General features: G+C 38.5%; 1 protein-coding gene and 1 pseudogene across 3 annotated transcripts; one reads left to right on the forward strand and one right to left on the reverse strand.

Annotated features, from left to right (window-relative positions):
- Positions 1-2208: 2208 nt before the first annotated feature.
- LOC129644946 (elongator complex protein 3-like) lies at positions 2209-3844 on the forward strand (annotated as a pseudogene).
- A 9231-nt stretch (positions 3845-13075) lies between these two features.
- On the reverse strand, positions 13076-51537 carry NMD3 (NMD3 ribosome export adaptor). Of its 3 annotated transcripts, none has more exons than XM_055569173.1 (16): positions 51411-51537; positions 49355-49410; positions 48111-48245; positions 46045-46141; positions 40560-40640; positions 39200-39328; positions 38700-38790; positions 31259-31337; positions 30481-30577; positions 26131-26248; positions 25085-25230; positions 18584-18696; positions 17720-17792; positions 16267-16370; positions 14914-14984; positions 13076-14474 (listed from the first exon to the last, which is right to left on the reverse strand). In XM_055569173.1, exons 2-16 carry the CDS (start codon positions 49396-49398, stop codon positions 14344-14346), a joined length of 1509 nt encoding a protein of 502 aa, XP_055425148.1. In that variant the 5' UTR covers positions 49399-49410; positions 51411-51537; the 3' UTR covers positions 13076-14343. The 3 variants fall into 3 exon arrangements, with proteins under 3 accessions (XP_055425148.1, XP_055425149.1, XP_055425147.1); XM_055569174.1 differs by lacking the exon at positions 51411-51537 and adding an exon at positions 50739-51058; XM_055569172.1 differs by lacking the exon at positions 51411-51537 and adding an exon at positions 49973-50430.
- Positions 51538-72089: the final 20552 nt, after the last annotated feature.

Here is a 72089-nt window from a genome sequence, read left to right on the forward strand (position 1 = left end):
AACCAATCAATCCTGAAGGAAGTCGAACCTAAATGTTCATTGAAAGGACTGAAGCTGAAGCTTAAGCTCCAATATTCTGGCCACCTGATTTGAAGACCCAACTCACTGGGAAAAACCCTGATGCTGGGAAAGATTGAAGGCAGGAGGAGAAGGGGGCAAAAGAGAATGAAAGGGTTGGGTAGCATCACTGACTTAATGGACAAGAGCTTTAGCAAACTCCAGGAGATTGTGAAGGACAGGGAAGCCTGGTGTGCTGCAGTCCATGGGGTCGCAAAGAGTCCGACATGACTTACCAACTGAACAACTTTATCTGTCAACCCCACTAGAATGTGACTTCCCTGAGTGCAAGACCCATGTCTGTTATATTTAGCACTGTACATTGAGGCTAGTATGCTGCCTAGAAAATAAAAGGTGCTCACATATTTGAAAAAAAGACACAGTTATTTAGCGTGACCCTGCTTCAGATGTTCCATTCTGAGCCCAGTTGAGGAGGCAGAGACTATCAAGGGCATTTCTCTTTGTGGTGAAAATAGAAAGACAGGAACACAAGTGCAAATAAGCAAAGGCATTTTAATCTTCTTACCATATCCACTAACAACTCACTGCCAAAGCAAGGCACACAGCCAAGTCCAAAGCTAAGGAGCAAAGAAATACACTCCATCACCATGAGGACTGGGGAAATAGAATGCTATTTATTACCTACAGAGGGATTAAGAATTGTAACCAACAATTCAATCTACCACACTCAGAAGACTTGCTATCTCCCAAAATGTTTCCCCCATCTGACTGTGTCTTTGCTTAAGCCTTTGGTCCCTAACAAAAATGAAAATACTCCCAGCACTAACACTTTACTCCATAACTATTTATCCATCCCTTACTATGAGTATCAGACCATTTCCTATGAAAAGAGAAAAAAGGCCAACGTGTCTAGGGAAGGCAAAGAGTAAGGGACTGGGGAAACAACCCCAAACAAACTTTTGCAATATACAAATTTGCTGAGGATCAGAATCTATGTATTGTTACAAAATGAAAGGCAAAATGTTACAGAAATATAGTCACAGACGAAGAAAACAAATGTATGGTTACCAGGCAGAAAGGTGGGGGTAGAGGGGGAGGGATGAACTGGGAGACTGGGACTGACATATACACATTACTATACATAAAATAGGTAACTAAAAGACCTACTGGATAGCACAGGGAACTCCACTCAGTACTCTGTAATGGCCTATATGGGAAAAGAATCTAAAAAAAGAGTTTATATGTATAATTGATTCACTTTGCCATATAACTGACAGTAACACAACACTGTAACTATTCTCCAATTTAAAAAAAAAGGCAAAATGCCAAAATAGAACTGTACGATCAGAACACAGATATTTTTAAGATCCTCTCTGAAACACAGAATTCCACATCCCAGGCTATTCATAGTGTCACCATCCCAGGAATCTGTCTCATAACACTCTCCAGAGACTTCTACAGCATTCACTTATGCGGACACTCTAGATTCCAGATGAACATGGATTTATCTCAGCCTCTGTCAAGCAGCCTGCGCTTCAACATTATTTCTGATCTAAATGCATGAACAAAGAACTATCAGACATACTTAATACTTCCTGAATACAGCCCAATAGTTTATCCTTTTTATTAAAGGCTACCTTGTCTGAGTAGGTCATCTGTACTTCTCTGTCCACATGACCATTTACAAATACCATTTGTGCTATTATATACATTAAAGTACCCTGAAGGAAGAAAGCTATTTGCTGTGTGTTGCACTTATGTTGCACTTGTGTGTTTGTGATGATACTAGGTCAGACTTCTGTGGTTCACTAATTATAATCAGTACTACTCAAATAAAATTTATCAAGCTTAGAATTAGATGTAGGTTTTAAGTAAAATGAAGTCTTGACCAACATTAATAACTCTCCCTACAAATCCCATTTACTGCCTCTCTAACACCATTTACATTTGCTTGATTTCTTATTTCAGGGACAGACTCATAAGTAATTACTTAAAACTATGCCCATTTTTTAAAATACTGACTTCAATCAAATCATACTACTAACTACCCAAAGACTATGCATTGCACTCGCGTTGCCTTAAATAAATGCTAATTAGAAAAGTCTAGTTAGAGAGACAAGTACATATAAAAACAGTAATGAGGAGTAGATATCTACATTTTCTGGGGTGGCGGCTGGTATGACAGCAGAGATGAGGCAGAAGCGCAAAGGTGATCTCAGCCCTGCTCAGCTAATGATGCTGACCATAGGAGATGTTATTAAACAACTAATTGAAGCTCACAAACAGGGAAAAGACATTGATCTAAATAAGGTGAAGACCAGGACAGCTGCCAAATATGGGCTCTCGGCACAGCCCCACCTGGTGGACATCATCGCTGCGGTCCCGCCTCAGTATCAGAAGGTCTTGGTCCCCAAGCTCAAGGGGAAACCCATCAGAACTGCCAGTGGGACTGCTGTTGTGGCTGTCATGTGCAAACCCCACAGATGTCCACACATCAGTTTTACAGGAAATACATGTGTGTACTGCCCTGGCGGACCTGATTCAGATTTCGAATATTCCACCCAGTCTTACACTGGATATGAGCCAACCTCCACGTGAGCTATCCATGCGAGGTATGACCCTTACCTGCAGACTAGACACCAGATAGAACAGTGAAAACAACTTGGTCACAGGGTGGATAAAGTGGAATTTATCGTGATGGGTGGAACATTTATGGCCCATCCAGAAGAATAGAGAGATTATTTTATTCGAGATTTACATGATGCCTTATCAGGACATACCTCCAACAATATTTATGAGGCCGTCAAGTATTCTGAGAGAAGTCTCACAAAGTGCATAGGAATTACTATTGAGACCAGATCAGATTACCGCATGAAGCGGCACCTCAGTGACATGTTGACCTACGGCTGCACAAGGCTAGAGATTGGGGTGCAGAGTGTCAATGAGGATGTGGCCAGAGATACCAACTGGGGCCACACTGTGAAGGCAGTGTGCGAGTCCTTCCACCTGGCCAAGGATTCTGGCTTCAAAGTGGTGGCTCACATGATGCCTGATCTGCCGAACATGGGGCTGGAGAGAGACACTGAACAGTTTACAGAGTTTTTCGAGAACCCAGCTTTCCGTCCTGACGATTTGAAACTCTACCCTACTCTGGTGACTCATGGGACAGGGCTCTATGAGCTCTGGAAGTCAGGAAGATACACGAGTTATTCCCCCAGCGATCTGATCGAATTGGTGGCCCGGATCCTGGCCCTCGTTCCCCCGTGGACTCGAGTGTACCGCATGCAGAGAGATATTCCAATGCCGTCAGCTCAGGACTGGAGCACGGAAACTTGAGAGAGCTGGCATTTGCAAGAATGAAAGACCTTGGAATACAGTGTCATGATGTGAGAACCAGAGAGGTTGGAATCCAAGAAATTAATCACAAAGTCCGGCCATACCAGGTTGAATTGGTGAGAAGAGATTATGTTGCAAATGGAGGCTGGGAAACCTTATCGTACAAAGACCCAGATCAGGACATCTTGATTGGCCTCCTGAGATCACAGAAGTGTTCAGAGGAGACATTCCATTTCGAATTGGTTGGGGGTGTGTCCATAGTCCAAGAGCTGCACGTGTACGGAAGTGCGGTCCCCGTAAGCAGTCGGGATCCCACTAAATTCAGCATCAGGGCTTTGGCATGCTGCTGATGGAAGAAGCAGAATGAATAGCCAGAGAAGAACATGGATCTGGGAAAATAGCTGTTGTATCAGGGGTCAGCACCAGGAACTACTACAGAAAGTTTGGCTACAGACTGCAAGGTCCATACCTGGTAAAGATGCTAGAATAACACCACACCAGTCCACCTTGAGGCATCTCCTCCCGGGCAGGAAACCGATCCAGGATGTCTTGAAAACTCAGCACAGAGGCTGAGCAAAGCAATTGGATCTCCCTGAGCCCCTGGCAGGAGGCTCCCCCTCGCCCTGGAGCCTGGAAACCTTGCTTAGGGCTGGGTTGGGCTTCTGCTGACCAAGCCCATGGAGTCTGGACACTCAGACCCTGCCACACCACCCACTCCTGCATGTTCTCAAGATGTCACCTGTTTTCGAGGCTTAACTCCTGTATCTAGTTTCTCGGTTTTGCATTAGACTTGCAAGTGACCTAACCGTGACTCAGGCGAAGAGACAAAAAGCAAGTTAACCAGCTCATTTAGACACCACGATTCATGAACTAAAACTGGTTATGTCACTTAAGGAGTAAACTTAGGGGCAGGTTATTTATACAGAGTATAGACAAAGAGTCATGTCGGGATCATGTGAAAGCTGTCAGACGTTGATCTCTGTCCTGTTACTATAATACGTATGCGTTCCAGCACTAGTTTAAAAAATGAGCTTTCATTTTAATGGCAGTCATTGTGGTTCCTGCACTGCTGTTTGAAATATCTGTGATGGGGAGAGAACAGGTGAGGGTTCAAGCTTGAAACCAGCCTTTCTCAGTTCACTGGCTGCCATCTACAAAGGGCCATTACAGACATCCATTTATTTCAGGATTTTTATTGCCTGTACTTCCCACACACTTGACAACTGCAAAGCGCTGTGGGCGGCACTCTCGCCCAGAGAGGCGTATGGCGTCCCCGTTGGTCTGTCCTGAGCAGGCAGTCTGCCACACACACGTCTGAGCTTGTGTGTCCCTAAGACATGAAGACATAGCCATTCTTCCCTGCATTTTAATTCTTTCAGTTTTAAATGGAGAAAACTAAAAGTTTAACTCTGAGTTAAACTCACATATGAAAGTTAAAAAAAAAAATACTGGAAACGGGCCCAAATCTAAAAATAGGAGAAAGATTGGCTTTTTCAAAGCATCATCTTCTAGGACTGCCTCTCTGTGACTTCCAGGTAAGCTATTAAGGAGACTCAGCCTGGAGAGGGTCTGTTCTTGAGCATGGCTTAACCTGCATCCCTGGGATTCGGTGGCATTTTACAAAAAGTTATAGTAAAGGGAGTTGATTCCTCTAAAGGTTTGAAAAATAAAATCTTCCACACACACACAAAAAAACAGTAACGATAACTTAGGAGGCATCTAAAAACTAAAGAGAGAGATGATAACTGTCCTAGAAGTTCAACACACAGATCACCATGGACTGGGCCCAACCTACTTAAGTTTGGAAAATATTAAATGAAAAGAGACAACAGGTCAATCATTAAGAACAGCAAGATTTTAAGAGACACTCCTAAAAATTGTACCACACAGCATCATTCTGGAAAAGACTTTTTGTAATGTGTCCTGAGATTCTTATATGCTCTTTGACAGCAATTTCATTCCTAAGAAAATAATGAGCAAAACAAAGATTGTTATAAGGAAAAAAAATGTGGCAACAACCAACTTTCGAGGTAGGATAATTAAATGTTGGCATATCAATCTACCAACTGTCTAATGCTGTGCAACAAGAGCAAACCCTAAGTGGCATGTAAGCTTATTGCTCACATGCCAAGTTAGTTGAGGCTGGTTCACCAGTTCTGCTGATCTTAGCTGGGTTTGTTCAATGTATGAGGTTGGCTGGCTTCATACAGGGTAACTGGGGCAACCTGGTCTGTGCCATCTCTTCCTCCGACACTCACCTAGGCATGTTTTCAGTTAAGACAGAGACACGAGCCTCCTGAGCCCTCAACTCAGAACCTTATTCTAATCACCAAACCCAAAGAGTAGAAAGGCACTACAAAGTTACATCAGGGGTCAACAAACTATAGACTACAGGCAAAATCGGACCCACTACCTGTTTTTTTAAATAAAGTTTTATTAGAATATAGACACTTCCTTTCATTTATATATTTCCCATAGATTTTTTACACTATAACAGCAGTGTAGTAGTAACAGAGACCATACAACCTAAAAATCCTTAAATGTTTATTATTTGGTCTTATTGTGAATTACAAGATAAAGAGAATGGACTCAGGAATAGTGAAGAATTAGGACTATTTTCATAATCCACCAGTGGAATATGTTTTATTATTAAATATGTTTTAAAAATTTTAATGGTTTAGAAAAGGTTTATAAAAGAATGTTAATGTTAAAGAGAAAGGAAGGTACAAAAATATACAGACAGTATGATCTCAACTCTACATAATTATATATAAGTAAATACAAATATCACAACTAATTCATGTATATAATCGTCATATAAATATTTAAAGGCAAACCATAGACAAAAATATTTTCAAAATATATATCTGATAAAGGACCTTTATACAAAATAGACAAAGAATTTTTAAAACTCAAGAATATAATTAACACTGTTGTATGTTATATATAAAAGAGTGTAAATCCTAAGAATTCTCATCACAAGGAAAATTATTTTTTTCCATGCATTTAATTCTGAATCTATATGAAATAATGATATTCACTAAACTTATTGTGATAATCATTTCATGATGTATATCATTATACTGCATACCTTAAACATATATAATGCCGCATGTCAATTATATCTCAATAAAACTGGAAAAAAAAACTCAATTTAAAAATGGGCCACCAAAGACAAATATCATATGATATCCTTTATATGTGGAATCTAAAACAAAAATGATACAAGTGAACTTATATACAAAACAGAAATAGACCCACAGACATAGAAAACAAACTAATGGTTATCAAAGAGGATGGGGGATAAATTAAGTGTTTGGGATTAACATATACACACACTACAGTATCTAAAACCGATAACCAAAAAGGACCTACTGTATAGTACAAGGAAGTATACTCAATATTCTGTAATAACCTACAAGGGAAAAAAATCTGAAAAAAAAAGATACATATGTATGTATAACTGAATCACTTTGTTGTGCACCTGAAACAAACACAACATTGTAAATAAACTATACTTTCATTAAAAAATGGGCCAAAGATCTGAACAGACACCTCATTATATACAGAAGATATACCAGACGGCAAATAAGCAATATGAAAAGACACTAATCATCCTTTTATCAACAGGGAATTGCAAATTACAACCATGAAATGCCACCATACACCTATTCAGTTCAGTTCAGTCGCTCAGTCGTGTCCGACTCTGCGACCCCATGAATCACAGCACGCTAGGCCTCCCTGTCCATCACCAACTCCCGAATAACTAAAATCCAAAAAGCAAACAAAACCAAGTGCTGGCAAGGATGCAAAGCAGCAAGAACTCTCATACATTGCTAGTGGGAATGTAGAATGCCACTTTGGAAGACAGTTTGGTAATCTCTTCCAGAGCTAAACACAGTGTTACCGTAACAGCCAGCAATCTTGCTCCTAGGTATTCATCCAATTGACTTGAAAACCTTTATCAACACAAAAACCTGCATACAAAAGTTTATAGCAGATGTATTCATAATAACCAAAAGCTGGTAAACAAGATATTTTGACAGGTGAATGAATAAAGTACGGTACCTCTATACTAAGGAATATTATTCAACAATAAAATACATGCACTAACAAGGAACAAAAGACAAAATAACATTAAAGACATAATGCTAAGTCAAAGAAGCCAGTATATAAAAGGCTATATATGATTGCAATTACATGACACTCTGGAAAGGCTAAACTATACAGAGAGTAAAATGATTAGTGGCTGCCAAAGGTATCGGGTTCAGGATGAATAGGTGAAGTACAGGGGACTTTTAGAGCAGTAAAACTATTCTGCATCACACTATAATGGTGACTAGAAGACATTATGCGTTTATCAAAACCCATAGAACTTTATAGCACAAAATGGACCTTAATCTAAGAAAATTTTTAAAAATCATTTAGGAAGTCAGGGGATTAAATGCAGACTGTGACAAGAGATTCTAACTGTATTACCAATATACAGAAACTTCACTGAAGATGCATGTGTGCTCAGTCAGCCATGTCCATCTCTTTGCAACCCCATGGACTGTAGTCCACCAGGCTCCTCTGTCCATGGGATTCTCCAGGCAAGAACACTGGAGTGGGTTGCCATTTCCTACTCCAGGAGATTGTCCCAACCCAGGGTTTGACCTTGAGTCTCTTGCATCTCCTGTGTTGGCAGGCAGATTCTTTACCACTGGGTGAGCCACCTGGGAAGCCTGTACATGTATACCAAAATTACTGAATAATTAGATAAATGAATGGCAGATGAGAGGACCAGAGTTTTAGGTTTTGTTTTTTGTTGTTTTTTTTTTTTTTTTTTTACTATTGGAGTGGGAGTTTACAGATAAACCATGGAAGTCAGATGGATCCACGATGTAAAGAATTAAAAGCTGGGGATAATATGAACTCATATTTAGCTTAATACAGATATAAATAAGTATAAACATTAATATATAGATTACTATAAAAGCATTTTTTTCAGTCACTCAAGGCCTGAAAGAAATGACACCCAGTACTTTTGCCTAGAAAATCCCATGAACAGAGGAGCCTGGTAAGCTGCAGTCCATGGGGTCGCTAGAGTCAGACACGACTGAGTGACTTCACTTTCACTTTTCACTTTCATGCATAGGAAAAGGAAATGGCAACCCACTCCAATGTTCTTGCCTGGTGAATCCCAGGGACGGGAAGCCTGGTGGGCTGCCATCTATGGGTCGCACAGAGTCGGATACGACTGAAGCGACTTAGCAGCAGCAGCAGCAGCAACAAGCATACCTTGTGCCTAGATACTGGCTTTTAAAACCATTCTCCAATAAATGGAACCAGAATTTCTTGGCAAAATGGCTGATTCTAAAGCAGTAAATACACAAAATGAGTCTGTAGTACCATAATTATGGTGGCAGAGAAGGGGAATGTGAAGGGGGAGGGAGACAAGGAATGGGGAAAGGGGAAGTAGAGAGAGGGGAGGAGGAGAAAGGAGAGGAAAAGGGAAAAAAACACATATACAAGCCCAATGGGACTGTGTCAAAGCAAAGGAAGATCAACCAAAAGAGCTACAAATAGCTGAAGCTAGAACAACTCAAACAGCAAAGTACAGTAGTATTAGCTAATAACCTCAATATAAAGTAAGTACTCCTGAGTCCATGTTGCTCTAAATAAATGACTGACCTAGTATAGATGTCCCTGAGAATCTGCAAAGGATTAGTTCCAGGACACCCCAGAGGCTCCAAACTACAAGGATAAAGGGCATAATATTTATACATTGCACACACCATGGTGTACACTTCAAATCATTTCTAGATTTATTTAAAATACTTAATACAATGTAAAGTGAAAGTGTTAGTTGCTCAGTCGTGTCCAACTCTTTGTGATCCCATGAACTATGGCCCTCCGGGCTCCTCCTTCCACAGATTTTCCAGGCAAGAACACTGGAGTGGGTTGCCATTTCCTTCTCCAGATCTTCCTGATCCAGGGATCAAACCCAGTCTCAGGCATTACAGGCAGACTCTTTACCATCTGAGCCACCAGTGAAGCCCAATACAATGTAAATGCTATATAAATTACTGTAACTTTTCCCCAAATATTTTTTTACAAAATTTTTTAAAAGTGAAGTATAGTTAGTTGATTTACAATGAAACACTATACTGAAGGGAAAAACAGAATGGTTGTATGGATACAGAATGACCGTAAGTTTATTGTTTACCCTCATTGCTGACTTGGAGCTATGCTCAATGCCACTGATCAACAGCACAAGAGTATTGTATTGCATATTTCTCCAGAAATGGAGAAGGCAATGGCACCCCACTCCAGTATTCTTACCTGGAAAATCCCATGGACGGAGGAGCCTGGTAGGCTGCAGTCCATGGGGTCGCTAGGAGTCGGACACGACTGAGCGACTTCACTTTGACTTTTCACTTTCATGCATTGGAGGAGGAAATGGCAACCCACTCCAGTGTTCTTGCCTGGAGAATCCCATGGACAGAGGAGCCTGGTGGGCTGCCGTCTATGGGGTCGCACAGAGTCAGACACGACTGAAGCGACTTAGCAGCAGCAGCAGCAGCAGCCCCAGAAAAGACCAAAATTCAAAGTACAGTTTCTACTGAATACACATCATTTTCGCACCATCATAAAGTTGAACAATCCTAAACTGAACCACCATAAATCAGTGACCATCTGTACAAGCAGAATTGATACAGAAACACAGTGACTATCAAACCTACTTCTATTAAGTTTGAAATATTATAGATCTTGTTTTACCAGAAGGAATCCTCCAACATGCCTCTTTCCAAGGCAATAAGGCAGCTCTTTCAAAATGTATCGAACTGATTATTCTCCTTAAACTACTTTTAAGTAGAGAGAGATAGTGAGACTGATTTCTTGCTTTCATCAAGGCTCACCACCTTACTGCTCAAGTTAGGTTAACATGTGACAGAATTGATAAACTGAGAATGAACAGCCTACATCTGTGCTTTTTATGACACCATTTCCTGATTCCTTAATTCCTAGGATGACTCAACTGAGGCTGGCCTATTTTTAAGTAAATTGGTCTATTTTTAGGAAAATTTGCCCCTATCATGAAAACAAGCCAAAAGCAGAGTGCACAAAGGCCCTGAATAAGGGAAACCCAAAACTTGCACAAAGAGTTCCATTATCGGCCTCCATGAATAAAATTAAATATATAAGAGGAGAACATGTGAAAAGGACAAAGGAGCAAGACTGATGGCACACCCACTAGCCAACTACAGGATGTGAGCATCAAAAGAAAAAATTAACAAAAAGAAAATAATCTGATTTTTAAAAGTAGGCACAGGTTTTAAACAGCAATTTTATCAGTTGAAGATATACATATATCAAGTAAGCATATGAAAAGATGCTCAACATAATAAGCCATTTTGTGTGTCTGTGTGTGCCTGCTCAGTCACATGCAACTCTGCGACTCCATTAGGAAAATGTAAATTAAAAAGCCACAAAGCACACCATCTACTATCTACCAAAATGGTTAAAAAAAAATGGCATCAAGTGGTAGTGAGGATACACAGTAACAGATGCTGACACACTGCTGGTGGGAAAGCATGCGTGAGTGCTCACGTCCCTTCAGTCGTGCGACCCCAGGACTACAGCCCACCAGGCTCCTCTGCCCACAGGGACTCTCCAGGCAAGAGTACTGGAGTGGGCTGCTATTCCCTTTGCCAGAGGATCTTCCCAACCCAGGGATCGAACCCACAGCTCCTGCACCTTCTGCAGTGCAGATGAACTCTTTACTTCTGAACCACCAGGGAAGCCTGGTGGGAAACTTTCAAAAAGGCACAAATCAACTGGAAAACAGTTAAATACACAATACTATAAAGATCCAACAATCAGATCCCTAGTTATTTATCCCAGTAAAATGAAAACCTATACAAAAATGCTCACAAGAGCTTTACTCCTAATCATCAAAACCTGGAAATTCAAATGTGTCTCAACAGGGGAATGGATAAACTGTGGTACAACCAATGTCAACAGTATTCATAATAAAAAGTAACAAACTCTTGATATATACCACACCTTAGACAAATCTCAACTGCACATGCTATTTGAAAAGAAGCAGACTTAAGTGTCTACATACTGTATGATTTCATATTACATATTTTGGAAAAAGCAAACCCTAAGATTAAAAAACAGAGTGGAAGTTGGCAGGGGTGAAGGATAGGTGAATGGTTTGAAAACAAAGGGGTAGGGTAGCAAAGGGAATTCAGGGGAGCTGGGGAGGATGACAGGATTTTTTTAAATTGTAGTGGCAATTATAAGGATCTATACATGTTAAAATTCAAATAATGTAAATCAAAGCATATGCTTCACCATTTAAAAATTAATGAATTTAAAAAGAAAAATCAAGTTAAAAGAACAACTGCAAAGGATCAAGTTTTTTAATCCCTTCAAACAGAAAACCAACTTAAAATAACCCAAGGTCTGAAAACACCTGGACTAATCAACACCATACATTTCCTGAGGCAATGCAATGAGAATTTACCACTACATCTGGGGTAATCCTGCTAAAAGGGCTTAACATCATTGTGAGGAAATATCAGACAAGGCTAAACTGAGGCCATTCTACAAAAACAACTGGTTTGGACTCCTCAAAAATGCCAATTACACCTTTAAAAAAACTCAGGAACGGGTTCAGATCAAAGAAGTCCAGTAAGAGAGCTCCACACAACACAATCTTAGATAAGGAGTTTATTATAGATGGGATAAATGACAAAATTTCAGTGTGGTCCACTGATTACATAACAATATTGTGTCAATGTTAATTCTCTGATTTTGATTACTGCACTGTGATTATGTAAGAAAATGACTTGCTTTGGAGAGAAAAAAAACAAGTATTTAGGGCGTTACTCATAAGTGGCTCAGGAAAAAAAAAAATATTTTAAAAGACAAAGAAAAAAAATAAGGTTGTGTTTACATTTGGCAAATATGAGTGAAGGGTTTCCAGGAATTCTTTTTACTATTCTGCAACTTTTGTCTGAAATTATGTCAAAATTCAATTATTTTTTAAAATAAACATCCTTCACGCTAAAAATAACAGATCAAGTTATCTAAAGGTAAGAATCACCATGAACACATTTAATAAAATTAAATGTGAGTCATGGGAATGCTCTTATGACTTACTCCAAAACTGACCAGAGAACAGTGTCCCAGCACAAAGCCTGGAATTCTGGGTTCTACTGTGGCAAGGAACTAGCTTGATGCTGTTAAGCATCTTAACTACTGAAGCAACCCTCTCCCCTGGACTGCTTCCCTGTTCATCAAGGGCCTTTTGCCTATAAAATAGTGGCTTGACGTGGAGATCCGGCTATAAGAAAATAATCATATTGACTTAGAAATTATTCATATTTATAAACTGGGTTATAAATCAGGTTTCTGTGGTTCTGATTAATACCAGCACTTCTCAAATCGTATCAACCCTGGGACATCAACAATAGTATTTTGGGATCCATAAGCCTGGGAACTATCCTCTAAAATGGCAGATTTAGCAAGGCAGTGTAACTGTGCACACTCTTGGCTAACAGCTTTGCTTTTAGCTATATTCCTTCATCTTGTCACAGCTTTCTTTTAACCAACAGATTTCATTACTCATAAAGACAACATCAAAACAAGTAAGAAACACTAATTCTATCTAAGAAAACTGCAAGAAACTTAAATATGACACAAACATAATCACTTCAAGGACACAAAAAAGGGGGAGATTGTTTTTATTTTCATGCTTTTTAAAGTCTTGACACAGGAAGAGATAAAGACAGACCACAGGTAAAAATTTTAAATATACAGACAGAAAAGAAGTCACTTTAGAAAGAACATAGCTTTATTCATAACTTCAGGATTAAGGAGTCAAATCTTAAATAGGAAAGTGTTCCATTCAGCACTTACTCAATTTCCTTATTTAGTGATATATATAGAATTTATGAGTTAGCTCTTAGTTCTGGCATGCTCAGTTGTCTTGCTTATAGAAATAGGATCTTAAAACTTCATTTTCAGAACACTTTAAAAACCAAACCAATGCTTTCCCTTCAAGGATATGAAAGGTATTTCCTATTTAAATCTGATTCATGGTTTTATAAAGCAAGAAGAGCACATATTATTTCATCATCCATATGCTGGATTCTAACATTCTTTTTGACGGTGATGTGTTCAATGAAACAAACTTATAAAGACAGAATTCCTTCTCAATTTGTAAACCAAAATTTTAAAAGCAAAACCCTTGTAGAGACAGGAAGACATTTTTATAACATAAGCAGCTACAACACTAAGCTGCTGGCACAGACCAAAACAATTAAGGAATAAATTATTATTTAACCTTTCAATACTCTGTTTGCTATATAATTTGTAAATATTTTAAATATATCTTTTTCTGCAACAAAAAGTAAGATTATCCCCACCTTAACAGTTTTTGAAGATGTAGATACTATAAATAAAAAAAGATAACTTTCCTACTGAATGTCCAGTTATAAACTGAACCCTTAATTTTCCTATCCCAAGGATATAAAAATGATCTAAAGTAGATTAAAGTGCCCTACAAGTTCATCCTAAAAATGACTTTTCATATGCTCTTCCACTAAAGCAATCAATATAAAAAGAATGTAAAAGCATGTTTAGTGCTTGAAGGTTTAGGTAACCTCCTAGGAATCACAACTTGCAAGCTTTTAAACCCAGGGCTATACAATATATGAAAATACTAATGTCTCATAAAAAAGGCAAGCCAATAAACTTCTATTTGTAAATGGCCTAAATTTCAGTAATAATTCCATTCTCTGTAATTTTTTATCTAAACCTTCAAAGCCATCAACTTTTCAGTTCTTCAAGTGAGCAACTGAAATAGTTGCATTTATTCAGGTTTAAAACTAAATTTCTCTTCTCTCAATGTGAAGGCATAGACAGAACAGACAGTAAAACTATTTTGCCCAACATCCTGACCCTAGAGATGTGGAAACCATATACAACATGATCTCATGTCATCATCGATTCACCTTCACCACCAGTAGCATCTTGAGAAATGTGAAGGTCTTCAAGCATCTCAGCCAGACTAATTCGAGGTGCTCCTTCATCATCTGTGTCACTTTCCACAGGAATGGTTGAATCTAAGACAAAATATAAAGAGAACTTCAAATAAATACAAATATAGACATACGCAAATACCTGCCCTCCCCATCGTTACTACTATTTAACCATATTATATCTGTAGCACTTAAATCACATCCAGAGCAGGCATTTAAATATGCACTGAATGACTGAACTTGCATAAATGTATGAATAACTACCCATTTGTATAGGCGACAGCAAATTGAGGGATCACGCTAGGATGCAAATTATATAAATGTAGCAAAGTAAGCAGTATTTTAGTGTTGTGAAAGTTTGGGATTTTTTTTTAGGGGGAAGATGGGTAAATGTTTCTAGAGTAGTTTTAGAACATACAATAAAAGTGGTTTATGGAATCGAAGTTTAAGATATCAAGATACTCATAGTGCAGAAATTATTTATTTACAGAAGATACAACTTAAATAATCCTTATTCACCAACCTCTATAAATGTTCACATTTTTTCTAATTGCTTCATCTTCTTCAAGATCTTCAAGGAAATCTTGGTATTGCCTACAGAAGGATAAAGAAACATTTAAGTATCTCTCCTTTACCAAAAAGTATGAAGTTCATGTATTCTTCATTTTCAGTATTACAAGGTGTGTTCCAAGTATTAAAATCTTTAAAAATAATAACTGAAGGTCAAATATGGATCTTAAATAAACACTGACAGGTTTTTGAAAAATATTTTCCTTCAAAATTACCTGATTAATAAAAAACAATACACACTTGAATATAAGTGAAAGTAGCTCAGTCATGTCTGACTCTTTATGACCCCTTTCACTATACAGACCATGAAATTCTCCAGGCCAGAATCCTGGAGTGGGTAGCCATTCTCTTCTGCAGGTGATCTTCCCAACCTAGGGATCAAACCCAGGTCTCCCACATTGCAGGTAGATTCTTTACCAGCTAACTCACAAGGGAAGCCCAAGAATACTGGAGTGGGTAGCCTGTCCCTTCTCCAGCAGATCTTCCTGACCCAGGAATCGACCAGGGTCTTCTGCATTGCATGCAGATTCTTTACCAACTAAACTATCAGGGAAGCCCCACTTGAATATAAGAGGACATTAAATATAAGACAATGAGAAGACCCCTTCATACTTTACCCTCTCCCTCAAAAAATGTATAGCCAAGTTGAAATACAAACATTTTTAAGACTATAGATGAAACAGTCAAATATGTACTTACAATATCTATTTATTATATATTTATACATACATACTTATTTTAAATTACACTATGAGACTATATTTTATAAATACTGCTGTCTCCCACTCACATTTCAAGACACTTTATTTAAACTTTTCATTTTCGTAGATACCAATATTATTAATGTCATCATTAAGGCCACTCTTCCAATCACACAATAAATTTTTCTAGAACACAGCATCTTCATTTCTCCTTAAATTGAAAACCAGCATATTTGGTATCAAAGAGCTGTTTTCTTTTACACTAAGTCATAAGTACTCATTTGCTCTCTGTGATATCCACAAGGTTATTATTGTACCTTGTGGATTATACTCTGGACCCACAAGAACTCATTATTTTCAAATGAATCATCTATAACAACATTGCAATCGTCAGGTCACAAATCAGGAAAAAATAACTAGATCTGTGGTAAAGGTCATTATATCTGCTCATCGTGATCCAAACAACGTATTGATAAGAAAACAAAATTAATATTGAGTGCAAGAAGCAACCGTGTGGTAACTATTTCTTGATGATATAAAAACCATAAAGACTTATCAAAAGGATTTCCTTTGAGACAATGTAAAAAGTATAAACAAAGTGTGACCTTTCATCTGTATCCGTGTTTTCTCTATCTCTTGCAAGTTCTTTCAGTTTCCAGTTCCTACGACGCTGACGTTTGGTACGGTCATAGCTCTTCTTGATTAATACCTAAAGAAATATTTGCAAAATTACAACAAATGGGAACTAAGTAACAAGACCTCAAAAGCCAACAAGATTTTTTAAAAGAAAGGTTATGGTAATGTCAGAAAGACCGCCAACTGATGATAGTGGTTATACCTCAAAGGAAAGGAGTACAGATCAAGAAGCAGTGTCAGAACTTTCAACATTTTTATTAATGTACTTAATATTTTATGAGAATGCATTTAGCCTTATGTGTATAACTGCTAAATTTACTAACTGAAATTTTCCAATGACTGAGACTTTTTTATATTAAAAACTTCATGTTTCTGGTGGTTTCTTCCTTCTGTTACATCAAAGTTCAGTTTTCCGCTACCATTCATGTAAGTCATTCTGAAACATTATCAAAGGAAGACAATTTTCCTCCCTCATATTCCTACTAATAAATACTTACAGACTACATATATTCACAACTATATGTCCTAGAACAATTTAATAAAGTGGGGATAAAATAATTTCACAAAATCTTGTAAGACCATTTTAATCTCTTTTATGACCTCTTTGAGAAATACCAATTTAGACTTACACCTAAACCATGTTTCTATTTCCTAATTTATTAATTAATAAAAGCACAATTGGGTGATGAGGAGGGGAGTTCTTCTTATGCCACGACTTGATTTCTGCCCACAGCTAAAGAGATCAATATTTATTTTAAAACATTAAGTTAAGCAAGCAGGAAATAGCCTTTCACATTTCACATTCACTGTTGCTCCTGATTCTTATAAACTCATGTTAAAAATTAACATTTTTTTTTTCCGGAAGTAACATCCTTTCTCTTAAGACTTAATACTGTGAAGATTATTTTCAACTAATAATTATATTCAAACCTGAATGATGGTGTTAACTTTAAATGCCTTCTTAACAATACATGAGGGACTTTCCTGGCAGTGGTTAAGACTCCACGCTTCCACTGTAGGAAGCATGGGCTCGATCGCCGGTCAGGGAACTAATAAGATCTATATGAGCTGCCACCAAAAAATGAAGAAAAAAGGCATGAAATAAACTGAGCCTAAAAGAATGAACAGAATAAAGGTCATTGTTTTTAGCTATAAATTTATTTTTGCTCTATGGATACTATCAAGCAATTTGACAGAATGAAAATTTGCTAAGAGAAAACAAAAAACTCAATAAATCTTGGATTTTGAGATTAAGAATAATTATCTTACATAAAGATTTTGCTATTATAACTTAACTGCAATTTCAAAAGAAATATCTAAGTTTATTATTTTCAAAAAATGTGAACTCGTGCATCTTCCCCATAACAATTACATTAATCCCCATCAACACAAGAAAAAGGGGGGAAAAATCTAAAGCCTTACCACATCTGGGACTCTATCTGATTTCATTTTGTTGACATGCTCATCATTTAAGTTACAGTTGACCAAATCAAACCTGAAATGAAAATAATGAAACAATTAATGAAACACTTACTCTTTCCATGTTGTTTTATAAATGATCACCTAACAGTTCCTCCTAAGATCAAGCATTTAATACGCTTTCCCAATTCAGAAGGTATGCAGTAAATAGGCTTCTACAGATCATAGTAAAGATAATAATGCATTCTATCTCTAAGTTTCACAAGTCATCCACTATTGCCCACCTTACCATACTCTTGTAAAAGAACAAAACAGATATATATCAGTCTAATGTAAAGATTCAGTTAGATGGCTCCATTTATAAACAACAAAACCAAAACACCCTTCATTCTCCAGTAAAAAGAACTGAAACCCCAAGAGCAAAAGTAACGTTTAAGGCAAGCTTATTAACTTCTGCATCAGAATGGGCTATCCCATGCCCATAAAGACCCCTTACATATATAGCTGCCATATTTTAACAGTGAAATTTATTTTAACAGCATATGCCTAACAAAAAACTACTTGCTCCCCAAAAAAACACTTGCTCCCCCAAAAACTATACACATAATCTTATCATACAATTTCAGGGATCAATTACTCAAATCTTATAACAAATGACTCTAAGATAATGGCCAAAATGGAATAATTATAAGCTTCTGTCCAATCAGTAATTTAATTTATTATCAATAATAAAGTGAGCTATATAGCTCCTAAGAATTCTTAAATTCTTTTTAGGATAAACAACTTTATTTTAGATAGCTCTGCTGGCTCCCAGAGAAAATTTGCAATGCTAGTGGGCAGTTTAAAATAATATAAATTTATACAAACCCCAACACCAGGTCTCCAGGATTTAGAAGATGTCCCAAATGAGTGCGACAAAAATACTGTTTATCTGTATTCATTTCAGATGTTTTCTGTACCCAGACTTCCCCGAGGGTATGCTTAACAGGGAAGAAAATGAACTCTTCAATAATCTAGGCATAACTTAAAAAGTATCTCATAGAAAACTTAAATACAATGTTGATTTTGGTTTCTGATTTTCATTTTAAATTAAAAGTGTTTGACTTTCCAGACCTCTGAAACACTGTCAAAATTAACCAATTACTGAACTATGAGTAGAGAAAAACTCGTAAGTAATTCATAAAATAAATATTTTTGTTAAGATTTTATTCAAGGCTTCTAAAAACATTAACATTGTCACCTAAAAGCAGACACATATGTAGAACTTTCGAAAGAAATGTATTCACAGGGAGATCATCCAACAAAGACTGAGCAAAAAGAATAAAGTACGTTCATCCATGCGTGTGCTCAGTCACGTACAACTCTTTGCAATCCCACAGACTGTAGCCCGCCAGGCTCCACTGTCCATGGGATCTCCAGGCAAGAATACTGGAGTAGGGTGCCATTTCCTTCTCCAGGGAATTTTCCCAACCCCGCATCTTCTGCATTGGCAGGTAGATTCTTTACCACTGCACACCTGGGAAGCCACCTACTAAAAAAGCAGGGGGATCTTCATTTAAATACAGCAAATATCTTAAGTAACACCTTATGTTTTACACATAAGGTTAAAAACACCCGAGTTCACAGAAAACAATTTAACAATCCCAGCAGCACCACTGCCACAACAGCATCCAAATCATCCAATTAATTTTCTGAATGTCTACTATTTTGAGGCATAACTTTTTAAAAAAACTATCATGGAAACATCATCTCAAGTTTGAACTTTTTAAGCAAAAAACCACTAGGGCCCTTTCCAACATGGAATTTTACAAGCAATTGTAAATGACATTTCAAATTTCCTTGCTGAATTAAGTATAGCCATGCCAATACCTTTTACTAACAAAAACAAACCCAAGTAAAATGGGATTCAGAGCAAAACACTAAGAATTATAGATAGAATTAAAGAATCTCAAAGAGGTAAAAAGAAGAGATAAAGATAGAGGAAAAAACTGAAGTTAACAGACAGTTCCTGGATTTAGGGGAAAACTGGAGGGGGGCGGGCAAATTACCAGGAAAAGACTAAGTTCTAACAATGTATTTTCCGAAAACAAAAAAAACATATATCTAGCTTTATATATGTTGGAGAAGAAGTGGTGGTGTTTAAATGATAAGTGTCTGCTCTTAAATACTACTTTCATAGTAGAAGAAATAGGACTGACATGCTTGAAGAAATATCTGATTTCAGATATTGGAGTAAGAACTACACAATGTGATTTTAGAACACCTAAATGTTGTGGTGTTATCCCAAAACCTAACAATGCTTTCAAAGACTAGTAAAGAAAGTCATGTCAAAGGATATAAGAATACACCTACAGCTATTAAGAAACTGAGTCAATAATTAATAATCTTTCAAAACAGAAAGCATCAGGCCCTGATGGATTCACTGGTGAATTCTAGCAAACATTTAAGGGAGATACACCATTCCTCTAGAATCTTCTCCAGAAGGCAGAAGGACAGGGAACACTTCCTAACTCATTGACAAGCCCCACATTACCCTATAATCAATACCAAAGACATTACAAGGAAAGTAAACTACAGACCAATCTCTCATGAACATAGATTTAAAACTCAACAAAATATAAAAGAACTGTACACCATTACCAAGTGGAATTTAACACATGTAGGCAAGGCTAGTTCAATATTTGAAAATCAAGTTAATGGAGCCCATCAGTCATTAACAAGCTAAAAACAACAACAAAAAAAATCACACAATGATATCAATACATAAAAAGCATTTGACAAAATCTAACACTCATTCATGATAAAAACTCTCAGTAAACTAGACATAGAGGGAAAACTTCCTTCACTTGATAAGGAGTATCTATTTAAAAATTACAACTAACATTATACTTAATGGTCAGAAACTTGGAGCTTTCCCTCTAAGATCAGGTACAAGGCAAGAATGTCCCCTCTCACTACTCATTTGCAATATCCTACTGGAAACCCTAGCTAATACAAAAGATAAGGAAATGAAAGGTATATAGACCAGGAAGGTGAAAATAAAATTATCTTTACAGATGACACGGTCATCTACAAAGAAAACTTAAATGGACCAAAAAGCTCCTGAATATATATAGCAAGGTAACAGGATACAAGGTTATAAATGAAAGTCATCTTCCTGTTTACCAATACAAAAAATGATACTTGAAATGTTAAAACACCATTTACATTAGCACGTAAAACTTAAGTCTAACAAACTATAAGATCTGTATGGGGAAAACTACAAAACTCTCATGAACAAAATCAAAGAAATAAAACACAAAGATGTTACATGTTCATAGACAGGAAAACTCAATATTGCCAAGATTTAAGTTCTGCCCAACTTGACCTATAGATTTATGCAATTCTGATCAAAATCCCACGTTAAGCCACATAGGTATAATATACAACATAAAGAAAACAGTCAGTCATACTGTAATACCTTCGTATGGCGACAGATGGTAAGTAGATTTACCATGGTGATCATTTCATAATATTATGCAAATATCAAATCACTTGTATATAGAAAATAAACTACTGTACATCAACTATGTTTCAATTTTTTAAAGATCCCAGTAAGATTTTTCTGTGGGTAACAACAACTGATTTTAAAGTTTAAATAGATAAGCAAAAGATCCTGAATAGTCAACAAGATTTTGAAGGAGAAGAATAAAGTTGTAGGAATGACACTACCTAACTTTAAGACTTACCATACTGCTACAGTCATCAAGGCAGTGTGGTACTGACAAAAGAATAAACAAATAGATCAATGGAACAAAACAGAGTCCAGAAGTGTACCCACATAAATACAGTCAACTGATCTTTGACAAGGGAGCAAAGGCAATACAATGGAGCAAAAACAGTCTTTTCAACAAATGGTGCTTGATCAACCGGATGTGCACATGCAAGTTGCTTTAGTCATGTCTGACTCTTCGCAACCCTATGGACCATAGCCCGCCAGGCTCCTCTCTCCACAGGATTCTCCAGGCAAGAATGCTGGAGTGGGTTGCCATGCCCTCCTTCAGGGGATCTTCCCGACCCAGGGATCAAACCCATGTCTCCTGCAACTCTTGCACTGCAGGAAGATTCTTTACTGCTGAGTCACCAGGAAAGCCCGATCAACTGGATATTGGCATGCAAAAAAAAAAAAAAAAAAAAAACAGTCGATCTAGACACAAACCTTACACCTTCCACAAAAACTAACTCAAAATGGATCACAGACCTAAGTGGAAAACACACAACTGTAAAACTCCTAGAAGATAACAAAAGAAAAAAACCTAGCTGACCTTGGGTTTGGCAATGACTTTGTAAGTAAAACAAAGGCAGGATCCATGAAAGAACAGTTGATAAACTGAACTTCATTAAATTAGAAACTTCTGCTCTATGAAAGACAATGTCAAGAGACTAAGAAGATAATTTATACTGGGAGAAAATATTTCCAGAAAACACATCTAACAAAGGACATCATCCAAAATACATAAATAACTCTTAAAACTCAAAAATAAGAAAAAAACAATCTGATTAAAAAAATGGGCCAAAGACATTAACAGACAACTCACAAAAGAAGACATACAGATAGCAGATCAGATCAGATCAGATCAGTCGCTCAGTCGTGTCTGACTCTTTGCGACCCCATGAATTGCAGCACACCAGGCCTCCCTGTCCATCACCAACTCCTGGAGTTCACTCAGACTCACGTCCATCGAGTCAGTGATGCCATCCAGCCATCTCATCCTCTGTCGTCCCCTTCTCTTCCTGCCCCCGATCCCTCCCAGCATCAGGGTCTTTTCCAATGAATCAACTCTTCGCATGAGGTGGCCAAAGTACTGGAGTTTCAGCTTTAGCATCATTCCTTCCAAAGAAATCCCAGGGCTGATCTCCTTCAGAATGGACTGGTTGGATCTCCTTGCAGTCCAAGGGACTCTCAAGAGTCCTCTCCAACACCACAGTTCAAAAGCATCAATTCTTTGGCACTCAGATAGCAGATAAGCATGAGCAAATACTCCTCATCATGTGTTATCAGGGAAATATAAATTGACAATGAGATACTATCATATACCTATTAGGATGGCCCAACTCCTAAAAACGGATAAATCCCAAATCCTGACACCACCAAATGTTGGTGAAGATGTGGAGTAACAGGAACTCTCATACACTGCTGCTGCTGCTAAGTCGCTTCAGTCATGTCCGACTCTGTGTGACCCCATAGACGGCAGCCCAACAGGCTCCCCTGTCCCTGGGATTCTCCAGGCAAGAACACTGGAGTGGGTTGCCATTTCCTTCTCCAATGCATGAAAGTGAAAAGTGAAAGTGAAGTCGCTCAGTCATGTCCGACTCTTCGAGATCCCATGGACCGCAGCCTACCAGGCTCCTCCATCCATGGGATTTTCCAGGCAAGAGTACTGGAGTGGGGTGCCATTGCCTTCTCCAATACACTGCTAGTGGGAGTGCAAAATGATACCATCACTTTGGAAGGCACTTTGGTGGTTTCTTACAGAATTAAATATGTTCCTTGGTATTTACCCAAAGAAGCTGAAAACTTATGTCCACACAAAAACATGCAAAGGAATGTTTACAGTAACTTACTCATAACTGCTAAAACTTGGAAGCAACCAGTATGTCCTTCACTAGGTGAATGAGTAAACTGTGGGATATCAAGATAATACTTTGCATTTACAAAAAAAAAGCTATTAAGCCAAGACATGGAGGAACCTTAGACACACATTACTAAGTGAAAGAAGCCAATATAAAAAGACTACACAAGTCCAATAGGAGAAGACTATATGACATTCTGGAAAAGGCAAAACTATAAAGACAGTATTTTAAAAAAAAAAAAAAAAAAAAAAACAGTGATTGCCAGGGGTTAGGAGGGAGCACAGCAGGTTCTAAGGGGAATGAAAATATCCTGCATACTATAATGATGGATACTACAATGATGGATACATGTCATTATATTAATACATTTGTCCAAACTCATAGATAGTACAATACTAAGAGTGAATTGTAATGTCAAATATGCCATCATTTTGTGTGATTGTAACATGTCAACGTGGACATAAACTGTATGTCCATAAATCTATTCATACATTGTAACAAATGTACCACTCTTTTGGTGGGGGAAAGGCAATGACAATGGAGGAGGCTACCAGTGTGTGGAGGCAAGGGGTATACAGGAAATCTTTTATTGCATCTTAATTTTGGTATGAACCTAAAACTGCTCTAAAAAAAATATTTCTCCAGGCGATCTTGACCCAGGGATTGAACCCTGGTCTCCTGCATTGCAGGTGGATTCTTTATCATCTGAGGTACCAGGGAAGCCCCCCCACTTACCGCCCCCCCCAAAAAAAGTAAAAGTTATTTAAAAAAAAAACAAAAAACTTTTTTAAAGGACAGAAACTATTCTGAAGAGGCTGCTACTGGCTACATTTGAGGCAATCTGAGTAGAAGGGAGGGAGGCAGTGAAGGAAGGAAGGAGGTGGGAGAAGGCAGGAACAAAGGGAAAAAAATCAAAAATTTCAACAAAGATATCTGGCTATCAAACAATCAAACATTACTTGCTTCTTGATATATCACAAAAGGTATATATATCATCGCCTCTGAAATGTTCTGACAAAAAAAAAAAATTAACCTAAATTTAAATGAGACTTCAGATCCACTTTTAAAGGAAATATAAGAGATTATGAAGCAAGTTAAATAACATCAGGAGGAAATGAGAATATAAATCCACAAAATAAATGGCCTAGTTGCCTTAGAAAGTTGGTATCATAAAAAAAATAAATTAGAAAAAAAAAGCAGGTACTATTATTAATATTTAAGAGGTACAGTCAGTCCCCAGATAGGTACTGGTTTGAACAAACCATAAAAGACACTTTGGGACAAATGAAGAAATTTGGCAAGCTATATAGTTGATATGTATGATAATACTTTGATTATGTAGCAAAGGTTTCTAGGTTTTACAGATGCATATTGAAGTATTCAGTATTTAGTGATAATATATATATATTTAATTCAAAATGTTTGACATTTTTTAAAAAGTGAAAGCGGGTTAAGCTTATCATTTGCTCCTTCTGTACAAAAAGTAAAAGAAATACTTTTTCATAATAACATTTTAATATTAAAGAGAAAGAATTAACTTACCAGACAGCATAAGTCTGATAGTTTTCACCACAATGGCCACATGTTAAAAGCAAATGGCATACAAACACAAAACCCATTTTTAACTGAATGTGGTGTTAGCTTATTTGGAACCACAGTTTGGAATTACTAACAAATTAAAACCAAAAAAGAGTGAGAGAGGGAGACTAAAACAGTAAGTTAGGATTAGGGGAAGGTGAACAGGATGGAACTTACCTTTTTTGATATCATTCCAGCACCTGCACTGCGTTTTATATCTCGGACTATGCTGCATTCCATAACAATAAACTCCTCCAGTTGTTTGGGATGGCATAAACTATTGAAAGGGTGACTCCAGAAAGTGTTCCCATCAATATCTGCAACTAAGAGGAAACACAGAACATTAAAGAACGAAAGAACTGAAGTATTTCAAAAGACATCAAATGTGTTAACTAGGAAGAAGTTGATACAGTGAACTGAGAAGCATCAGGTCAACAGAAACCAGAGTGGCAACTCTCACTGCAGGGGACATCATTTATTCCTATACATCAACCCCAAATTTCTCAGAGAGTAAGTGAAACACCAGGTGTCAAAAATATCGTAAGTAGCTACTAACAAGTGCCTTTAAAATAAGAACGGATCCCATCAGCTGTATAGCTGTTTCGTGTGCTGGCATTTTATTTGACACATTATCAGCCATCTCAGGTGTTTAGTTTATGCGAAATAAATTTCTACCTGACTGATGTTCATCCCAATACTGCAAACAGAATTTTGACTGATGAATTCTAATTTATAAGGATAATAAATGACTTTCTAGAAAATATCAAACTCAATGTTTTATAAAAGAAAACTTGTATTACAGTAAACATATGAAAAAGATCAAGTAGGAGATGCAAGCAAGTACTGAGAGACACGTATCAATATAGGGTCTTCTTTTAAGTCAAATGTTTCAAAATGTAAAACATATGCTCCACACTAAAATTTGATAATGAACCTAAATAATTAGTCATAAAAATAAAAGAGGGAAATAAGTCCAGTTCAGTAGAAATTAATGGGATAAGACTAATAAAAACTTAAAAATTCAAACAAATTTTTCTTCAAAAAAAAAAAAAAATACAAGAGCAACTTACCAAAAGTGTTAAATTCCAGTGTTTTAAAAACTGTACGGTATTAATTTTAACTAATTTTTTAAAACAGTATTACTGAGAATACTTCATAAAATTAACGTAACAAATTATTACTACTTTTTAAATGGAAATGTCAAGGCAGTTTCTAAAACTTACCTTGTAGGGTATTTGGATCTATGAGGTGGATGACACTCGTCACTCGAATACACACACAAATCTGGTTCATGTTTCCCAGGCTTTGTGCCAGTTTTGGAGACAGACAAACAACATTATCCTAGGAATAAGAAATAACATTTAGTGTGAAGCAAATTTTAAGTAGAAGTCTTTGATAAACACCATCAATGTAAACCTGATCAGAGTGCATTTGATCAAACCAAAATGTCATTTTTAATTCTATGTATCAACAGATGGCTTAAGAGAATCAGACTTTGCACAAACAGAAAATAAGCCATACCTTAAGATGGAGATAAGTGTCTTAATAAAATGGCTTTTAAAAGTATTTTAAAGATCCTAGTCACCAAGCTGTTTCTGTTTCAGTTCAGTCGCTCAGTTGTGTCTGACTCTTTGCAACCCCATGAATCACAGCACACCAAGCCTCCCTGTCCATCACCAACTCCTGGAGTTCACTCAGACTCACGTCCATCGAGTCAGTGATGCCATCCAGCCATCTCATCCTCTGTCGTTCCCTTCTCTTCCTGCCCCCGATCCCTCCCAGCATCAGAGTCTTCCAATGAGTCAACTCTTCACATGAGGTGGCCAAAGTACTGGAGTTTCAGCTTTAGCATCATTCCTTCCAAAGAAATCCCAGGGCTGATCTCCTTCAGAATGGACTGGTTGGATCTCCTTGCAGTCCAAGGGACTCTCAAGAGTCCTCTCCAACACCACAGTTCAAAAGCATCAATTCTTCGGCGCTCAGCCTTCTTCACAGTCCAACTCTCACATTCATACATGACCACAGGAAAAACCATAGCCTTGACTAGACAAACCTTTGCTGGCAAAGTAATGTCTCTGCTTTTGAATATGCTATCTAGGTTGGTCATAACTTTCCTTCCAAGGAGTAAGCGTCTTTTAATTTCATGGCTGCAGTCACCATCTGCAGTGATTTTGGAGCCCAAAAAAATAAAGTCTGACACTGTTTCCACTGTTTCCCCGTAGTTCATTTCAATTTTATTGAAGTGTGAATGCTTGGTTATTACTCTGTGTTAATATAGTTGGAGAAGACTCTTGAGTGTCCCTTGGACTGCACAGAGGTCCAACCAGTCCATTCTAAAGGAGATCGGTCCTGGGTATTTTTTGGAAGGAATGATGCTAAAGCTGAAACTCCAGTACTTTGGCAAAGAGTACATGCAAAGAGTTGACTCATTGGAAAAGACTCTGATGCTGGGAGGGATTGGGGGCAGGAGGAGAAGGGGATGACAGAGGATGAGATGGCTGGATGGCACCACTGACTCGATGGATGTGAGTCTGAGTGAACTCCAGGAGTTGGTGATGGACAGGGAGGCCTGGCGTGCTGCAATTCATGGGGTCACAAAGAGTGGGACACAACTGAGTGACTGAACTGAATATAGTGTGACTTCATTTACTCTCCATAAAAATTTCAGAGGAGCCATATGTTCCTCCTTCTCGTCTACATGTACCAATGTGTAATCAAAGATCTAATGACCCCCCAAGAGCACATATGCCTATGTGTGCACCAGGACATACTAACACCGATGTGGCTGTCTGTTTTTAATGTTATTAAAATATAAAAGGGAGCTGGATTATATTTTAAGCTGTATCTATTCACAATCATAGGCTCCCTCACTGAAAGGACACTCTGTACATCCTTACTGGCATCTAGCTCAGTCCTTTTTTTTTTTTCCTGAAACTTACTAAGATTCTCCAAAGATTAATGGAAAAACTTCTTTACACTGTATTCATTCAGCTACCTATATGAATCACTGAAAGCACTTAATACACAAGGCCTAAATATGTCCTCTCACCTAGATTCACTGCTTTATTTAAACTGGGGGGTCTGCAAAATAAGACCCTGAGGCAAATATTTGTAAATAAAGTTTTGCTGGAACACAGCCTAAGCCCTTCATTTACCTATTATCTATGGCCAATTTTGTGCAACAACAGCACAGCTGAGTAGTTGCAGAACAGACTATATAACCTAAAAACTGCAACTATTTACTATCTGGCTGTTAGAAAAAAAAATTTGCTGACTCTATTTAAGCCATCATTTCATGGTACTGTCAGTCAGTCAGTTCAGTCGCTCAGTCGTGTCCAACTCTTTGAGACCCCATGAATCACAGCACGCCAGGCGTCCCTGTCTATCACCATCTCCCAGAGTTCACTCAGACTCACATCCATCGAGTCAGTGATGCCATCCAGCCATCTCATCCTCTGTCGTCCCCTTCTCCTCCTGCCCCCAATCCCTCCCAGCATCAGAGTCTTTTCCAATGAGTCAACTCTTTGCATGTACTCTTTGCCAAAGTACTGGAGTTTCAGCTTTAGCATCATTCCTTCCAAAAAACACCCAGGGCTGATCTCCTTTAGAATGGACTGGTTGGATCTCCTTGCAGTCCAAGGGACTCTCAAAGAGTCTTCTCCAACACCACAGTTCAAAAGCATCAATTCTTCAGCACTCAGCTTTCTTTACAGTCCAACTCTCACATCCATACATGACCACAGGAAAAACCATAGCCTTGACTAGATGGACCTTTGTTGGCAAAGTAATGTCTCTGCTTTTCAATATGCTATCTAAGTTGGTCATAACTTTCCTTCCAAGGAGTAAGCGTCTTTTAATTTCATGGCTGCAGTCACGATCTGCAGTGATTTTGGAGCCCAGATAAATAAAGTCTGACACTGTTTCCACTGTTTCCCCATCTATTTCCCATGAAGTGATGGGACCAGATGCCATGATCTTGGTTTTCTGAATGTTGAGCTTTAAGCCAACTTTTTCATTCTCCTCTTTCACTCTCATCAAGAGGCTTTTTAGTTCCTCTTCACTTTCTGCCATATGGGTGGTGTCATCTGTATATCTGAAGTTATTGATATTTCTCCCGGCAATCTTGATTCCAGATTGTGCTTCTTCCAGTTACTAAACCATAATTAGTGATAACAGATTTAAAGCCTTAGAGTCAGAGACCTAAGTACAAATCCTGGCTTCCTTTTGTTGTTGCTCCTGCTGCTGCTAAGTCGCTTCAGTCGTGTCCGACTCTGTACGACCCCACAGACAGCAGCCCATCAGGCCCCACCATCCCTGGGATTCTCCAGGCAAGAACACTGGAGTGGGTTGCCATTTCCTTCTCCAATGCATGAAAGTGAAAAGTGAAAGTGAAGCCACTCAGTCATGTCTGACTCTTAGCAACCCCATGGACTGCAGCCTACCAGGCTCCTCCATCCATGGGATTTTCCAGGCAAGAGTACTGGAGTGGGGTGCCATTGCCTTCTGCGTCTTTTGTTGTTAACTTTGGCAAATCATCTAACCTCACCAAGCATCAGTTTACTCATCTTCAGAGTGACGGTGTGATTTACTCCAGTAGTTATGAGACTAAACAGGTGAAACATACTTAAGTACTCAGAAAGTACCGTTATGTAGAATGCTCACAATAAATTATAGCACTTATCATTATTAGTGATTTAAACATGGACATGTAAGTTCCTATGCAGCAGAGACATCTAGGACACAGTCCTTAATACACAGTCTTCTATACAACAGATCCCCAGTAACTATTTGTTGAATTTTAATTCAGTTCTATTTTTTGAAGCAGAGTTTTACCTTAGTACAACTAATGAAATGACAATTTTTGTCTTTAGGAAAAGAGATCAGATTTGCAACTACCAGAAGTGGTGGGGGTGGGGGCAAGGGGAAAGAGGAATTGGATGACCATAGTCAAAAGGCACAAACTTCCAGTTGCAAGATCAATGACTATGAAGGATATAATGTACAACATGATAAATACAATTAATACACCTGTATGTTATGTATGAAAGTTGTAAAGAGAGTAAATACTAAGTTCTTATGAGGAGAAAAATATTTCCTTTCTAATTTAATTTTATATCCATATAAAATAATGGATGGTCATTAAAAAATTATAATCTATATCTTTAAGTATTATTCAGATATTTTTAAAATCACAAAAATAATTCAATGCTCTCCTTCCATAATATTCTTTAATTTTATCATGCCAAAATCCAGTTTGCACACATTCCACAACGTGGCTCATTGATAAGTAATTTCCTCTATTCAAAGTTTCACAGAACTATCATGTGTCCACTAGAACTGCAAAGTTTAAGGAATATATGCCTTAAAAACTGCAATGAGGCCTTTTAATTAGTACACCAAAAATGTATAATTTTAAGCATGATTACTCTTAAATCTTTTTAACATGACTAAAATGTGTCAGAAATCATTAAGAAGTTATTCTAAATGTTTAACCAATGCCAGAAGGAAATCAGGAGCTAATAATTACATATAAACCAATTAAGGACATGGATTAATTAAATGAGAAAAAGTACCTTGCATATTGGAACAATTTCCACAGAAAAAGTGCTTTTGTAATTATATGTATTACTATGGATATCCTGAGAGATCAGTCTCTGTGAGGCTTTGTATCTGTTAAGAGAAAAAGTTAACAATTACAAAAAGGCAAAGGTCTTTTATTTGTCTAATCGTGGGAATATAAATTTTCATTAAATCATTACTTCCAAGGTCTGAAACAGCTTCCTGATGCCGGTTAGGGTGAAGTCTCAGCTCATCCACTTCATTTATAAACTTTCACCAGTCTGATTGCACTCTGTTTTCCAGTTTATCTACCGAAAACCTCCAAAACATGCTCATGGCTTAGACCAAGCAAGTCTACATCTATCATCCATTAAAATCCACACTAATGTCCACTCCCAGTCACTGTTCACACTAATCTCACCCTTCAACACAAACACTACTTTCAAAAATTCCCCATTTTAGGAGCTTAAGTCCTTCCGACTCCATAAAGTTTCTCCCCAAAGTCCTTTAACCCTGTTCTTCTTTTTTCTTATTTTAATACATTGAATCAATGGTTCAGGACTACAGTGCTTACTATCATAGACTGAGTCTAGCTCCCCAAAGATTCTCAATGCTCTTTGGCTAATACTTCCGTTAAAAGTAGCTTGTCTAACAAATGCTTACTAATTGTGTAAGTAATCCTACTATAGTTTTACATATTTTAAGGTAAGTTGCCTAAGCCTGAAGAATGGATGTGACCTACGTTCATTCCCTGTTGCCTGGATTTAATCACATGTAGGTTTCAGAACATACCTAGTAGGGACGGTACACTGAAGAAACTCTACCATCTTCTGAGCATGCTGTTTTGAGGAATAATAGAAATCCAGACCATCTTTAAAGAAAAAAGCCATATTAAAGTAATACTGTAAAGATTTTCTTCTACTAATATGACTATATCACAAATTAAATGCATATTAAATTATAATTTTCTTGCCACAGGACACTAGGAATGCCGTATCACTTAAGACTTCTCTGACAAAAGGACAGATAAATCATACAAATGCAAACAAAACAAAACAAGATTCATAACTTAAACTTCGGACAAAATTCAAGGTCAAAGGGAACAGAAAAATATTAAACAGAACAAAAAAGGGTATTCTATGTAATAAACGGAACAATCCACCACAAAAACAACAGAAATGCATGTAATAGCATAGTGTTGAGATACAGAAATCATAAACTACTAAAAAGAAAAAACTGACAAATGTTAACACATGCAATCATCGAGGGAGACTAGTATAAGACTAACAAAACCAAAATGATCAAAAAACGAAATGTGCTGTGCCAAACTGCTGTCATGTCCAACTCTTTGCAACCCCATGGACTATAGCCCACCAGGCTCCTCTGTCCATGGAGACTCTCCAGGCAAGAATACTGGAGTGGGTTGCCATGCCCTCCTCCAAGGGATCATCCCAACCCAGAGATCGAACCCAGGCCTCCCACACTGCAGGCGGAATCTTTGCCATCTGACCCACCATGGATGCCCAAACTGACCCGAAATAGGAAGGATACAAAGAGCTTGAAGAACCAACTATCAAGGTTGATTTAACTAAGATTAAAGAACATAGTCCCAGAAAGAATACCTATTACTTTCAAAAAATTGATAGAATATTCATAAAATATTCACATACAAAGATTTTAAAACTTTCATGATTCAGAAGACATTATTATAAGTAGGCACCACATATCCTAATTTCAAAACATATTACAAAGTTACAGTCATCAAAACAGTGTGGTAGAGACAAAAAGGCAAGTCTACAGAATCAATCCACACATACATAGTCAACTGATCGTGAACAAGTGTGCCAAGAATACACAGTGGAAAAATGATAATACCGTCAACAAATGACATTGAGAAAACTCGATATCCACATGCAAAAGAATGAACTGAACTCTTATATCATTAACAAAAATCAACTCAAAACAAATTAAAAAGACTCAAACTAGGACCTGAAACTGTAGAACTTCTAGAAGAAAATATGGAAAAAGCTTCATGACATCAGTCTTAGAAATGATTTCATGGATGACACAAAAAGAAAAATAAACAACTGAGGCTACATCACACTAAAAAAGCTCACACACAGCAAAAGAAACAATCACCACATTAAAAGGGCAACCTACAGAATGGGAAAAAATATTTGCAAACCATGTATCTGAAAAGCGGTTAATCTCCAAAATCTATCAGGAATTCCTATGACTCATCCGCAAAAAAAAAAAAAAAAAAAAAAAACCTGATAAGCCAATAAGAAATGGGAAAGGAATAAGACATTCCTCCAAAGAAGATGTACAAATGGCACAGATATATGAAAAAAGCTCAATGTTGCTAATCATCAAGGAAATGCAAATCAAAACCACAATGCGTTTACACTTCACTGCCTTCAGGACGGCCATTATCAAAGAAAAAAAAAGACACATACTAGTGAGAACATGGAGATACTGGAACCCTTGTACACTACTACTAAGGCAAATATAAAACAGTACAGTCACTATGGAAGACAGTGCAGACATTCTTCATAAACTTAAAATCAGAACTATCAAATGATACAGTAATCCTTCTTCTAGGTATTTATCCACAAGAAGTGAAATCAAGACCTCCTATGTTTATTGAGGTATTGTTCACTATAGCTAAGAAAATGGACATTTAGCTTGTTTCCACAACAGATGAATGGATAAATTGTGATATATACCTCCAAAGGAATATTATTCAGCCTTAAAAAGGAAGGAAATTCTACAACATGCAACAACATGGATGAACGTTGAGAACATTGAGCTAAGTGAAATAAGCCAGTCACAGAAAAATACTGCATGATTCTATTTATATGAGGTACGTAAAATAGTCAAAAGCATAGAGTAAGAGTGGGACTATGGTTGCCAGAGAGAAAGGAGAAATGAGGAGTGATTAGTTAATGGGCATAAAATTTCAATCAAACAAGATGATTCAGCTAGAGATCTGCTATATAACATTATACTTACTCAACTATAAGGTATTATACACTACCATACACTTAAAATTTTAAGAGGGTAGTTTTCATGTTGTGTTCTTATCATAATTAAATAAGAAAGAAAGAAAGAACCCATTAAGAAAATGAAAATACAGACCAGGAAAAATATTAACAAATCTTACGTGAAAAAGGGCTTATGTCTAGTGTATATTTTAATAAATCTTACAACTTAAGACAAACAACACAATCAAAACTGGCAAAAATTTAAACTGCTTGTTTTACCAAAAAGATACAGAAATGATAGTAAGGTCATGAAAAGACAATTAAGATCATCAGTCATTAGCGAAAAGCAAATTTAAACCACAATGATACACCACTTCATCCCCTGCTGCTACTGCTAAGTCACTTCAGTCGTGTCCAACTCTGTGTGACCCCATAGACGGCAGCCCACCAGGCTCCCCCATCCCTGGGATTCTCCAGGCAAGAACACTGGAGTGGGTTGCCATTTCCTTCTCCAATGCATGAAAGTGAAAAGTCAAAGTGAAGTCGTTCAGTCGTGTCCGACTCTTCGCAACCCCATGGACTGCAGCCTACCAGGCTCCTCCGTCCATGGGATTTTCCAGGCAAGAGTATTGGAGTGGGGTGCCATCGCCTTCTACAATAGCTATTTATACAAAGAAACAATAGCAAGTGATGTCAAGATGTAGAAACTGGAACCCTCAAAGACTACTGACAGGAATATAAAACGATACAGCCACTTTGAAAATGGCAGCTTCTTAAAACGATAAATACAAATTTACCATATGACTCAGCAATTCTACACCTAGGTAGGCACTCAAGAAAATAAAATAGCTTAATGCTTGCTGAGAAAAAAATGGAAAAATATAGCTTTAAGTACCAGCTACAGAGCCAATATGATACTCAGAAGAAAATTTATTTAACTTTAAATCTATATATTAGAAACTTAAAATAAGCTAAGCTTTCAATTAATTTAAATAAAAAATACTAAAGAAAGTAGAAGGGGAAAAAATTGTATAGCTATGTATGGCAATGCATGTTAAGTAGACATAGGGTGATCATTCAACAATACACACATATATCCAATCAGTATGTTGCATACCTGAAACTACTGTTTTATGTGAATTTTACAATTCTATTTCAATAAACAAATTTTAAGTAGAAGGAGTTAGTAATAAAAACAAAAATTAAGAAAAAAGTAAGACTTTGTTTTTTTGATAAAACTAAAGCTAACTCTTTAGAAAAAACTACTATAAGAGACAAAACTCTGGCAAATCTGATTGGACTGGGGAGAGAGAAGAAGTGAAAGAAGATGAGAAAAGACAAACCTTGGCAACAATGAAGAAGATATAATGATGAGTTATGGATGAGATTTAAGACCACAATATACACACACACACACACCATGTTCAATTCTATGCCAAGTATGTGAAAAGCCAAATGACATGTATTTCCTTGGAAAATGCTATTAAAATTGATTTAAGAAGCAGTATAATACCTGAAAAAAATTAACATCCTAAAAAAGGATTTGAAAAGGTTTTGCTTCCTCCCTCTCCTCATACCAAACTGAATGGCTTAATGGGCTGGTACTTATTAAACTTAAAGATGCTGATTAACACCATGCAGAAAGAGAAAAAACTGATTGCTTCTATATCACTAACATAATAAATAGCAATATTAGAGAGCACAGTTTAAATATAATTATGTATGCACATGAACCAAATACAAATCTCAACAAATACTCTATTTAGGGATGAAACACAAACAGACAATAATGACTGTTACATTACCACTCAACGCTATTCTCCACTCCTAGACAAGAGGGAAAAAAGAAAGGGGAGAAAAAGAGGGAATAATACCATAAAGGAAGAAATAAAACTATCATTGCATACAAATAATAATTTACCTAGTAAACCGGGAGTATTATGTAATAACACAAGAATATAACGTAAACCATTAGTGATATTAAGAAATTTCAGAAAGATCAACCTATAAAATCAAGAGCTTCCCGAAAATATTAGCAATAATGACAGAAAATGTAGTAAAAACCACCATTCCCAATAACTAAAAGTATAGAATACTCTGGAAAAAAAAAAGTGAGAATCATTCAAAATCTTGATGAGGAAAACTATGTCAAAGAAATACAGAAAAGAACTGAAAAAACATGATTATGCACCAGGTCACCTAGGGTCACACAGCAAAAACATGGTGGGAAAGAGATTCAAATTCACAAAATCTGGCTCCACAATTAATGCTCTTACTATCAACCAAGTTTTACCAAAGAATTAACAAGAGGGTACATATTATGAAGTATAATTTACATACTGTGATAAAAGCAATGAGACAAAATAAACTAGAACTGTGGGAAAGGAATTTAGTATATATAAGAAAAGAGGTATTTTAAATCAGTGAGTAAAGAAGAGACTACTTGGTAGGTAAGTACTGAGACAATGCAAGTTAACTTTTTGGGAAAAAGTCATACCAGGTAAGATTAAAGATCCAAAAAGTAAAGCAAAAATCTACTTTTTAAAAATAATCTTGAGAGTATAAAGACAGAAAGATTAAAGAAAGATAGAAAGATTCTATCCTATGTAAGATAGAAAGTCATAAGCCATAGCTATATGACTAAAATGGGATTCCTTAGTAGCTATATTACTAAAATCGGCTTCCGTAAGAATCCGCCTGCAATGCAGGAGACCCCGGTTGGATTCCTGGGTTGGGAAGATCCACTGGAGAAGGGATAGGCTATCCACTCCAGTATTCTTGGGGTTCCCTTGTGGCTCTCAACTGGTAAAGAATCTACCTGCAATGAGGGAGACCTGGGTTCGATCCCTGGGTTGGGAAGATCCCCTGGAGAAGGGAATGGCTACCCACTCCAGTATTCTTGCCTAGAGAATTCCATGGACTGTAAAATCCATGGGGTCAAAAAGAGTCAGACACGACTGAGTGACTTTCACATGTCGTCATATGACTAAAATATGAACGGCTTAGATAAGAGAAGACATGAGACAGTAAGTATCTGCTCTCTCAGCTCACACTCAAGGGCATGCTCTGCATGCTTCTCTCTGTATATAAATACACACATAATGAGATTGATATCCTCTATAACAGACAGGAAATAAATAAGGAAAAATTAGATATATAAAGAATAATTCATATTAGATAAACAGTCAATACATATGAAAATGTTAACCCTTATTAGTAATCAAGGAAATGAAAATAAAAACAAGATGCCATTATTTTCTTCATTAGAACAGCAATCAGAAAGCCCAGTACAATCTTATGCAGTACTGGCAAGTGTTTGGTAAAACAGAAATTCTCACAAGTGATGGGACTATTTTGGAAAACAATCTAGTCGCACATGTAAAAATTTAACATTTGCAAACTCTTGTCCAGTAATTTCAATTCTTGAACTCAGTCCCAAAGAAAAATTACTAGCTATGCACAAACATAAAGATGTTTGCTACAGTACTGCTTGTAGTAGCAAAAAACTGGAACATCTTGTAAGCCAATTAATAGGAAACAACTAAATAATTAAAAACACAATGATTAACAAATATACAACCACAGAGTTAAAAATAATGAAACAGGATTATATGCAATGATGTGGAAAGGTTTCTAAATATAGTAAGATGGCACAGAATGTTACAGAACCATCTCAAATATGAGGAGAAACCAATGTTATCACAATTGATATACAGAATAAACACTGTTAATATTCTGTTTTAAGGGGCTATATCTGGGAATAACAAGTGGATAAATGGGACAGAGGTCCTTTATTCATAAAAGCTTGTTTTCTTTATAATTTTTAGAATTTTAAATTTAAAATTTTATGAATTTTTATAATTACGATGATTTTAAAAACACAGTTACAAGCAAATTAACAAAATATTAATTTACATCAAACTAAGAACCAGTAGGAAAAAAAACAGATTTAATTCTAGATGAAAAAAAGGATTGTTACACTTCCAGCATTTTGGTTTTGAAAGTGACTGCAAAAATATGTCTCAGAATGTATCCACGTCTTTCGCTACAAAAAATTAAGTGAGGATATTTCTGTCATGCTGATGAACAATAATCAGAGTTTTCTGTTTCCTATGCTAGAATATTAGGATCCCAATTTCCAAGTTACTCAGAACAAAAGTGCATTTTTGCCTGATGGCTAGCCACAAATAGCAGACACCATGTTAAACAGGTAGCAAAGTACTTTACCTACAATAAGCTACATTCAGTAAGCTACATTCCACAGATTTTGACTATTAACCTTATGTCTGGTAATGCACTCAAATCAGATACAAAGTTTAAAAGAGTTTCTCCAGGTGACAAAACTGGTATTTTTCCCCCCATTTAAGAGACCCCTAAACCATACTTTTAAGTACTTTCTTCAAGACATATGAGATAAATGAATAACACATCAGTAAGTAAAAGAGGAACTTACACTTTTAAAATAAATAGCACAAGAATTTGGTCATTCCTTCAAGAAAAGCTATCTCTAAACCCGTACTGTAACAACTAGGAAAACTATGTACATGTCCTACAACTAAAAACATTCACTTTTAGCAAGAGACTGAAGTATTTGCTAAATATTTATATTTTCTATTATTAAAGAAATATTCATCCATCGACTAGTATGTGTAAGTATGCTACACTAATAAATAATAAGTGCTAAGACAGAACACACTCTGAGGAGCCATTATGAAACTATGCAAATATTTTAAAATTCCACCTTCAAGAAATCTAATTATATCATTTGTATATCACTGTTTATTATTACTGAGTTTACCCTTCTGATTCAATTCACAAATGCCACTAGGCATATGAAAAACAAAAATATTACAACAGATCTTAAAAATAATTTCTTTTCAAGAAGAAACTGAATTCTGCATAAAACAAGTTTTTGATAAATTTCTACCACTTTACATTCTGTTAATGCAGTTACTGGTTTACTCATTTGGTAGCCATTTAGTGTAAATATAAACTAAAATAGAAAAAAAAATTTTAATTTTTTATCTAAAAAATTAAAAAATTAATCGTATTTCAAATATTCAACAGCTACTTATGGCTAGTGGCTATCATATTAGTTGGATAATGCAGAAAAAGAATTCAGATTTTTTTTCTTCCTAACAGAAAGTTCTTTTGGACAGTCCTATTCTAGATATTATCAGTAATGATAAAAGACTCCTTAAGATAGGTAAAATCTGAAATCATTTCAAATGCTTTAAATTTTAACTCACCATGAATCTCTTTGATACGAAGTGTATTCTGGTGCATCCCATACTTCAAAATCAACTGTTCCAGATAGTAGAAAGTTTTTTTGTGCAAAGTCTAAACATAAATGAGTTATCAGATTAACAGATGAAATACAAAAAAAAAAAAGGCACCTACAGACAGCATACTAATTTTTTTTAATTTTTATTGGCGCAGTTACTTCACAATGTTGTGTTAATTTCCACTGTACAGCAAAGTGAATCCGCTATATGCATACATGTATCCCTTTTTTTTTTCAGATTTCCTTTATATGTAGGATAGCACAATAATTTTTAAAACAATCTAAAGATTATCTAAAATGTGGCAGTGATCTTTTTCTAAAGGTGAATGTCCCAAAGACCTGGAATATCCTTGGTGCCTGAACTAAACTTGGAAAGAAGGGAAAGGAGAAGGCTTTACCCACTATTTATAATGGACAAAGGCAAAACACAGATGGAGGACTCACATATCATCTTTCTCTCATTACCTTTTGCCTGACTTGAACCACAGCCTTCCAGAAATCCTTAGCTTCCACTCTATGGCAATCTCCACACATCTGGGGCTGAACAACATAATCCACCACAAACACTTGCTGAAGGATGGCACCATTCATCACCTGACAAAGAAAACAATCCACTCCTTCATTCTTTCCTTTCTCAAAAGAAGATCCTTTAATATTTAACTTAAAATCTTTTTCTATGAATGCTTTGAGGACATTAGTAATAAATAAGTTACATTTAAAGTCGTTAAGTTATACTATTTCCAGAAACATATATAGGTTTAATTCATAGGATTTATTAGATTAACATTTCAAATTTACCTTTGGGTTGAAGTGGTTGTAAGATATTCTTTGAAGATTTTTTATAGCTATAAACACATATATATATAAATTTTTTATAGCTATATATACATATATATGTACCTCCCTGATGGCTCAGATGGTAGAGCGTCTGGCTACAGTGCGGGAGACCTGGGTTCGATCCCTGGGTCAGGAAGATCCTCCAGAAAAGGAAATGGCAACCCACTCTAGTACTCTTGCCTAGAAAATCCCATGGACAGAGGAGCGTAGTAGGCTATAATAGTCCATGGGGTTGCAAAGAGTCAGACATGACTGAGCGACTTCACTTCACTTCACCTTGCAAGTAATCATACCTGCAAACACATTTTTTAGCTTCCCTGGGGGCTCAGACAGTAAAGCATCTGCCTGCAATGCGGGAGATCTGGGTTCGATCCCTGGGTCGGGAACATCCCTTGGAGAAGGAAATGGCAATCCAGTCCAGCACTCTTGCCTGGAAAATCCCATGGACGGAGGAGCCTGATAGGCTACAGTCCATGGGGTCGCAAAGAGTCGGACACGACTGAGCAACTTCACTTTCACTATACATATATATGCGTGTGTGTGTATAAAATTCATCCTTTGGAGACAAAGAAAACTCTCAAAGAAGTCATTCCTTAATTGTTCCCAAACTTAACCAATCATCAGAAATCACCTGGGAAGCTTTATAGATTCCTGGGTCTTATATCCAGGTGAATCCAGTTTGATTCAGTCACTGTGAGTCATAATCATCAGCCAAGTTTGAGAAGCACTGCCTTAGCTCATGTTTTTACTTCAATCTTATTTAAAATAAAAATGACTTTGAGAAAATTAACTTAGCCCACTAATCATGAACAAAGGCTGATCTTACTAGTGACCTCATCATTTCTGCAGATGATCCAAAAGAAAACAAAGAATTAAAATTAAGAATGTTATTTGTTTCTCTTTAAGTTCTCAAGTCATAATTTACCAATAGCCCCATATTTTCACTACCTACACTTTAACCATGCCAAAAAAATTATGTATAGCTTACCTCTTTCTGAATAGTCAGTTTAACTTTAAGTCTCTTAGAATGAGGCTCAGTCCAAACAAAGCTTGCATCTACAAGCCGTACCTTCAATAAAACACAAACAAAAAGAAACATAAGTTCCCTTCTGAAGAGAAAAAAGATGAAAGAATAACTCAAAATAAAAAGATTTCACAGATGCTTAAGCAATCCCGTGACTAATCTACCCGACATCACCAATTTAAAAAAAAAAACCTTCAGAGGTATGGCAACAAAAACAGCAAGTAAAGTGAAAATCTAATGACTATATTAAAGCAAATAATTCAAGCAAAAATTAAAAAGGAAAAAAACTCCTTTCCCCTAAAAACAATAGTTTTTCTAATTCAAAGTACGCTTTTTAGGAGAAAACAAAGACCTGATGACTTCATCATCTACTAGAAATCTCATGAACAAAGGTTTCTACTTTTATTATTCTCTCTATAGTAAATTTGTGGCTTAAAAAATATATATGGACATTCATTCTTCAGAGGGAGTCTCACGCACTGATTACTGAATCCACAATGGTAACTCACTGCTAAATCAGCAGTCAGCAGAAGCCAAAAACAGTTTGCCCTATGTGACAAACTCAATGCAGTTCATATGGCTAAAATGAGTGTTTTAAGAAAGGAGGTTGGAGAACAAAAAAAAGAAGTTGTTTCATTAATTTGAGCAGGAGTTTAGGTAACCTGAACTGAGGGGCTGGAAATAATAGCAGCAGAAGGATCCAAGCCAAGAGATATTTGGGAGATAAAATCTATAGGATTTAATAACAAATAGATATGGGAAGATTTTAGAATGATAGTCAAGGATCCAGCTTGGACACCAAGGTAACACTATTTTTCTGACACACAAAAAAAAGAGATTATTTGAGGACTGAGAGAAATATAGCAGAGGAATGTGCTATATTTGGTTTCAGACAGTTAAGTTCAAGAGGATTTATCTGAGATATCCCAGTGAAGTGTTCAGGAGATAGTGAGATATACACATTTGGTCTGGTGCTCTATGGAGAAATCTGAGTTATAGATAACAGGTTTGGGAGACATCAGCAGGCAGATAATAATTTTATCAAGACCTGTCTGGTAAGAAGGAGATAAGCTAGTATAGATACAGCAGTCCAGAGTAAAACCCTCCTCATATGACTGGCTCCCCTAAACTAAAGCTTAGTAGTCAGTCAACAAGTCACCAGGTACAAAGGGTGACAAAGAGCTGTTTATTCCCTCAGTCCCCATTTGCAACAGTTCAAGGAAGCTCCATGGGCCTGTATAAGACTGCCCTTTCCTCAGCCTCCAATCTCCATCTGTAGGAGTGGAGAGAGAAACAGATCTGCTTCACCATTCCCCAGCTCAGTCTCACCACACTATCTGTCCTCAGACAACCAGGACTAATACAACTTACTGAGCCCTTTAACTTTCTTTACCATTACCTGAGCCACCTGCTCATCTCCCACACTCCAATCTCCATGTGTAACACATATGCCCTTTTCTGTCCCATCCAACACTCCTCCCCAAATCCTGAAAACCTTTTTATTGTGGCCTCTGGAATTCAACATTCACTAACAACAAAACATTCTAAATCCTCAATCTCTTTCCTGAACATTCCTTTCACCGTCTAGATCTTCTGATTATATATATATAGCTCTCCCTACAGCTAATGAGGCTGTGACGGCGCAGAAGCGGTGGCTGTGGTTTTTCCAGTGGTCATGTATGGATGTGAGAGTTGGACTATAAAGAAAGCTGAGCGCCAAAGAATTGATGCTTTTGAACTGTGCTGTTGGAGAAGACTCTTGAGAGTCCCTTGGACTGCAAGGAGATCCCACCAGTCCATCCTAAAGGAGATGAGTCCTGGGTGTTCATTGGAAGGACTGATGTTGAAGCTGAAACTCCAATACTTTGGCTACCTGATGCGAAGAGCTGACTCACTGGAAAAGACCCTGATGCTGGGAGGGATTGGCGGCAGGAGGAGAAGGGGACAACAGAGAATGAGATGGTTGGATGGCATCACCGACTCAAAGGACATGGGTTTGGGTGGACTCCAGGAGTTGGTGATGGACAGGGAGGCCTGGCATGCTTCGGTTCATGGGGTCACAGGGAGTCGGACATGACTGAGTGACTGAACTGAGAAGTTAATGAGAAATAATGACTGATTTTTTCATCTTCTCAAACTTTTATCATCAAAGGATCCCAGGACTCAGTCCTCAAATTTCTCCTTCTCTAAACTCCCTAGGAAATCTCATCCAATTTCATAGCTTTAAATACCATATACATCCCCAAATTCATTCTCTTCAGTCTAGACCATGCCCTTGCTTATTCATCCAGCTCCCCACTATTTCTGCTTCCATGTCTAATGAACAGCTAAGTACCACCTGAGATGAGTCTTGATTTCTCCCACCTGACCTCCTCCTTTTGACGTCTTTCTTACTTTACTAACAGCAACTTCCTCCTGGTTGCTCAAGAACCATAAAAGTCACCCTTGACTCTTTCAACTCATAAGCATACATCCAGCTTCATAAATAAAGCCTACTGACTACCTTCAACAACAGAGCTAGAATCAATCCACTTCTCACTACCTCTACTACTGGTTCAAATATCATTTCTCATGATTACTACAGTCGCTCCCTAAAGGCCCCCATCCCCCTCATATCTATTCTAAACACATGGAATTCTCCAGGCAAGAATATTGAAGTGGGTTGACATTCCCTTCTCCAAGGAATCTTCCCGACCCAGCGATCGAACCTGGGTCACCTGCATTGCAGGCAGATTCTTTACCATCTAAGCCACCAAGGGAGCCCCACTCAGAGTAAAAACCAGTCCTCAAAAGGGCCCATAAGGCCTGACCTACTTGGACTTTCCTAGTTCACCTAGTCTTCCCTAGTTCACCCCCAAGTACTTTCTCTTCCCAGTTCCACTCTAACCATACAGGTATGCTCCTGTCCCTGGCCTCTACACTTTTTTGCTACCCATAGTGCTCTTCTCTAAGCTGTGGCCTCCTCCCTTACTGCTTTTCATGTTTATTCTAGTATCACCTTTGGAGAAGACAATGGCAACCCACTCCAGTACTCTTGCCTGGAAAATCCCATGGACGGAGGAGCCTTGTAGGCTGAGTCGGACACAAATGAGCAACTTCACTTTCACTTTTCACTTTCATGCATTGGAGAAGGAAATGGTGACCCACTCCAGTGTTCTTGCCTGGAGAATCCCAGGGATGGGGGAGCCTGGTGCGCTGCCCGTCTATAGGGTCGCACAGAGTCGAACACGACTGCAGCGATTTAGCAGCAGCAGGATCACCTTATCGATGAGGTCTCCTCTAACCACTCTATTTTGAATTGCAACTCTTCCTGAGCAGTTTTGATCCCCTTCCTCAATTTTTCCTCCACAGAATTTATACCTTTTAATATACTTATTTATTTTGTTTACTGCCACTCCACACCTTCCCCTTCAACCAAAATAAAAGGTCTCTAAGACAGAGATTTTCCCTCTCTCATTCACTGCCATATTTCTGACACCACAAGCAGACTGGCACAAGGTTGACACTTAATAAACATCTGTGAAATGCTAATGAATTATTAAAGAACATTTGACAAAAGCCTGAGGAATCAAAGCAAAAGACCAAGTTAACACAAAAAACTGACTCCAGGGGGGGAAAAAGAAAAAAAACTTGAGATAAATCAGAGAACAGAAGGAAAGTATAAAAACAACAATTAAACTTTCAGAAATATTCAACAAACTGAATCAAGAACATTAAAAATTCTAAACTTAAACTATTAGTACTGAAAAAAATTCATACAAAAATTGGAAGATAAAAGAAACTGCCAGGAACACACAGGAAAAAAGGATTAAAGACAATACAAGGGCAAAAAGGCATTTCACAAAGTTTTAAGCTGGTAGGGCCAACATTTGACGAATGAGAACTCCAGAGAGAAACAAACAGGGAAATAAAGAGAGAAACTTCAAAGAACTACTACACGAAATTTTTTCAGAGGATAAGAGAATCTGAGGGCCTTCAAACCAAAAGAGTCCATTTCAATTAAAAACATAGCTGGTGGAAATAATTCATAAAGTTTAGCATAAAGAAAACGGAAAGTGTTATGTAGAGAGGCTAACTAGACTAACAAACCCTGTTTGGTTTTTGGAGATGTTTATGTACTGACTTTAAATAATAAGTACAGGTATCTTCCTTCCAGAGTAATGAAAATTTTTTTTAAAACTGAAAACCATAGCCCTAATATTATTATAGTCTCCAAAATTATGTTTAGTGATGGTCATATATATATATTTTCATAAAAGATTACTGCACAAAAGAGGTTCTCAAATAATCAACTAAAAAGTTTGATTCTATACTAAATCTTTTAAAGCAAAAGGACTTTCATTTCCATTAAAGAATATATACAGACTGGTTCCAAATAGGAAAAGAAGTACTTCAAGGCTGCATATTGTCACCCTACTTATTTAACTTATATGCAGAGTACAGCATGAGAAACACTGGGCTAGAAGCAGCACAAGCTAGAATCAAGACTGCCGGGAGAAATATCAATAACCTCAGATATGCAGATGACACTACCCTTATGGCAGAAAGTGAAGAGGAACTAAAAAGCCTCTTGATGAAAGTGAAAGAGGAGAGTGAAAAAGTTGGTTTAAAGCTCAACATTCAGAAAACCAAGATCATGGCATCTGGTCCCATCACTTCATGGTAAATAGATGGGGAAATAGTGGAAACAGTGTCAGACTTTATTTTTGGGGGCTCCAAAATCACTGCAGATGGTGACTGCAGCCATGAAATTAAAAGACGACTACTCCTTGGAAGGAAAGTTATGACCAACTTAGCATATTGAAAAGCAGAGACATTACTTTGCCAACAAAGGTTCGTCTAGTCAAGGCTATGGTTTTTCCAGTGGTCATGTATGGATGCGAGAGTTGGACTGTGAAGAAAGCTGAACGCGGAAGAATTGATGCTTTTGAACTGTGGTGTTGGAGAAGACTCTTTGAGAGTCCCTTGGACTGCAAGGAGATCCAACCAGTCCATCCTAAAGGAGATGAGTCCTGGGTGTTCACTGGAAGGACTGATGTTGGAGCTGAAACTCCAATACTCTGGCCACCTCATGTGAAGAACTGACTCATTGGAAAAGACTCTGATGCTGGGAGGGATTGAGGGCAGGAGGAGAAAGGGGCGACAGAAAATGAGATGGCTGGATGGCATCACCGACTCGATGGACATGAGTTTGGGTGGACTCCGGGAATTGGTGATGGACATGGAGGCCTGGCGTGCTGCGATTCATGGAGTCGCAAAGAGTCGGACACGACTGAGCGACTGAACTGAAAGATGAAAACAGCATGTGTAGTAGTGTGCTTACCTACAGCAGTATTTAACAGTTATTTTCTAAAATCTACTCACACAAAGATTATCTGAAAATGAGACATTAAATCACACCCACACCCACATACACCTACAAAAACTGATTTTTAGCTATTTGACCTACCTTACTCAGAGGGGCTTTGATTTTTTTCAAACACAAAGCAAGAAGATCCCTGGATTCTAATGCACACTGTACCCAAGTTCCTGGTGGCTGGAAATACCTGGGAGAAAAGGTACCATATTGAAACTCAGTATCTCTCAGCAAAAAAAAAAAATTCATTTAAATATGAAGACACAACATGATTATTAATCAGATATAATAATACTTAAGGTTGATCTGAGGCACTTAACCCAAACATATTTTAATAGGTTCAGAAACTTTCAATTAGACCAGTAGTTTAGTTAAAAAGGTGAAATTCTGAGTATTTGAGAAAGTCAATCTGTAATAACTTATTAAAAGGTCTTATTACTTCAAGCACCAATAAGAATTACAATGACGACAAAATGTGAAGAATTTCCTGAAGCTATGTTCTGAAACATGGATAAAAACTCATCTCAAAATAGCATTAAAATGGTTTATAGTGTACAAATAAAATGCTAAAGAACTGCTTATTTCTCACATGCACAAAAAATGTAAATTAGTACCTAATACTATGTATAAGTAAGAGCTCAAGACTACTCACATACTTCAAATCCCTCTTCAGGCTTCCCTGATAGCTCAGACACTAAAGAGTCTGCCTGCAATGCAGGAGACCCAGGTTTGATCCCTGGGTAGGGAAGATCCCTGGAGAAGGGAATGCAACCCACTCCAGTATTCTTGCCTAGGAAATCCCATGGACAGAGGAACATGGTGGGCTACTGGCCATGAGTTCACAAACAGTCAGACATGACTGAACGACTAACACACGAATCTTAATTTTAATTTTCAAATTTTAAATCTTACATAAAACCTGACTAAATTAAAATCTTTTATATATGTACTTGAAGTCTTACAGCCCAACCAGGCAAGGAGTTAGGGCAGTGCTTAGCATATAGTAAATGCTCAATAAATGTTTGTTAAATACATAATACTTCTAAATGTATTATGTGAATGCTTTGTTCATGCTCGTTAAGTAAATATTCTGATTTTCACTTTTAAAGGTTCACTGAAAAACCTTACTTACACAGGTCCCTTTGTTGTAAGCCAAGTTTTTAGATTTAGAAAATGTTTCATATGTCATCTAATAAAGCCCCCTCATTCTGATGAGGAAATTAAGGCGTTAGAGAGGTTAAGTGGCCAAGTTTCAGAGACCTAGTTCAGGAGGAATTTAGTGTTTTTCTCACTCCACATCGCTATAAAGAATAGAGAATATTACAGATTAAGCCTCATATCAACCAAGATTACAAACTATAATCTCCCTGAACCAGAATACAAGTTTCCTGTTTTTAAATTTATGTACATGTTTTATGTATTTTTCTGGGGAAATGCACTTTTTAAATTCTTAAAGGGATTCATGAACCCCTCCCTCCCAAAAAAGTTACGCACCACTAGAGTCCTAATCCACTTGGGAAGTCACAGACATGTAACTTTATGGGTAGCCTCAATGGGCAGTTTTGTATTACTCAATAGCAGACTAGACATAAGCTATTTATGCAACAGCTAAAGAATATAAAAAACATTAACTTAAGTTTGCCTTCAAATTTTTGACCATCCTAGACATGATATACTGAGCTTTTTCCCCATTAGCCATAGTCATTTTAGTTACACAGGAACATTAATATATGATTTTTAAAACACAATGCCAAATTAATTTTAAATATAAGGTGCTTTTTATCATATATGGCTTCGAGTGATTGAAGGGAAAAACAAAAACTTCATGGTAATTGTAACAGTTATGTCTTTAAAATCTGCTCTCACTCCTGAAAACATGAACTTTTATGTATTAATTATACATATCAAACCTTTTAATCCCTTAACAGAAAAAAACAGATTCAATCCCTTTATACTAACTTTACCACATTTGCAGGGAAAACTAGAAAACTACATTACAAAATTGCAAATTCTATAATCTCTAGCTTTGACACCATAAATAAAACTTAAATCTCAGTTACATGTACTTTAGTATATGTATCTTAATCTCACTATATTCTAGTGGCTCTCCTATATATGAATTTCAACTTTAAGTAGGATAAAAAAGTATCATACTATACCTTTGGCATTGTTTGCAGAAAGATATAGAGACTTGTTTCGGAATGCCTTGGCTGATGTCTACTTTGCTTCGCAGACAAGCCACACAAATGTTAGCAGGATTTGGACTAATTGGGACACCACAATCGCAGCATAAGCTTAAATAAAGCATACATTTTTTCAAGTTACATTTCATGAGTGTACTAGTTAGATTTAAAAACTATCAAACAGGGATTAGCAGATACAAACTACTATATATAAAATAAACAAGGTCCCACTGTATAGCACAGGTAACTATAACCAATATCCTATAATAAACCATAATGGAAAAGAATATGAAATATATATATATAACTGAGTCACAGTTATATATATATAACTGAATCACACAGTTTATATATAAAACTGAATCACACTGCTGTACAGCAGAAATTAACACAACATTGAAAAATCAACTATACTTCAATAAAAAGTAATAATAAAATTAACAAACCAACCAAAGTCTTAAAGTTAGGCCATAGTATCTCTGCACTTTTTAAAAACCTGACTTTGAGCAATCTTCAAAGATGCACTAGATTTTTTAAAACCTTGGATTATTGAGGGGAAAAAAAAATATGGCCACAATTCCAAAAAGCCTCAAAATATGACTGATATACAAAAGGTTAAAAAGAAAAAGGTCTAGAGAATCTAAATAACTGCTAATAGTAATCATTAGACAGCTTTATAGTCCAAAGGCAAAAATTTTTTTAAAGTCTCAATATAGCACAGGGACTGCCAAAATGTAAAAAGGATGGAAGAGTATCAGTATAACTGATGGCAGAGTCATAACCCTAGGTGTATTGGGAACAGAAAGTATTTAAAAATCATTGAGCTATCCAAAATAAGAGTTCTATGATCACTAATGTCCACTGTAGTAGCCACCAGGCATATGTGACTACTTAGGATTTGAAATGTGGGTAATAGAATTGAATACTTAGTTTTATTACATTTTAATTACTTGAAATTTAAAAGGCCACATATGGCCAATGGTTGATGCCAATCTAGAAGAATGTACAGAGACTATTTTAACACTTTTAAAACAGTATTTACCACAACAAACTTTCTGGCGAAAAACGAACTCGTTTTTTCCAGGAAACAAGGCTTTTCATTTTTCCCACTTAAGACAAAAGAATCCCCCTAAAAGAAAAGCTTTCCCCCACAGTAAATTTTAGACTCATTTTAACGTTTTAAAATGTAATGGGGATAGGGGGAAAGGGACACGACTCACATATGTCCAGGTGTGTGCTTGACGGGGTCTGTCATATACTCCATTTTTCTGTACACCTTGATTTCAAGGACAGAGAACAGTGAAATTTAGACATTTTTCTATTCACTCCTTTATACAAATCTTCCTTCTGCCTTTTCTTTATAAGACAGCCAAGTCTCGTACAGCAGCAAATAAGAAAAACCCATTCCACCTGCAATCTCTGGAAGAAGTAATTTCCTTAATAACACAAAGAAGCGACTGGCGGAGGATCCCGTATGCAAGACCCTCGGAGCCAGGAAACTGGGAGCTGACTTCGGGTGTCACTTGGGCGCCAACCCCGGCGAACTCAAGGAGGGGCCAGAAATGGCCGGGGCCGTCCCGGACACCACCAGCCCCAAACCCTGCTGCGGACGCGCCTAGAACCCACAGCAGAAGTCCGCGGGCGGTGTCACCGAGCCTGCGGGCCACCCACCCCGACCTGACCCCGCACCCCGCGGTAAGACCTCACGCGAGCTCCTGCTGGCGGCGCACATGCTGCGCCCAAGCGGCCCGAAGTCGGCCCACGACCAGGGAGTCCGCCCGGGTCTCGTCTCAGAGACCCCCGAGACTGCAGCGCGGGACTCGGCCGCCAGAACTTACTTAACACCACTGGGCCTGACCCAAACGTGCTCAAAATCTGCAGCAAGACCAGCTTCAGTAGCCCAGGGAGCAGCCGCCGGAGCTGACGCCGGTACAGTGCAGATCACGCGATAGAAGGGTTCGAAATCCCGCGAGTCGCGAGACGAGACTCACAGCTGCGGGTGGGGGCGGAGGAAGGGGAAGGCTCTGGGGAACGTTGGGCGGAGCGCAGGCCGAACGGGTGGGATGGATCCAAGAGAGAAGATAGGGGGCTCTCTCGTCCTATGGCTCCTGAGATTTAACACAGACTTTATAACTCTTTACTATTGGGTTATCATCCTTCCTTGGCCAGAGCTCACTCGAAGCCACTCTTTAGATATCCCTATTGGGAGCTTGCTCGTTGGTTAAATGATTATATAAAAGTTATCCGTTCACGGCACCACATTACACAAAGAAATTAGAGTAACTTCCATTGAGGGCAGTGCCTTTGTTTTGCTCACCGTTATATGGCTAATGCCTGTCACATCATAACTGCTCCAATGAATATTTGTTGAATAGATGAGAAAGAAATGTAAGAAGTAATTGTGAAGTCTATGTTATTTTAAGACCATTTATTATTAGAAAGTGCTCCCCAATAGTGCACTTAATGACTTTATACCTTGATCCTAGAGCAGCTCAGAAAGAATATAATCACTCTTATGACAGAATTTCAAATATTTGAAGAGGGCAACCATATATATTTTTTTCTGTGTTCTCACCCCAAATTTCAAGGAATAAGCCGGGTTACCTTGTGATCAGAGAAGGCCTCCCATGTCTTGTGTAGGGAACTTAAGTAGTCCCCCGTTCCTTCTTATTTCCACACCCCATCCTTCCAAGGTATAAGTTTGATCTTGTTATATTCCCCTGCTTTTAATCCTCCAAAGGTCTCTGCTCTGGATTATTACCTATACAGAAAATTCAAATTTCTCTGCATAGATAAAAGACCCTTCAGGATCTGGCCTGGACATAACCTGTCACATTCCTAAGCACACAGCCATATAAGCCAACTGCCAGGTCCTGCAGGAACTAATCTTCCTTTTCCAGCCAATCTGTGAATACAAGCCAGGTTCTGAATGTCTGGGGCTGTTCCTTTTTTCTTTCTCAATACACTGCTTCCATACTATGTATGATTTGTCATCAAGTACCATAGTGCCAGGTTTGCTAGGCATTAGATCAACTCAAACATGGTTCCTGTCCTCATGGAGCTTATGTTTTACAGGTGAGGCTGATATTTCCAAACAACTAGGTAATTTGCTGAGAGTTCTGTAGCAAGTAAGTGGCAGAACCAGGACCCAAACAACAGTTTGTCTGTGTCTATGTGCCACTATACTAGGCTCCCAGCCCTTCTGAGGCTCAGATCAGCTATTCTTATTCATGGGCTTTTTTTTTTTGCCCAAGAAACTATTTATTTTCCACCGACCTCATTTACATTTTCTCTTTAAGAGTATGTGAAGGAGCCGTGTAAGATCACCGTGGTGGTTGTTCCTCCCCGGTCAGTGGCCTGAGCCACGGCAGCTGTAGACCAGCCTTCAGAGGCAAGCAGAGTACCATGGTCCTCCAGGAGCAGCTGCTGGAAGGCACTGTGGCCATCTGTGCCTGCAGACCCGTCTGCAACCTGGGGTTGAGTAGAAATAAACTCGGGACCTGGAGTGATTCATTCACTCTGAAATTCCTCCTGAGTCTCAGCCTTATCAGCGCCACCTGCTCTTCCTTTTCAGTCTCTTCAGGATCCCTGAAGAAGCAGAGACACGATCTGACCTCACACAAGTGCGCACCTGAGATGGAGCCTCACAGGTGCAGAATCCCCAGGCCAGTATGGCCACATCAGACCCCAGGAGCTCCCCTCTTGCTGTGGGGGTGGCAGTGTCCACACAGCACAGGGGAAAGTCTGTGTGACCTGGAGCAACAGTAGGCGGGTTGCTGTAACACGCCTTTGTGAGACTGGTGGTCAGCCCTGGGGTCTATAAGCACAGGAAACAGGGCAGAAGCTGCCTACATCTGGTTAGTGATGATTACAGGAGTGGATGACGCACCCCATGATGGAAGTAGCTCCCATAGCAGCAGCAAACTTCAGCACAGCTTGGCTGAATGGCCAGCATTCCTGGAGCACGTGATACTGGCATCAGCTGGGTTTTCAATGTCAGCAAGGGCATGAGCTGCCAGCAGAAGCTTCTCCCAAATTCTCTTCAGATTCACAAAGTAACGCCATCACTTTTCCTTTTGTAGATGTGCTATCCCGTTGGGAAGTCGCGTTGGCGCCCCCTTACTGGGCTCTGCTGTGAGGAATTTGAGGACATTTTCCTCCTTCATTTGCAGGCCCTCAAGGGCTCCAGATATTGTGAAATTTTCCCTCCCAAATTACAAGGGGGAGCATGTAACCACAAACCACAAACGTGACATTGATATAAATATTTTAAAAATTTATATCAGAATCCATAGAATCTCTTTCTTGACCAATTAAGGTAAATATAAATATTTTCATCAGTTTTGTTTTAGCTTACAACATTACTTTCTTGGAGACCCCGGTTCAATTCCTGGGTCAGAAAGATCCGCTGGAGAAAGGAGAGGCTACCCACTCCAGTATTCTTGGGCTTCCCTTGTGGCTCAGGTGGTAAAGACTCCACCTGCAATGTGGCAGACCTGGGTTCGATCCCTGGATTGGGAAGATCCCCAGGAGAGGGGAATGGCTACCCGCTCCAGTATTCTGGCCTGGAGAATTCCATGGACTGTATAGTCCATAGGGTCGCAAAGAGTCTGACACAACTGAGTGACTTTCACTTTTCTGGGAGACAACTTGAATAAGTGTTTTTAAAAGTAGAAGTGAAGTCGCAGAGTCGTGTCCAACTCTTTGCAACGCCATGGACTGTAGCCTACCAGACTCCTCAGTCCATGGGATTTTCCAGGCAAGAGTACTGGAATGGGATGCCATTTCCTTCTCCAGGGGATCTTCCCGACCCAGGGATCGAACCTGGGTCTCCCCGCATTGTAGGCAGACGCTTTACCGTCTGAGCTTAAGTATCTTCTATACTTAGCAACTAATAACTCCTCAATAACTGTTAGTGAAATTCTATACAACACTTTCGAATGCAGAGTATGGCTCTTCTTACCCCATGTGATAGCACATGTGTCTCATTATCCAGAGATTAGTGTAGGAGAGGTTTATTATGGAGCACACTTAGAATCAACACCTGTGGAAGGGGAGGGAGGAACCCACAGTTGGGTAGGGAGAGATGTGGTGCCCTGCACTCTGATGGAGGCCTCACCAACCATAATGCCAGAAGCTCTGAAGCTAAGTTCAGTTTTCCCCAGGGTGCCGGGCCATGGTTCACTGATGAGTCATTGGATGTGACTGCCCGCTGAAGAAGGCATAACCTTGGGTGAGGTTTCTCTTTTCAGCCAAGGGAGTCCCAGAAGTGGTGAAACTCAAGAGTTTTCCACCAGTAGCAGGGATAAGGAATAAGTACTTCAGAGGAATAAGTCCTTCATTCCTGAAGGCGTATCTAGGCAGCGCCTCACAGCATGACTTACACAAAAGCAGTTTGTCTATAGAACTGATACTAGACCTGGACTCTCAGGAACCACTCAGGTGGCATAGTGGTAAAAAAAAATCCTCTTGGCAATGCAGGAGATGCAAGAGATGCAGGTTCGATCCCTTGGTCAGGAAGATTTCCCTGGAGTAGGAAATGGCAACCCACTCCAGTATTTTTACCTGAAAAATTCCAAGGATAGAGAAACTTGGTGGGTCCATGGGGTCAGACATGACTGAGCATGCATGAATTCCCTTCCACACTGGACTCTCAGGGCCTTGCTTCATGTCCCACGACTTTTAGACCTTCTGCCCCCAAGGAATTGCTTCACCTCTTTTAAGCTTCAGTTTCCTTCTTTCTATTTTTTTAAATTTTTATTGAAATATAGTTGAGTGTTGTGTTAGTTTCAAGTGTACAGCAAAGTGATTCAGTTATATATCCATATTGTTGTTGTTGTTTAGTTGCTAAGTCAAACGCGACTCTTGCGACCCTGTGGACTGTAGCCCACCAGGCTCCTCTGTCCGTGGGATTTCCCATGCAAGAATACTGGAGTAGATTGCCATTTCATTCTCCAGAGGATATTCCTGACCCAGGCATTGAACCCATGTCTCCTGCACTGCAGGCAGATTCTTTACCACTGAGCCAGCGGGAAGCCCATGTATATATATATATGTGTGTGTGTGTGTATATATATATATATATATATGTATGCGTATATATATGTGTGTGTGTATATACATACACACACACATATATATTCTTTTTAAGATTCTTTTTCATTATCAGTTATTACAGTATATTGAGTATAGTAGTTTCGTGTGCTGTACAGTAGGTCCTTGTTGCTTCTTTCTTTCTAAAACTGTCTAATTATTTGTCCCTCATAAAGTTGTTATGAGAAATGATTAAGATAAGGTATGTAAGCTACAAAATGAAGTGTTTAGTAAACTGCAAAAACTGTTATGGATGGAGGTATGTCATTCTCAGCCAAAGTTCCTTAACACAATTGAGTTAAGTGGCAAGAAATGGTTAGTATTTGGTACATCCATTGTATAGAATTTCAGATATCACACTTGTGATCTTGCTTCACTATTAATTTACAAGATAAAGAAATTATAAACAAAATAAAATTTGAGTGTTTATTTTTTGTGAAATTCATTCAGCTATGACATCCGTGCATATGTCTGCATGTACATTTTACTTCAACAAAAAGTTTTAAAAATACAAATAAACTTGTACATAGAATCCCAGTTTTTAAAAAAAAAAAAACAGATAAAATGATAAAATCAAAATAATAATACTTGAGAAATTTCCCCACTTTTACAAAGTGGGAAAATAGGTATCCTAAAAGAGAAGATGAACAATGAAAAAATCAGTTCAGTTCAGTCGCTCAGTCGTGTCCGACTCTTTGCGACCCCATGAATCGCAGCACGCCAGGCCTCCCTGTCCATCACCAACTCCCGGAGTTCACTCAGACTCACATCCATCAAGTCAGTGATGCCATCCAGCCATCTCATCCTCTGTCGTCCCCTTCTCCTCCTGCCCCCAATCCCTCCCAGCATCAGAGTTTTTTCCAATGAGTCAACTCTTCGCATGAGATGGCCAAAGTACTGGAGTTTCAGCTTTAGCATCATTCCTTCCAAAGAAATCCCAGGGCTGATCTCCTTCAGAATGGACTGGTTGGATCTCCTTGCAGTCCAAGGGACTCTCAAGAGTCTTCTGCAATACCACAGTTCAAAAGCATCAATTCTTCGGTGCTCAGCCTTCTTCACAGTCCAACTCTCACATCCATACATGACCACAGGAAAAACCATAGCCTTGACTAGACGAAGCTTTGTTGGCAAAGTAACGTCTCTGCTTTTGAATATGCTATCTAGGTTGGTCATAACTTTCCTTCCAAGGAGTAAGCGTCTTTTAATTTCATGGCTGCAGTCACCATCTGCACTGATTTTGGAGCCCCCCAAAATAAAGTCTGACACTGTTTCCACTGTTTCCCCATCTATTTCCCATGAAGTGATGGGACCAGTTCCCATGATCTTAGTTTTCTGAGTGTTGAGCTTTAAGCCAACTTTTTCACTCTCCTCTTTCACTTTCATCAAGAGGCTTTTTAGTTCCTCTTCACTTTCTGCCATAAGGGTGGTGTCATCTGCATATCTGAGGTTATTGAGATTTCTCTCGGCAATCTTGATTCCAGCTTGTGTTTCTTCCAGTCCTGCGTTTCTCATGATATATTCTGCATATAAGTTAAATAAGCAGGGTGACAATATACAGCCTTGACGTACTCCTTTTCCTATTTGGAACCAGTCTGTTATTCCACGTCCAGTTCTAACTGTTGCTTCCTGACCTGCATACAGATTTCTCAAGAGGCAGGTCAGGTGGTCTGGTATTCCCATCTCTTTCAGAATTTTCCACAGTTGATTGTGATCCACACAGTCAAAGGCTTTGGCATAGTCAGTAAAGCAGAAATAGATGTTTTTCTGGAACTCTCTTGCTTTTTCTATGATCCAGCAGATGTCGGCAATTTGATCTCTGGTTCCTCTGCCTTTTCTAAAACCAGCTTGAACATCAGGAAGCTCACAGTTCAATGAAAAAACAGAAGTGAACAAATTTAGATGTACCAAAATAACTTTCAACAACAAAACAAAACAAAAAAGCAAGAGACTTCCAGAAAAACATCTATTTCTGCTTTATTGACTATGCCAAAGCCTTTGACTGTGTGGATCACAATCAACTGTGGAAAATTCTGAAAGAGATGGGAATACCAGACCACCTGATCTGCCTCTTGAGAAATCTATATGCAGGTCAGGAAGCAACAGTTAGAACTGGACGTGGAACAACAGACTGGTTCCAAATAGGAAAAGGAGTACGTCAAGGCTGTATATTGTCACCCTGCTTATTTAACTTATATGCAGAATACATCATGAGAAACGCTGGACTGGAAGAAACACAAGCTGGAATCAAGATTGCCGAGAGAAATCTCAATAACCTCAGATATGCAGATGACACCACCCTTATGGCAGAAAGTGAAGAGGAACTAAAAAGCCTCTTGATGAAAGTGAAAGAGGAGAGTGAAAAAGTTGGCTTAAAGCTCAACACTCAGAAAACTAAGATCATGGGAACTGGTCCCATCACTTCATGGGAAATAGATGGGGAAACAGTGGAAACAGTGTCAGACTTTATTTTGGGGGGCTCCAAAATCAGTGCAGATGGTGACTGCAGCCATGAAATTAAAAGACCCTTACTCCTTGGAAGGAAAGTTATGACCAACCTAGACAGCATATTCAAAAGCAGAGACATTACTTTGCCAACAAAGGTTCGTCTAGTCAAGGCTATAGTTTTTCCTGTGGTCATGTATGGATGTGAGAGTTGGACTGTGAAGAAGGCTGAGCACCGAAGAATTGATGCTTTTGAACTGTGGTATTGCAGAAGACTCTTGAGAGTCCCTTGGACTGCAAAGAGATCCAACCAGTCCATTCTGAAGGAGATCAGCCCTGGGATTTCTTTGGAAGGAATGATGCTAAAGCTGAAACTCCAGTACTTTGGCCATCTCATGCGAAGAGTTGACTCATTGGAAAAAACTCTGATGCTGGGAGGGATTGGGGGCAGGAGGAGAAGGGGACGACAGAGGATGAGATGGCTGGATGGCATCACTGACTTGATGGATGTGAGTCTGAGTGAACTCCGGGAGTTGGTGATGGACAGGGAGGCCTGGCGTGCTGCGATTCATGGGGTCGCAAAGAGTCGGACACGACTGAGCGACTGAACTGAACTGAATAAGGGCCTATTATATAGCACAGGGAACTCTACTCCATGCTCTGTAATGACCTATATGGGGAAAAAATCAAAAAAGGGATACATATATATATATATATATATATATATATCAAATATATATATTTGATTCCCTTTGCTGTACATCTGAAACTAACACAACATTGTAAATCAACTAAACTCCAATAAAAATTAAGAAATAAAAAACTAAACTTTATCTCCACTGGGTCCCAAAGATCTAAGAATTTGGGGATATGAAACTTTCTGCTCTCATCTTTCTTTTCAGTAATTGCTACCATGTCAGTGTCTCATTCATCCTAAAAGCCTCCTCACCTCTTCCTCTCAGATTATCTCAAAGATGTTTGGTGTCTGTTTTTTATTTCACTCCTATAGAAAGAATGGAAGGGACACACAAAACTGTACTTGTAACGACCAGTCAGTCTGGAGGTGATGGGGAGAATTTTTCTGCCAAAACTGTTAAGAAGTAAACTTACTTTGCCTATGTGGGCATTTTATATCATCTGAAGTAGAGTTTCAGGGGAGATTTCAAGGATATACAGAGAGTGTATGTAGGCAAATTTGGATGTTAAATAAAAGCACTTTCTAAAACTTCTGGTTATGTAGCTGATTTACTTTAGGATACTTATCTGTTAGTTGAACCATGGCCTCCTAATTAGTGATGAAAAAATCCTAAAAGTTTCCAGATAGGAAAAAACAGGTCTCCAGCAGAGAGTCAGGATCAGAATAGCTTCAGACTTCTCAAAAGCAACACCAGATACAAGAAGACAATGAAGACATACTTTGAAAATTTTGAAGAAAAATTGTTTCCAACCTTGAATTCTATACTAGACTGAATTATCAATAAAGTGTGAGAGTTGAATAAAGATATTCTCAGTTTCACCCTTCTGAGGAAGTTACTGGTAGATATAAACCAAGCAAAAGGAAGACACAAGACTCAGGAAATAGGAGGAAAGCAAAATCCCAAGGTGATAGTTATACGCTATACAAAGGGGACTTCACTCTGGATTGGAGCAATCAGACGGCTCTGAAAAAGATTTCTACAAGAAACTAAAAATTGATGACATATACAGTGTTTCTGAATATCTTAAAGAGTTTAGTAACTGGCAAATAGTTGGATATTGATAAGGGAATACTATGAAAAAATTCCACACAAAAATTTGAAAACTTATTGATAATAGATCAATATCTTAAAAAGCACAAACTACCACAACTCACCCCAGATGAAGTAGATAGTTTAAATAACCTGATAACTACTAAGGAAATTGAATTTGTAGTAATTTTTTTCACAAGGCTTCAACACTTTTCTTCATCAGCAGTCGGCTAACTAATCCCATCCACATTCCCCTTCTCCCTCTTTACCACTAGGAGCAACCAGGAGACATGACTTTGGCCAGCAGGTTACAAAGGGGAAGCCTATTGGGCAATCTTCCAGAAAACTTTAGCTTTCTTAATAAAAAGGCACAGACTCAGTGGGTGTGCCATTTTGCCCTCATTCTTTGCCCCTTTGCCCTTTTGTTTGCCTATTGTCTGAAATGCAAATGTGATGCATGGAGGCACAGCAGCCACCTCCTGACCATAGGCAAAGAGCAATAAGGACAAGGGCCAACAAGCCAATGGAGAGGCAGGAGAGAGCTAGAAAGAGCCTGTGTCTAGGCTGTGTTATTATATGGTGGCACCAACCCAGGAGTCCTTTCCCTTGAAGGAGAAAAAAAAAACACCACTTTTTTTGTGTAAGCCACTATTGGCAAGATTTTCTATTATTTGTCACCAAACACATTTCTAACAGATTCTTCACTCACAGGAGATTCTCACCAGGACTAATACACTACAGCTACCTCATAAGACTATTACAAGGATGAAAAGCCTGATAGCTGCTTAATATTCTCTGTTTCAGAAACCAAATTGCTGACACTGCCTTTTCCTTTCTCCTTTCTCTACAATATTTTCTGTTTCTTATTCTTCTCAGCTTGGCCTGAATTTGTATTATAATTAGACTCTTGCCAGTCATTCTCCTAATTGGATTGGGCTTTTGTTCTAGCTCAGACAGCTCAGAATTTTTTAATGGTCTTCCTAAACCATTCCAGCCCAGGGCAGTCACTCACTTCTTTGACCTCATAGCTCTTACTGTCTGCCCTTCCCAACTGCCAATTCATCATGCAGCATCCCATGACACTTCTCATACAGCTTGTATAGAATAATCGATGTTTAGAGCTGGAAGGGACATTAAAAATCATCTTCTCCAGCCACCCCAGAGAATGTGAATTGTGGCTTAAATCTTCAATTTTTCTTTACCTCGTCATGGGTTTACCACTGATCATCCCAACTAGATCTTAAGCTCCAAAGGAAAAGAAAAATGAATAAATATTTGTTAAGTTACCTGCTATAAGTCAGACACTTTACACTCACTGTTTAAATTTAATTTTCACAGCAGTCCTATGAAATAGGCATTAATCCCCATTTGCCAGATGAAGGAACTGAAGCTCAGAGAGGGGTTACTTAGCAAAAGTGCCATTAGCCTAATTTTAGAAACTGAGACCTGATTTAAATTTTAAAAAATGTTCATTTGGGGTTTGTTAGGACTGCCTCCCAGGACACACAGATCCAGGATGCACTTGAATTGTGTTCTGCCAGACTACAAAATGAGAGAGACTGATAAAGGCAAAAACTGCAAGGTTACAGTTAATTACGTGAGTTACTTACTAAGAATTATAATTGGAGCTGGCAAGAAGTAAGGGTGATTGTTAAGTAAGGATTGGTTGAGGTCTGAAATTGTTGCATAGCTATAAGGGGAGACCTTGAGAACATAAGATTGCAGTTGGCAGGATTTGTTTTAAATGCAGCTGCTAGTTGTGTCCCTGGATGTGTCCCACACACCCAGGCACACAACTGGATGTGTTTAAATATGTTTAAAGAATGTTCAATTCTTAGTAGTTTAAGGGACATGTCTCAGTAGTTTAGGGACCTGGCCACCCAACTCCATTTTTGTATACCTGAAATGTGATCACTCCGCTATAATTTCAGTTTGTCATCTGTACAATACCTAGAAAGAGGGGAAGCCTATTCTGGCTCAGGTTTTAAGAAGTTTACATGTCTTTAACCTCCCTCTAGGCTGCTAAACCACTTGATTCGATTTTGTCTTTGGGGGTCCTGCAACCTTTAAACTTCAAGAAATTCTGCATTTTCTTCCCAGGCTTTCTCTCTAATAAGAGATTTAAAATATATCTGTGATATTTTGCCATATAATAAGAAATATCTATATTTGGTCTTTATCTCAAATCCCTGACACAGGACTCCTGATCAGATCAGATCAGATCAGATCAGTCGCTCAGTCGTGTCCGACTCTTTGCGACCCCATGAATCCCAGCACTCCAGGCCTCCCTGTCCATCACCAACTCCCGGAGTTCACCCAGACTCATGTCCATCGAGTCAGTGATGCCATCCAGCCATCTCATCCTCTGTCGTTCCCTTCTCCTCCTGCCCCCAATCCCTCCCAGCATCAGAGTCTTTTCCAATGAGTCAACTCTTCGCATGAGGTGGCCAAAGTACTGGAGTTTCAGCTTTAGCATCATTCCTTCCAAAGAAATCCCAGGGCTGATCTCCTTCAGAATGGACTGGTTGGATCTCCTTGCAGTCCAAGGGACTCTCAAGAGTCTTCTCCAACACCACAGTTCAAAGGATCAATTCTTCAGTGCTCAGCCTTCTTCACAGTCCAACTCTCACATCCATACATGACCACAGGAAAAACCATAGCCTTGACTAGACGAAGCTTTGTTGGCAAAGTAATGTCTCTGCTTTTGAATATGCTATCTAGGTTGGTCATAACTTTCCTTCCAAGGAGTAAGGGTCTTTTAATTTCATGGCTGCAGTCACCATCTGCACTGATTTTGGAGCCCCCCAAAATAAAGTCTGACACTGTTTCCACTGTTTCCCCATCTATTTCCCATGAAGTGGTGGGACAGGATGCCATGATCTTAGTTTTCTGAATGTTGAGTTTTAAGCCAACTTTTTCACTCTCCACTTTCACTTTCATCAAGAGGCTTTTTAGTTCCTCTTCACTTTTTGCCATAAGGGTGGTGTCATCTGCATATCTGAGGTTATTGAGATTTCTCCCAGCAATCTTGATTCCAGCTTGTGTTTCTTTCAGCCCAGCGTTTCTCATGATGTACTCTGCATATAAGTTAAATACACAGGGTGACAATATACAGCCTTGACGAACTCCTTTTCCTATTTGGAACCAGTCTGTTGTTCCATGTGCAGTTCTAACTGTTGCTTCCTGACCTGCACGCAAATTTCTCAAGAGGCAGGTCAGGTGGTCTGGTATTCCCATCTCTTTCAGAATTTTCCACAGTTGATTGTGATCCACACAGTCAAAGGTTTTGGCATAATCAATAAAGCAGAAATAGATGTTTTTCTGGAACTCTCTTGCTTTTTCCATGATCCAGAAGATGTTGGCAATTTGATCTCTGGTTCCCCTGCCTTTTCTAAAACCATCTTGAACATCAGGAAGTTCACGGTTCACATATTGCTGAAGCCTGGCTTGGAGAATTTTGAGCATTACTTTACTAGCGTGTGAGATGAGTGCAATTGTGCGGTAGTTTGAGCATTCTTTGGCATTACCTTTCTTTGGGATTGGAATGAAAACTGACCTTTTCCAGTCCTGTGGCCACTGCTGAGTTTTCCAAATTTGCTGGCATATTGAGTGTAGCACTTTCACAGCATCATCTTCCAGGATTTGGAATAGCTCAACTGGAATTCCATCACCTCCACTAGCTTTGTTCGTAGTGATGCTTTCTAAGGCCCACTTGACTTCACATTCCAGGATGTCTGGCTCTAGGTCAGTGATCATACCATCGTGATTATCTGGGTCGTGAAGATCTTTTTTGTACAGTTCTTCTGTGTATTCTTGCCATCTCTTCTTAATATCTTCTGCTTCTGTTAGGTCCATACCATTTCTGTCCTTTATTGAGCTCATCTTTGCATGAAATGTTCCTTTAGTATCTCTGATTTTCTTGAAGAGATCCCTAGTCTTTCCCATTCTGTTGTTTTCCTCTATTTCTTTGCATTGATCGCTAAAGAAGGCTTTCTTACCTCTTCTTGCTATTCTTTGGAACTCTGCATTCAGATGTTTATATCTTTCCTTTTCTACCTTTGTAAATTCCTAAGTGGTAAGAGTACAGGGAGCAACTTTTTTCAAGGAGACTCTGGGTGGGCTCCTGGCTGGCTCCTGCATGAAGGATGGTCACCAGGAAGACCAAGCCATGATTAGAATTTTTAAATTTTCATCTCTACCACCCATCCTCCAGAGAGGGGAGTGGGACTAGAAATGGATTTAGCAATTGACCATGGCTATATGGGGAAGCCTCCATAAAATCCCAATAGTTAGGGGCTCACAGAGCTTCCAGGTGGGTGAACACGCATACACTGGTAGGTAGACGTACCCCACTTCATGGGGACAGAAGCTCCTGTGCTCAGGACTCTCCCAGGTTTCACCCTGTGCATCTCTTCATCTAGCTGTTCATCTGTATCCTTTATTGTATGTTTTAATAAACTGGTAAACATGTTTCCCTGAGTTCTGTGAACCACTTTTGTAAATTAATATACCTAAGGAGAAAGCTTGGAGAAGGGCATGGCAATCCACTCTAGTATACTTGCCTGGAGAATCCCATGGACAGAGGAGCCTGGCAAGTAACAGTCCATAGGGTCGCAAAGAGTCGGACACAACTGAAGCAACTTAGCACAGCACAACAAGGAGAAAGCTGTGAGAACCTCCTATTTGTAGCCAAGTCAGAAGTTATGGGTGACCTAGAGACCCAGGGACTTAGGACTGATATCTGAAGTAAGTTGGGAGCAGTCTTGTGGGATTGAGCCCTTAACTAGTGGAATCTGACACTATCTCCAGGTAGACAGTGCCACAGTTGAATTAAATCATAAATCTACCTGGTTTCCAGGAGAATTGCTTGGTGTAGGGAAAATACCCTCACATTTCATGACCAGAAGTGTCAGGCATGTTATGAATGTGACAGTAGTGTGAGAATAAAGAGAAGCACAGGAGAATTATAGGTTTTTTCCAACTCAGTATATCATAGCCAAATAAGATATTGGTTCTTTGTATTTAATGTAACATGGTTAAGATGCAGTGCTGATAGAACAAAAATATTTTACTGTTTTGTTTTAGTGAAAAAATTGTTAGCTATCCATCATGATAAAATCTTATATCAAAAATACATATATTGTTAATGCGGAAAAGTTTTTGTTCTATCTGAACAGCAGCAAACAAAAGTGCTTGGTAGAGAATAACTTTGTAAGCTATTTGAGATAATTCATACCACTAAGAAAAAAATAATGGAAATATTTAGAGAAATGAAATTTAGTAGTTGCAAATTTCATAGAAGTCAGCAATGTTTGATTCCATTCGGTAAACCAATTGTATCTTTATTTTTATCTGCAATATTTCATACTTTAATCTGGGCCTCACAGGTTTTTAATTTGGAGATTGGAAGTCTTTCAACTGCGTTACCTTTTTGCAGAACTACCTTAATGCTAGATTGGCAATTAAAATGCAGGTGTAATTTTCCTCTAATGCCATCGCTATTGTTTAGGTAATAAGAAAAATCTTAGGTAATTGGCTTTGAAGACTGCAACCCTATATCTGTCTTCTGTCTCTGATACAAGACACATTTGATTTTTAAAGTGCATAGATAATCTCTTCATTTTTAAAAAAGTGTAATTTTACATTTCTATATTTTAAAAAGACTTTGGTCATAATTTTAGATGCCTGATTTAATTAATGTACATGCCACTTTGGGGAACATACCTTTGCCTTTATGAGTTTATTTATAACTTTCTAATTATATTATATACTGCTTAAGTCTATAAACTCAAGACATGCAATGAGTATCAAACTTTTGAAAATACCACAGGTTATGGTAATTGGTTGTACATGCTTAAAACATTAACCAAAAATAAATAAGCTAAAATATATATACATATATATACATATATCTAAGCCCACACAGGCTTCTAGTCATGTGGATGATTATTCCTATTAACCATAAGCCTCAACAGACAAGGGCTATACCTTGCAGATCTTTATATCCATCAGGTCTAATACAGGAGAATCTAATAAACATTTGAAAGATGAATAAATGTGTTTCCTTGAAGGCCAGTCAGGTGGTCCATACTTCTTTGAGTTTCTTCAGATTGTTAGCACCTTGTTTTGTCCCAAGTAAACAGCATTTACTAATTGGCATAAGTGTTAAAAGAATGAAAGGGGAAAGTCTCCTTTGTCTTTCTCTTCAGGCTACCTGATTGTTCTAAATATTCCCATCAGCATGTTATGTCAGGGATTCAGGCAAACCAGATGTACACTATGACCCAGCCATTTTACCCCTGAGCTTTGTCTTTTCTTTGATCTGGTAACAATTTGTTAAAGAATACTTAATAATTATTACTCTGTTAAAATACTCTTTTAAAAAAATAGGATGCTGGGAGAAAATGAAGAAACCCAGCTTGTATGAATTCTGTTCATATTTCTTTTCCCCCACTTTGTTTATGAAGAAGTTTGCTATTTATTCATTTATGTATTTAGCCATACCATGCGGCTTGTGGAATTTTAGTTCCCTGACCAAGGATTGAACCCTGGCTACGGCAGTGAAAGCAGACAGTCCTAACCACTGGACCACCAGGGAATTCCCAGGAGCTTATAATTTATAAGGGAGGACTCGAAGTGATGTACCATCACAAATCCAGTCCATGGGGATTTTTGATATTCTAACATTGGCTTTTAAAAAATTGAATGAATAGTTCAGTCACTCAGTCGTGTCCGACTCTTTGCGATCCCATGAACTACAGCATGCCAGGCCTCCCTGTCCATCGCCAACTCCCAGAGTTTACCCAAACTCTTGTCCACTGAGTTGGTGATGTCATCTAACCATCTCATCCTCTGTTGTACCCTTCTCCTCCTGCCTTCAATCTTTCCCAACATCAGGGTCTTTTCAAATGAAATACTACGTTCTTAATTATAAGCATGAGAAACTGACTCTGGCTTAGTTAGTTAGCAAAAGGAATTTGTGACATACTCTTGGTAGGCCCCAGAATCCAAAGGAAGGTTAAAAACAAGACTGAGGGCCATGCAGCCAGGAATACCACCCGAAATCACACAGCAGAGCCAACATATCCAGTCAAAACCACACAGATATCACTATCACAGTATATACACGGCAGCCTGCCCTGCAGATACAGCTATTGCTGCTAGAACCTCAGTCCCTGCTTCCCTAGAACTCTGTGTGGCCATCATGAGGCTTCCTGCTGTCCTTAATTCTTTGCATCATTAACTCAGAAGTTAAGGGCTGGCACCTGTAATCAGCAGAGCCTACATCATGTGAGCAGATTGAGACTGGGCAGTAACTAAAGATATACAGAGTTTGAGCCACTGACCACTGTAGTCCAGTCCTATTCATGCTAATTTTCCAAGAACTACCTCCTACTCTCCTACCTTTGCCCTTTCCAAGTTTAGAATCCCTATATCAGCTTAGCAATTCGCACATTCATTGCCAAAATTAACACAGTCGGGTGCATTCAGTTAAGAAGTCTAATGGCCAGATGTTCTTGGTAAATGTTTATTGGGCTATTTTTAGACAGTGGTGATGTATTCAATTAATATTTGTGAATGTAAAACAGAAAGCCCTAAGTGGTCATGACTGCGGTCTTCCAATATTCTTTTAAACTTCAGAACTAGCTCTTGAATAGAGTCTGTAAGTGCCTTGAGAAACCAATTAAAATCTTAATCCCTGTATGGAGTGATTTTCTTTCTCTTCATTACTGTGCAGTCTTGCTGCTTGCTGATCCATCAGCAGCACTGTCAATGACAGTCCCTCTCTAATAACCTTTAATCCGTCTAACAGAGTGAGCAATCAAACAGCTCAGTGAAAATTTACTAGAGTTCAACAAATTCTTGGTTACACTTACTAATATTTTCAAAAAGCTTCTAAGAGGGTAAGTGGTGGCCGAGAATATGATATTGATTCATGAGTTGCTTGGCATGTAGCTGCAAGTCTTAATTTCACGTACAAGGAAATGCTTTTAGCTGTAGGCACTTTTACATCTGTTCACAACACAACAAACTTGTCCTCTGAAATCCTAGCGATGAATTTATTGCTGAAGTTTAGAGACTTTTCAGTAAAACCCATCCATGTCAGTAAAATCTATAGACAATAAACAATTTTTTGCGCATGCAATATTTCAAGAGACTAAACTGTCAGATTTAGAATCAATTTATGTTTATTGAGCACAGTCTGTGTGTCAAGCACTGTTTAAGGCAAAGTTACAAGCATTCTCTACACTGTTGCTGCAAACCCATAAGGGTAATAGATTAGATCCCACTTCACTGGTGAGGAAAACAAACTCGAGCCCCATGGGACTTACTGGAGATCACAAGCATAGTAGTTGGTAAACCCAGGGTTTCAGCCTGGCTCCTGATCTAAATCAGCTCTCTGCCTCAGCAGAACCATCCAGGGTGAGTAAGGGTTTCAGCATGACACAGTGGTTAAGGTAGATGAAGCTTTAGGCAGAGATGTGTAACATCTAGCAATTCTTCTCTGATTAAAATGCCATGGGGGCTTCCCTAGTGGTCCAATGATGAAGAATCTGCCTGCCAACGCAGGAGACATCAGTCCCGGGTCTGGGAAGATCCCACGTGGCATGAGGCAACTAAGCCTGCACGCCACATCTACTGCAGCCCAGGCACCACAGAACCTGTGCTCTGCAACAAGAGAAGCCACTGCAATGAAAAACCTGAGCACAACGACAAAGACCCAGCGCAGCCAAAAAAAGAAAAGTCATGGATTAAGCCAATGATGAACCCAGATTGCTGGGATCTCATTGTGGCACTGCAGTTTGGCATCCTATTATTCAAAACTGAGTTGAAAGAAAGGACACCATCCAAAGCAAATGGGTGTTTCACCTGGTAAAAGGATGCCCCCAGATGATGGAGGATGGCTAAATAGAAACCTCCTCACATTTCACTGCATAGGTTTAGAAGGCAACAAAAATAAGCAAAATAAAAGCACATATAAAATAATGATGTAGAGTGAAGTAAGTCAGACAGAGAAGGACAAATATATGACAACCCTTATATGTGGAATCTATAAAGAAAAGATACAAATGAACTTAAAAAACAGAAACAGACTCATAGACTTAGAGAATGAACTTACAGTTGCTGGGGGAAGGAATGGTGGAAGGAATAGTTAGGGAGTTTGGGATGTACATGTACACACTGCTATATTTAAAATGTATAACCAACAAGAACCTACTATATAGCATATAGAACTCTGCCCAATGTTATGTGGCAGGTTGGACAGGAGGGGAGTTTGGGAGAGAATGGATATATGTGTGTGTGTGTGTGTGTGTGTGTGTGGCTGAGTCCTTCACTGTTCACCTGAAATTATCATAACATTGTTAATTGGCTATACCCCAGTGTACCAGTTTCCCTGGTGGCTCAGAGGGTAAAGCATCTGCCTACAATGCCGGAGACCAGGGTTTGATCCCTGGGTCAGAAAGATCCCCTGGAGAAGGAAATGACAACCCACTCCAGTACTCTTTCCTGGAAAACCCCATGGACTGAGAAGCCTGGTAGGCCCCAGTCCATGGGATCACAAAGAGTCAGACACGACTGAGTGACTTCACTTCACAATGCAACATAGAAAGTTTAAAAAAATAATAATGATGTAGAAAAATGTTTAGTGACTAATGATTGGATAGTCTATGGCTAGGGCATGTATCAGAGAAGGCAATGGCACCCCACTACAGTACTTTTGCCTGGAAAATCCCATGAACGGAGGAGCCTGGTAGGCTGCAGTCCATGGGGTCACTAGAGTTGGACACGACTGAGCGACTTCACTTTCACTTTTCACTTTCATGCATTGGAGAAGGAAATGGCAACCCACTCCAGTGTTCTTGCCTGGAGAATCCCAGGGACGGGGAAACCTGGTGGGCTGCCGTCTATGGGGTCGCACAGAGTCGGACAAGACTGAATCGACTTAGCAGCAGCAGGGCATGTATCAGAGAAGGCAATGGCACCCCACTCTAATACTGTTGCCTGGAAAATCCCATGGGTGGAGGAGCCTGGTGGGCTGCAGTCCATGGGGTCACTAAGAATCAGACATGACTGAGTGACTTCCCTTTCACTTTTCACTTTCCTGCATCAGAGAAGGAAATGGCAATCCACTCCAGTGTTCTTGCCTGGAGAATCCCAGGGACGGGGGAGCCTGGTGGGCTGCCATCTATGGGGTTGCACAGAGTTGGACACGACTGAAGTGACTTAGCAGGGCATGTATTTTGCAGTCTTTTTTTCCTTGTTTAATCTCATGATTCCTTGTCAACATAAGTAACTCTGGACTTTATTGGATCCTAAAACTGGTCCAAGGGTGCTTTGGCATGACTCCCAGAGCCATATGGGTAACAGATTATCCATTACTCTGGTTCCATGGCATGGAGTTCGGAATTACATCCAGCCCATACTGTCCTAGTTTGGAGGGGTTAAAAGCAATGAACAAAGATTTTATTTATATTGGAGAAGGAAATGGTAACCCACTCCGGGGTTCTTGCCTGGGAAATCCCACCGACAGAGGAGGTTGGCAGGCTGCAGTCCATTGGGTCACAAAAGAGTCAGACATGACTTAATGACTAAACAAACAACGTGAGTATGATATACTCCTCCAAATCCGGCATGTGTCCTGTGATTCCCTGATAGTCGTGGTATACCTGGCCAGGGTGCAGTTGTCTCCAGCATGTACTCAAGCAAGACCAAGACATCCTGGACTGCTTTAGCATTATGTATACGAGACTAGGTCTGACAGTCCTAGTCTTTGAAAGGTCTGATGGGAGCCTCATCTGCTCAGACTTATCCCCAACTTTGTATCTGCTGGTGTGGCCCCCTTGATGGGTTCTCAAGTAAAAGCACTTCTGACTGTTAGTAGGAAATGAGAGTTGATGCCTCTACTGCCCAGCTAATCTGTTCTAACTTCATGCTGCACCTTCAAATATGTAAACCTTGTTTGATTTACCCAAGTGTTGTCTGCTTCTGACTGTCCAGTCAGTGTGAGCCTATTATTCACATTTGTCAAGTTGGTGTGTGTGCAGAGCTAAATGTCTAAAATAATTCCCAGATCACTGACTTGCTGATTATAGACTCTTTGCAAAGGAGATGGGTAGATTTATGGTGAAACTGATACTCAGTTATGGTTCTTTTCCTTACAAAATGTAATGAATGAACCTTCAAGAAAAGATTTCTTTCTATCACGTCCGTCTAAAATAAGTACTCTTTTATACGTATCACATAATCTTAAACTAAGTTCTGCTAAATAACTCACATAGAAAGGAAAGTCTAGGGCAAAACAGACATTAAAATTTATGAAATGTGAAATGTGCTGTAGCAGTAAAGCTTCTAGAAGGAGAGTGTTCGGGTAGCAACAGAGTCTAACGTATTTTTGTATGTGATATTGTGATATGGAAGGAGAAAGCTTTCAAAAGTAATTTGAAAATAATTTAAAGATCTAGGTATAGGTCTGTAGGAATTAATAATCTCCGGCAAACATTTTTATCTGCAACATACAATGTTAAATTAACTTCCACTCAACAGAAAGCTGCTTCTTCCACTGGGTTTACGGCTGATGGAGCCCTCACTCCATTTCCAACATCCATTTAACTATTTACCCATATCTTTTACTGAGAAGTATGCCTTCCTTTTTATTTTATTGGCTTGCGGCTGTTTTCTCTCTGTGGATCCAGGCCAAACGGGGAAAAAATGAACAAGGTTATTATGTCTTTGAAAAATCTTTAAAAGGCTATATGACTCTTAACAGAGTCATATTTTCAAGGACCAAGTAAATTATTTGGGGATATATTACTCTCTGTTACAAAATAGCTTCATAGAGTTTAGCTATTTTGAAGGTTAGTATAGAGATTTGGTAAGCTTTGTGTTTCATTAATTTTCTGATTTTTGTAATTCACTTCTATTTGTAGTAGAAAGTATTGAGTCACAAAAGGAATAAAAATTCTTTCAGAGGCTCTCATGATGAGACAATGGGACTCCATTCATCAACCTTCTGGTTTCTACTCCCCTACTCCTTCAGTGGCCTTTCCATGTGGCTCAGTGATAAAGACTCCACCTGCTAAGCAGGACACTTGGGTTTGATCTCTGGGTCGGGAAGATCCCCTGGAGAAGGAAAAGGCAGTCCATTCCAGTATTCTTGCCTGGAAAATCCCATGGACAGAGAAGCCTAGCAAGGCTACAGTCCATGGAGTTTGCAAAGAGTCAGACATGACTTGGCGACTAAACAACTCTTTCAGTTATGGATAATTAAATTAGCCAACTTAATATTACCTTGGAATTATCAGTTAGGTCAGTTATACCTTTTTAAATCTAGGGAGTAGATTTTTTTTTTAATGTTTTAAACCCTGAAATGACACATCCAAAGAATATCACACAGATCTTAAGTGGTCCAGTTTAATGAATTTTCACAAACTGGACACAACTATGGAGACTGTGCCAACTGAGAAAAAGAACACAACCAGAGCACCGGTTGTGTCCCTTGCGCCCTTACCCCATTCTCCTGACTTTGACACTGTAGACTACTTTTGTCTGTTTTTGAATTTATATAAATGGAAACAAACAGCATGTATTCTTTTGCTATGCTGTGCTTAGTCGCTTAGTTGTGTCTGACTCTTTGTGACCCCATGGACTGTAGCCAACCAGGCTCCTCTATCCATGGGGATTCTCCAGGCAAGGATACTGTAGTGAGTTCCCTTGCCCTCCTCCAGGGGATCTTCCCCACCTAGGGATCAAACCTAGGTCTCCTGCATTGTGGGCAGATTCTTTACTGTCTGAGCCATCAGGGAAGCCCGTGTATACATTTCGGTCTGGTTTATTTCACCTTTATGAGATTCGTCCATGAGGGTACATGTAACAATAGTGTGTTCATTCTCATTGAATATTATATGATTTATTTATCTATTATTGATGACTTTGGGGTTGCTTTTCATTTAGGGCTATTATGAATAGTGCTGCTGTGAACATTCTTATACATGTCTTTGGTGAAGCTAGGTGTTCGTTTCTGTTGGGGATTTATCTAGGAATTAATTGTCATAGATCTCATGTGGTATTGGCTATCTTTTCATTCTGGTAGGTTCAAAGGTATGATGGAGTTGGCTCAGACCAGCTCTCAGGGACCAAAGGTTAAATTTGTAATAAGTTTGACAACTGGTTGCTAAAAATAACCATTATTCAAAATTAACTTGCATAAACATAAGTAAGTTATATTAAAACAAAAGTATTCAAAATTTATCACCTCCTAATTACTGTACTACATTTGACTATCATTCTATGCTATTGAGTTTATTTATAGTAACTTTATCCATGTGAGGGAAATACTATATAATACATAATATTATATGCATCTCTTTAGCAATATCTTCTAGGTAGTTTGAGATTGACCACAGTGGAATATTTACACTATGAAAACTGGGACATGCCACTAATCAGGGCTTGATTTATACAGAGTTCAGAAAGTGATTGGGGAAATATTAATAATGCAGATTAAACTTAAAAGTTTCATGTATGTAGCTGGTATCTTGTGAATAGCTAAAAAAATTATCAAAGCATGGTTGAATTACAGCCTTAGATAAGGATGCAAAAGTTCAGCAAAATCAGAAAGAATTCTGTAAGAATCAGTTGGCTGTATGGAATTTACAGTAAAGAGTATACACTGTATATTTTATTATTTGTC

The sequence above is a fragment of the Bubalus kerabau genome, chromosome 2 (genome assembly GCF_029407905.1).
Source record: "Bubalus kerabau isolate K-KA32 ecotype Philippines breed swamp buffalo chromosome 2, PCC_UOA_SB_1v2, whole genome shotgun sequence".
Lineage (NCBI taxonomy): Eukaryota > Metazoa > Chordata > Mammalia > Artiodactyla > Bovidae > Bubalus > Bubalus kerabau.

Bases quoted from the DNA above. Each gene is read 5' to 3' on its own strand.
- NMD3 (XM_055569173.1), bottom strand. From the start codon at position 49,398: ATGGAGTATATGACAGACCCCGTCAAGCACACACCTGGACATAT. The intron at 30,578-31,258 runs GTATGTTCTGAA...TTCTCTTAACAG, and splicing joins CAGTGTACCGTCCCTACTAG to ATACAAAGCCTCACAGAGAC. The intron at 14,475-14,913 runs GTTGGTGAATAA...ATTTTGTCTTAG, and splicing joins AAATGTGAACATTTATAGAG to ATTCAACCATTCCTGTGGAA.